General features: G+C 40.4%; 1 protein-coding gene and 1 long non-coding RNA gene across 2 annotated transcripts in view; one reads left to right on the top strand and one right to left on the bottom strand.

Moving 5' to 3' along the window:
• tmtc4 (transmembrane O-mannosyltransferase targeting cadherins 4) overlaps positions 1–3,366 on the top strand; it is a 15,376-nt gene extending 12,010 nt beyond the window's left edge. Inside the window, 3 exon segments of the mRNA XM_049593586.1 lie at positions 2,556–2,668; positions 2,834–2,903; positions 3,098–3,366. Of these exon segments, the coding sequence (XP_049449543.1) occupies positions 2,556–2,668; positions 2,834–2,903; positions 3,098–3,246 (332 nt within the window). The 3' untranslated portion in view covers positions 3,247–3,366.
• A 24,123-nt stretch (positions 3,367–27,489) lies between these two features.
• Positions 27,490–50,241, bottom strand: LOC125899378 (uncharacterized). The gene is made up of 5 exons (XR_007450720.1): positions 50,125–50,241; positions 48,528–48,590; positions 41,742–41,797; positions 35,907–36,012; positions 27,490–28,495 (listed from the first exon to the last, which is right to left on the bottom strand). It is a non-coding gene; the product is annotated as an uncharacterized LOC125899378 (long non-coding RNA).
• Positions 50,242–72,089: the final 21,848 nt, after the last annotated feature.

Raw genomic sequence — 72,089 nt, 5'->3', positions numbered from 1 at the left:
TGATAATACTATTTTATTTGTACAGTACTAATCTAAACAAGGCCACAAAGTGCTTCACAGAGTGCATAAATATATGAGAACAGTTACAAATCACAAAAGTAAAGGGAAAACAGGGAAAGCTTTACTATGAAAATATGTTTTAAGCAATGATTTAAAAACGGAAAGCTAGCAAGCTAGCCAGCCTTTGGGCCTTGATGGCAAAAGCCCAGTCACCTTTAGTTACCAACTTCAATCTGGGGACAACTAGTGAGGGCAGGTTTGAGGATCTCAGGTCACGACTTGGAGCGCATGTAGTCAGAGGCTTAGCTTTATAACTCGCTAAACCATGTTGAGCTTTTAAAGTTATTTAAGCATCTTAAAATCAATTGTAATATATTTTTGTAATCTGTTTTTTGCGTTAATCATAGGGGATGTGCGCGATTAGCCATCGAAATGACTAAACATCGACCCTCTTGCTAGTCGGCACCAGAAATATGAGTCGGTTAAACCAATTAGTGTTTTATTCTTGTACAAGGCCGCTTAACTGTCATGCAGCCGCCCGCCACTAGTGGGTGCTACAGAGCTGTCAGACAGCAGTCCCCCTCCCCGCGGTAATGCTCGAGTAGACTGGAGTTTTAAAACAGCACGGTGACAAATCAGAGAGATGTCCTCTTGCAAAACCAGCGCGGTTTGGCAGTACTTGATCTAGAAAATGAATTTAGCAGCAGTTTATCTTTTTTGAGATGTTGTATTATTTGTTAACTTTAAGTGAGTTGTTGTCAGATAATGTGCAGGGTTTACATTCATACTGCATGGAGCAAAATGCCTCTCATTTCAGCTGGAATTTGATTATAATTTAGTTGTTTTATTTACTTTAAAGTGAATTGCTATCATTTCTGTCAGATAATCTGCAAGGTTCAGTGTGCCCCACATTTCAGAGGCGATTTATTTATTTTAGATGTTATTTTAGTTGCCGTCATGTTCATGTTCATGTTCATGTTTTCCCTTTTTGAGACTAGTCGACTCCTCTTAATTGAAATTTTCGTTTAGTCGACAGGGAAATTAGTCGCCAGAAACATCCCTACTACTAACCGCGAAAAGAAAGCTGATTGTTATTGTGTTATTGATTGTTATATTCAGGGTTAACAGTTAGCACCAGCCAACTGCAGGTAAATCATGCAAGTGGCTGCGAGATTTGTGCCGCTCACCAGTCAAAAAAACCCAACTGTAATCTACTGAGTGGTCAGTAGATTTTGTATCCACCAGTTACAGTGATAGGTGAATAAAAAAGTTAATTTTTACCCCTGGTTATATTTAGTGTTAAATATTGATATATTTTTTGTCAGGCAAGTTAGAAATTTCAGTATCCTGACAACGCTAGTGTCATACTGTGTAAATAAAAAATGTAATGACATGTAATAGTAATAAATATATTAAATTAGTATGATAATAATAAGCTTTACCCATTTGTCAGATTATATTTATCTAAGAAGAGTGAAGTGCATTGTGTAAAGTGACTACTTTGAAAGAACTCTGTGTTCTGGGTGCAGCTTGTTCCAGCATTAACAGCCAAGAAACACAGCGTTGTTATTTTGGAAAGGCAGGAAATCTAAATGGCCAACAAGATTAGACCGGAAGAGCAGGAATCAGCAATGCTTGAAATTTATGTATTAAAGCTTTGTGTTGTGAGTTTTGAAGGCACTCTTCCCTGCCGTGTGGAGAATGCTCTGATTTCCAAACGCTCGAGCCGTTTTGTCAGAAGCCGCTCCCGTGGGGGCGGAGTCTCCCAGGAGGGCACTGGAACCATCCAATCAGGGCCCAGTATGTTCCTGATCAAACGTGGGCAAGCACAGCCAGAACAGCGCCCCCTCAGAGTCCCCCCACCGCATTTGTTCCCCAAATCTGACAGAAATAATTCTACCCCTCTCCCCAGCTCCCCCACCAAACAAAAAGAAGGGAGAGAAAAGAAGAACAATAGGTGTCATTTTCAAATAGCAAGGAATTGGGAATATTCTTTTCTCTTTGGTGTTCAAACCCCCCCTCTTTTGTTTTGATCATTACACAAACAAAAGGCAGAATCAGTGTAGATTCAGGCAGAGGCGCTCAGACACAGTCACACATGTAGGCGCATGTTGGCAAGCTGTGTCTGAAGGGCACAGGCCATGACTCAGGACGTGACTGTCATTGTCTCTCTGTCTGTCTCTCCGACTGTCTGTCTCTCTCGCGCTTTCTCCATTTTCTGGCCAGACATCAGACGGGTCTGTGACAGAGATCAATAACCCAGTGGGCCTTGTGTTCAACCTTAATTAGGAGACTAAACCGCTCCTCCATGTGTGGAGAGGGAAAAACTCTGCTTTAGACACTGCTGACAAATAAAGCAAGCAGTCAGATTCTCTCCACACCAGCTGTTATTTACAAATGTATCTCTGGATTTGTTTTGTTAACTGCGTATGAATGTTAACACACCATTTTAGCAGCATATATGTTGAGTAAATTACACTTAAATACATGTGAGCAGTGGTGTGTATCACAGAAAAATCAGGTTTTGACATTGTTTGTACTCGTCTGTCTTCGAGGTAACTTGGGTCAAGCAGAGCTGATCGGCCGAGAGGCTCTGAGGCTCCTCCCCAACGACCACACGATCATGTTTTCATTGGCTAATGTCCTGGGGAAATTACAGAAATATAAGGTCAGTCGGAGTCGTGTAAACATTTTGACTCTGAATATTATTTTTCATGCATGTTGATGATTTTATTCCTCAGAGTCTTTTGCTTTCAGCCAGAAGTAGTACATTTCTTTGTGTCATAAAGGGAAAAATAATTCAGTGTTGTTTTGTTGGGGTTTTTGTCCTCAGGAGTCAGAGGGCTTCTTCCTTCATGCTCTCCAGATCAACCCAAATGCTGCTAGTTGCCATGGCAATCTAGGTAAGCTACTGCAACTTTGCCTGTGTCACATATTTAAGAGATTCCAGGCGATCAAATGCTTAAAAAGATAATTGTGCATGCCAGCAGAAGAAATAATGTGCAGCCTACCTGACCTGTATTGAACGCCCTAAATGAATAGAATTAGACTGGTCGCTGCCTCTCAGCTTGAATTGCGTTTCTGTTTTTCCCCTCAGCTGTGTTGTATCATCGCTGGGGAAAGCTGGAGCTGGCAAAGAAACACTACGAGCTGTCTCTTAAGTTGGACCCTGAGGCTCCTGGGACCAGAGACAACTATAACATGCTGCGACGCAAACTGGACCAGCTTAAATGCCCTGCGCCCTGAGGGAGCTTCACTGGAACCCCTGCCTACCGTAAAACAAATTTTTCCATTGTTCCACTTTGTATTATTTTATCTCACTAATTCTGGCTTTGTACCATTTGGAAATAAAGACCATGATCTGTGTGTCGGGCTCTAGTTTTGTTCTTTCGGGGGAACAAGAACTCTTAAAAGGGAAAAAGCAATATGTTGCACAGTTGCAAGTTTGTGAGACTGTTTGTGTACCAAGAGTCTAATTTGATTTCATGGGTGTGAAATGTGTCTGGGGCAGGTGTGCTGGATGCCTGTGCTGGTTACATGGTCGTCCGCGCTGTGCTGCTTTTGTTGCTCCATTTGAAGGCCATGTGGAACTGATCCACGGTGAACCCCATCCTCTTTTCATCTCTTGCCCTGTGTTGTGTCAGCTGGACCGAGCACCAGGCATGTGTGAGTCCAGAGAATTTGTTGTAAAAGTTATTTGATTTGGCCCTTTCTCAGGAGTTCCAAATGTCCCTGTGCTGAAGAGCTGCTACAGCTTGGACCAGGAATCTGCGAATCACAAATGTAGTCTTAATTCAAGCAGGAAAAACAGTCTGTGAGAGGCATCAGCCGGCTAGCGCTGACCACTGGTGGGCTAATGTGGTTATCATGTTTGTTTTTTAATGCCCGTCTCTTTGTTCCTGAGTGATGTGGCACTCTGAGGTTCAAAACCCCCTTTAGCTCCCTGCCTCTGCTGAAGCCTCTGTAGTTAATGGGAGAAAGGTGTTTGTGCCGGGAAGTTTTTCTGAAGTGTCCACGAGGAGACGAGGGGTCAGCCGAGACAGGAAACCCATGGCCGGTGCTGTATGAAAACAGCTCTATAGCGCAGAGCCTTCAAAGGGAGAAGGGGATGATCTCCCCGGGGACTGTGCATGCACGCACACACATACATACTCGCACACAAGGCCCGACGGTCTTGGAAGAATGCCGCTGAGGGAAAAGGCGACCCCAGTGTGAAACATCAGTCAACAAGTGTGCACCCGGGGTCAAAGTTCAACGCACTTCTATTTTTTCACCTGCTTCCTACAGCTCGCAGGGAACTTTTGAAGCTCTGGCGGGCTGGTATGGCTTTGCTGAGTTTGTTTACACATACAGTACAATACACCAGTTGATGCTTTGATGCTCGGGAGATGTTACTGATACGCACGTCGGGGGGTGCCACAGCACACACGACCGTCGACGTCCCCCTAAATATGCAACTAATATCACATGATGAAATTTCCTTCTTACTCAACTCTGTTTTTATTTCCGCCGCTTTGATGTAAAGAGTTTGCGATAGATAAAGCCGAAAGCACAACAAATAGCCTGTACAGCACGGCACAGTCCCAAGTATTGTTTAGTTAAAGATGAAACCTGTTTCAACAAGACTCATGTAAAGGTCAGTATGGTGAAAGGACTTCATGCTATGGAGCGAATGCAGGCAGAACAAGATCAAAAAGGTTTGGATAGTGACATTCGAGACTGAAAGCTCTTCCCTCGTATTATTTTTCGTCATGCAGTGTAACATGCAGTGCCGCCGATGTACGGCCGGCACCAAAACCATCAGCTATTCGCTTTATGTTCATATGGATCCTTTCTTTACTTTCCGTGTGATCCTTTCATTGGGTGCCTGCAGCTGACTGTCTAGCTGCACAGCTGTGCTGGCACATCAGTGGGGGAGCCCACTTTTATCATAATCATTCTTTGAATACCTTTCATTATCATAAAATATGTGAGTATTAAAGGGATGGATTCACCGACCCCGCCAACATCTTCATTATCCATTCTGACTGACAAAAACCTGCTGTCCTAGGGAGTGACATTAATAAAAGATGGGATACTACAGCCTTATGAAGTCCTCTCCTTGTTCTTCGGGTTTCCACTGTACACCTTTTACCTGCTTGGTTGCTCTGTCACAATGATATAATGAAATCAGCTCTCAGGAGGGGTGCTTTATTGTGTTCTATTAATCACACTGATGAGTTTTGATCATTGTAATCAATGGATTCGGGAGAGCCGCGTCTTGATTGTTCACAGCCAAAATCTGTAATAGTAAATTCAACAAACTCGTTATAAAAAAAAACATTGTCATCCCTTTGTTGCTGCAGCACATTCAACAGAAGAACAAGAAGCAGGGGAGCACTAATTTGAACCCAGTGAGGGTGTTTTGGAACAGCAGGTGTGCTATTTTGCATCTGATAAGCACCAACAGCCACCACCCCCCAACAAAATAAAGAAACACAGGGCTTATCCAAACTGCTACAATAAAATGTCCATTAAATGAAGCAGCAGAGGGAACAGGCGTGATGGTCGCCCCGGGATTGCGAGAACGGTAACCTTTTTGAATTCATGATTTTAGCCGCATTGTCGAGAAAACCTCGAGATTTAATTTGACGAAGCACAGGAAGCAGGCACGGCAGCTTGAAGCACAGTCACAAACATACTGTACATGTGTACGAGTGGCTTTGACAGAGTTCTCATCAATGTGACAGGATGTGATCAAGGGCAGTCCTGTGATGTGTCCGCTGGGCCTCTGCGCGGCCCCCACTGTCCCTCCCTCCCGCTCCCCCCCCCCAACCACAACAATCCTAATGGGCTCTGATGGGCACCTCCATCTTGCCTGTCTAATTGATGTAAATACTGCGCATTTGAACCCACAGTCCTTCCCACCATCCCAGCCTGCCCCTCCCTCTGTTTCTTATAACAGTAGGGGTCAGAGGTTAGGCTGACTGAGTGATCATTAGAATGGCAGCCCTTATTAGAGGAGCAGCTTGTCTGACACCCCATCCACATCCCGGAGAGGGACCCACCCTGTCCGCTTCATCTAGATCATATTACATGACACGACCTCAGAACAGATACTACCAGTGCACTACAACACTGTAGGCCACTAGGGCACGGTGGCATTTTCGGAGGGGTCCCCTCGCCTGTCACAGCGCTTCCCTGACACCACTCTGTCCGTCTGGCTTGGATGCACTCTGTCATTTTAAGGAGGGCTACTGTCAGTGGGTATTGGGACCGTCGTGTCTACATGCCCTGGCATTTTCAGTGGCGTTCGCTGTAACGGAGCATCCAGCCACCCTCTTGAGAGTCTGTGATGTCGCGGCCAATGATTAATAGTTAGAGATGGGCTATAAAACGTCCAGTGTGGCCAGATGCTAGCCAGGGCTTTGCTGAACTGATATAACAGACATGGTCTGCCAATTTGGCTCCCTTACAAAGCCTGGAAGTTCCCCAAGATTGATTCTGTTTCTATGTAGCGGTGCCCTGGGGGCTGAATGTTGAGGATGCACTCTTGTGAAAAACGTTGTGGTGTATTATCTGCAGCTGAGAAACGCACTAAATGCTCATGGATACGACAAAAAGGCTGATATACTCTCTGACATTTGCATGCAACAGTGGAAATTTAAGCCGATTTATGATCATTTTTATCATTTCTTGAGTCAAGCTAAGGCTCTCTGGCTGCAGATGAAAAGGGGTGGTGGGGGGTGGGCTGGGATAATTTGCAGCAGGAGCCTTCTGAGGCTGTTTTGCAAAACAAAACGAAGCAGCTAGACCCTTATTGAAAAATATAGTGCAGTGAGACGGAAATTTATTAACTGGCACCAGTTAATGTGTGCATTATTCATTTCTGGTGAGCATGAAAAATGATCTAAAGAGGTTTGAAATTGCAGACGCGCAGGCTGACTGCACAGTGGCTGGGCTCGCTGGTTCGTTTCATCCTCTTGCAGGGGTGTTTGGGCGGAGAGGTGGAGGGACAGAGGGGATGGAGGGTGGAGGGGAGGAGTGCGAGGCCCTTTTCTGGACAGTAGGGCTTTCCAGTAACAGCTGTGCTTCTCTCACGAGGGGGCGGCAGCAGCACTGGGAGAGAGGCTGCTTGGGACAGATGGACCAGCCCAGCACCACCTCCCCTCTCACCTCCCACCGCCGCTTCTCTTATTAAAAATACATCTCTACCACTATTAACGTGTGTAGCTGAGTGTATGTATACATGCATGCGTGTTGTGTGTGCGTGTTGAAGAACATGCAAAGGCTCATGAAGTGTATTTAAAGTTTTGCCCTTGTAGGTGCTGTTGAATTTCAAGCTGCTCTTTCAGGTGGTGAGTAGTAAGTCCAGTTTTTCTCTTGTTCATTTCCCTTCCTCTTGTCCTCTCTCATTCTGCTGTTCTCTCTGACTTTCTTCTCCTCCTTCTCTCCACCGCTGCTACAGTAGGAGGTGTTGGGCAGTAGTCGGTGCCAGTGGCATATGGCTTTCCACTGTGCTAAACATTCATACAAAAGACAGGCCCATCAGTCATGGCTGTGGCCGGATGAGGGGAGAGAGCAGGCCTCTGATGAATGGTGTTTAGGACTTACCTGCTGTTAAAACATTACCTCCCAAACACCGGCTCCCCGAAGCACACACAACATTAAGAACTGTATAATATGAAATACGGCCCTCGAGTGCACACATCATGTACGCCAGGTTATAGCAAATACTAAATATGCTTCTCAAAGCCCTCGCACAGAACCCCAGGTCAGGCCTTCATAGACCAATTAATGCAGAGCATCTGCTGTATAGAGGGAGCATGCTAAAGAACTTCCGAGCCATTTTAGGCAGTTTAATAAGGAGAGCCGCTTCCTGCTTGCTCCAATAGCTCTCATTGCTAGAGTAAGCATGGAATGGGTCTCCTCGATTAGACCAAATTAATCCATTCTTCAGGGATTCTTTTTCTGGTTCTATGGTGAAAAACCGGCGCGCCTTTGTTCTTCCTTGAGCCCCGGTGTTTTTTCTGCCAAATTTAACAGAAGGCTCGGAGGGTAACAGGGGTCCAACCCAGTATCACCTTCTGGAGCAGAGCAACTAGCAGAGAAAGACAATCAGCCTGAACCCTGCTGTCTCCAGCACAAAGTGAAAAGACTCTAATTGGGCTTTTTTACGCTGCATTTTCCTGCAGGATTGCTGGATCATGAAAAAGCAATTAAAGCTCAGAGCTGCAATTCATTCATTCTCATTTTTATCCTTTCATTGGAAATTTGAAATCACTTATGTGAGTCAAGACTTATGCTTTTTGTTGTTGTTTTTTTCTAACTGCGGGAGAGACCAGCTGTCGGCTTAAAGGATCCTACCACGTATTTAGACGAATAAAAATACGGTCACATTACAAGAAAATTAAGGTTCTTCAGCACCTCAACATAAATTCAAATTAGATCTTTAAATCTACAACCATTTGCACAAAAAACCCTTACCTTTAAACACTAACACAAACATAGATAGGACTGTAGTTCTCCATGTTACACCTAGAGGCAGTGCTGCCCACAAAACCATGACCTCAGGACTGCAGTGGAAAAAAAAACCTCTTTATAGATTATTGTTTTTATTTTGCCTGTAAAGGAAAATATGTGTCAGTCAAAGAGCAGGTCAGAGGTCAAAGATAAAACAGCAAAGCATGTCATGGAGATTTAAATAACATTTAGCTTTAGTTTTTGACAGTCATGGTGTGTGAGAGTGAGGAGACATTACTGCAGGTCAGTTTGAACCTGATCTAAATGTGTCACACAAGTGCTCATGATCACAGATTTATTAGTCTGGAAAACCTAAAATAAAAATCTTATAATTTAGATAATAGATTACATTTTTGTGCAGACAAATGCAATATTGCAGAGGACATTTGGATTTAGAGCAAATGCAATTTTACATGTCGTGTTGACTTTTACTTTGCTTTAACATGTTTTTATTGAGACCTTTATAAAATTGAGACTTTTAAAATGTGACTTTTTAAGTGTTATATGTCTAATGCAATTTATTGTGTTGTGATGTTAAGTTTGCATTTGACTTTTAATGTCTTGAACACAATTTTAATGAGACTTTTTATATATGTTTACATCTTGACCCCAGGAAGAGAAGCTGCTACCTTAGTGGCAACTAAAGGGGATCAAACTTAAGAGTAAAGGACAAAGAATTAGGAATAGTAGCATTAAATTTTACATTTTCATTTCTTCAAAAATAATAACAATTACAGTGTGATCACCCCCATTATTTGAGTAAATATCTTTTAGAACCCATAATCGAAAGAGCCTTAATTAAAGTTTAACTGGCTGTTTGTAAAACAACAAATCATAGAAATTCTGCCTGCTTTTGCATCAATTAGAACACTCAAAATCTCAGTTAATTCACCTGGAATCTGTGGGGGAAAAAAGAAACAGAAAGATTTCAAGTAAATGAGTCCTAATCATTAAAAATAACATGTAGTGTCAGTATTAATTTAAAAGCATTTAAAGTGACAAAACTCTGGGGAATAAGAAATATAAAAAGTTACAAATAAATATATAAATGACAAGAGGTTAAGTATATTAAAACATCTAATTAATGTCAAATTAAATTACTTAAAATTCACCTCACTAACTTGCCGTTAATAATTTTCTTACAAATTAATTCTCGAGGCCATGTAGACATTTTCCTCACTTTAAAATCTCCACAGTAATAACTCATAATTAGACACACACACACACACGATGACCACCAACCACTTGCCCCATTTTCCATCCAAGCATTGTTAACCAAGCGCTTAACTATCTCATAACTCTGAATGTTCCAGTCGGCAGAGTCCATACATTGTAAATTAGGTCTGTTAATATACTCTACTCTGCTCCAAGACACACAGAGGGACAGTGGTGGGTGTAACCACACACACACACACACACACACACACACACACACACACACACACACACTTGAGCAGACTATGCACCAGGGCTGGCTTTGCATACACGTTTGTTTTTTTCCCACCGTGCACAAAGTGATCAACTATCACACCCCAGACGGTGAGATGTCAACATGAAATACCTTCATTTGCATCAGCTTTAAAAAACTGCCTGACTTCTTGTTATGCCAGCGACCCACCAGTGTCTCCATAAAATTCACTTTAGCCATGGGGGTCCTGAGACCTTGCTAAATACTGCCCCAATACTGCTGTCAACAGTCCGTCAATCACATGACAAATCCTTGTGATTAAACAGAGCTTCACTGGCTGCTTCACAATGGACTGGATTCGACTGAATTAAGTCTGGACGTGTCTGTGGCACAGAATTATGTCATTATGCTATTTCTAAAGACATTTCCACAGAGCAGGAACATTTTATGGTATACGATTTAAAATTTAAGATCAAGTATTTATAAATTCCTTAAAATCTCTGCATGAATTTAAATGTGTATCATGTTTTTCAGCTTAAACTATTTGATATTTAGATATTTTAATTAAATTATTCTGAGCATAAACATCTTAACAATTAAATAAATGCATTAAACATAGGAAAATTAATTTGCTTTTTTGCATTTTTTACCAAGTTAAAACCTCATAACTTTAAATAACTTTAAAAAAGTAGGAGACATTTTTTTTTTTTTTCCAAAAAAGAAAAACTTCTTGGTTCTTCTTCTCAGTTTTACAGTTGATTTAGTAACCATTAAAATCATTCTTTAAGGAAGCAATGCATGGACGCATCATACAAATCAAGCTGCCTTGCTAAGAGCATCTAAGCAGCCTGCGAAAAGCCTCAGACAGACAGCTGAATAAAAGGCGGCTCAAAAGACAGGCTGTGGTAAGATAAGAGGCAACATCTAATCTGACTCGGATAGCTGATACAGCCCTGCCACGTCTAAATCCTGGAGGTTTGGTCTGAAGAGGAAGGATTTAACTTAAACCCCTTTCAACGTGCTAAATGTGTTTTTGTAATTAAACCCATACAATTAACACTGACAAGCACAGGTCAAAGAGAGCACGGCTCCTCTGTTCAAACGGACCTCCGCAAGTGAAAAGGGACGGAGGAGAGAGGACAAGAGAAAGAGAGATGAAGAGGGGGAAAGATAGAGGCAGAGAGGGCACACGCTGCCGCACCACACAAAGTTACAAAAGCAGCCGAGCGAGGGAGAAAAAGAAAGGAAAGAAAGCAGTGAATGAATGAAGGGTGAGGCGGGGAGAAGAGTGACTGAGAGGCACCTTCATTGAAGCCGTATGGATTTCAGCATTCAGGCTATATGGTGCTCTGCAAGTTAACCTCCAGACCACAGTGTTTATTCTGAAACTGTGTTCCAGATCTGGGGGGATATCCAGTTCCCTGACATCAAAGAGTCGGAGCTGTTGGAGCAAAGCTTTTAGCTGCTCCTTAAAGCTTGACATTAAGTGAATTGGAGCAGCTGTGGCAATTTGTGACAATATTTTTACTATAAATACAGCTCCACATGGCTGTGGGTAATGGATTACCTACAGCAGGAGTACTGTAATTTGAACACGACAACTATCTGCAATGGGGCAACAACAGAAACAAAATGCAGATGCAATACTTTGGAGAAAAAGAGTGTAAATGCTGTTAAATGTTAAATAATGGAGACATCCTTTTGAAATCCAAGATAAAGACTGTAAAGAAATACGGTGATGTTATATGAATTACCACCATTTTGTTGCATCTTTTAATGATTTAGGAGCCTAAATGTATCCGAAATATGTCTGATATGAGCACTGCATTAATCACTGATTACAAGTTAAAGAAGAAAAGCAGCGATCTGTGACAACATTCATTGTTAAAGCATGTAAGGGCATTGTGGCGCTGTTAGAGTTACACTGTTTATTCAGAAAGATTTTTCAGACACATTTAACCACATTAGTGAAAGAAGGTTTGAATAAAAAGCTGTGTAAGTGCATCTAAAAAATAATATTTTACATACATTTTATATTAGAAATCAGCCATGCTTTCTATTTTCATGTAAAATCTGGATCTTTATTGATATAAACATGCCATAAAAATATTCAGTTTCACCTGTGAGAGCTCGCCTGACAGTAATTTTATTAATACCAATTTGACTCGCGTCAATAAGAAGTAAAAAAATCTTTTATCTATCTATCTATCTTTTAAAAAACAGATGTGACAATAAGTGAGTGATTTATCTCCTCTGCAATTTCTCCTTTTATCGTTCTCCATGTGTAACATAAAATAAAAAAGATTCAGGTAATCCTAAGTGAAGCTGACAGCACCTTTTAAAGAGCACACAGTTAAAACTCTGCCCAACCAGCCATGAAATCATAATGGATCTCATTCAGAGGCCATGATGATGGTCCACTCATTATTGTGGAACCATTCAAAACACTGGTACTTCTGTTGCTGCCAGCGCCACATGAAAGGATTTAATAGAGTGAAGTGAGGCCTGCAAACTGAAAATGAATGAAGGAAAATCTTTCTTCAGTCTCAGTGTTGACTGAATTATCCATCTAATTATAATTATAGCTCACTGCTGCTCTGGGTTTGAAGCCCTAGATGTATTTTTTTTGTGTGTTTTGTTTTTTTAACCAATCTGTCTCACAAATAGGCGCTCCTGAACTCTCTCAGTTAAAGTCACGGATCTGTTTTCATTTACACAATCACAATCTGACAGCCAGAATATTTCTGATGAAGTACAACATACGGTATCAGTTTGTACAATCAAATATACTTCAAACATTGTCAATAATTTAACTACATTGACAATAAAACTATAAGAGTTTGTTTTACTCTCCTGTAAATCAATGAGACAAACGGACTGTTCTCTGTTTGTATGAGGGTCATGAGGGAGCCTCTGCACATCTCCTCCCTGCACAAACAGCTAGAAGAGCTGCCATGATCTTAGTGGGTTCTTAGTGTGTGACCGATGTCATGGGCCTCACGGCCTGATGGACACAGCTGTCTTGCCGCAGGGCAAAAAGGAGGAAGGAGGGATAGTGGGAAAAGATACAGACAGGAAAAGGAGAAAAAGACAGGGAGGGCAAGAGACTGTGTGTGTGTGTGTGGGTGTGTGTGTGTGTGTGTGTGTATTTGTGTGTTTGGCGGCAGTGTTGATTGTCCTCTGGCACTTTCTGGGGCATGTGCCCACTCAGCGTGGCATCCCGCTTATTCAGCACCCCACACCGACCCCACCAAAAAAACCCTACACAACGGACAGCAGAGCAACACACAAAGTAAAGTCACACAAACGCTTTTCGACACAGACGGAAACAGCACCTCTCATGTTGCTGACCACGTGGAGCACGCAGACAACACTCACATGAACTCTTGGCAGGTGACACCCAGGCAAACAAACACAGGTACTGGGCCTTGAAACTGCACAGCAACATGATGAAACAGAGCTGGTGAGGTTGCTGGATGCCATAAAGGAGGGCACACAAATGTCCCAGGAGACATCCTTGTACTGAACAATGGAATGAACACAAATGCCACAAGACTTGTTGAGGAGGGAAACAAGGTAATGTTACTCACTATAGAGTATGAATGTTTTCTCCTTTTTTAAATAAAGCAGAATTCAAATGACACTAGAAAAATGTTTTTACTGTGTTGGTGTCAGTGTCGATTTCAGAGAACTGTAGCATGGTAATAAAAATTAAGAAAAGAAGTCTGGCTGTCTTTCTTATACTTGAATGTTGCATGTTAGGTTGAGTGAATGTCATACTATAGACTGTCACTGAAAAAGACCATAGATAGTCATTGAAATGTAACAAAAAAAAAAAGTCATAATACAGTAGTACATAGTATAGTATATCTTCCAGTCGTTCAAAATCATGAAACAAAGTCATACTACAGTATCTCATCCCAAAACATGACAGTATGTCGTCCAAAATCATGAAAAAAAAGTCATAGTATAGTATGTCGTCCAAAATCATGAAAAAAATATCAGTGCAGTATGTCGTCCAAAATCATGAAAAGAAGTCACAGTATAGTATGTGGTCCAAAATCATGAAAAAAAGTCATAGTATAGTATGTCGTCCAAAATCATGAAAAGAAGTCACAGTATAGCATGTCGTCCAAAATCATGAAAAAAAGTCACAGTATAGCATGTCGTCCAAAATCATGAAAAGAAGTCACAGTATAGTATGTCGTCCAAAATCATGAAAAAAATATCATAGTGCAGTATGTCATCAAAAATCATGAAAAGAAGTCATAGTATAGTAGGTCATCCAAAATGCTGAAGAAAAGTCATAGTATAGCACGTCATACAAAATCATGAAAAAAAGTGCAGTATGTCGTCCGAAACCATGAAAAAAAAGTCATAGTATAGTATGTCATCCAAAATCATGAAAAGAAGTCATAGTATAGTAGGTCATTCAAAATGCTGAAAAAATGTCATAGTATAGCACGTTGTACAAAATCATGAAAAAAAATGTAGTATGTTGTCCGAAACCATGAAAAAAAGGTCATAGTATAGTATGTCGTCCAAAATCATGAAAAAAAGTCATAGTATAGTATGGCTTCCAAAATCATGAAAAAAAGTCATAGTATAGTAGGTCATTCAAAATGCTGAAAAAATGTCATAGTATAGCACGTTGTACAAAATCATGAAAAAAAGTCATAGTATAGTAGGTCATCCAAAATGCTGAAGAAAAGTCATAGTATAGCATGTCATCCAAAATCATGAAAAAAAGTCGTAGTATAGCATGTTGTCCAAAATCATGAAAAGAAGTCATACTACAGTATCTCATCCCAAAACATGACAGTATGTCGTCCAAAATCATGAAAAAAAAAGTCATAGTATAGTATGTCGTCCAAAATCATGAAAAGAAGTCACAGTATAGCATGTCGTCAAAAATCATGAAAAAAAGTCAAAGTATAGTATGTCGTCCGAAATCATGAAAAAAAAGTCACAGTATAGTATGGCTTCCAAAATCATGAAAAGAAGTCATAGTATAGTAGGTCATTCAAAATGCTGAAAAAATGTCATAGTATAGCACGTTGTACAAAATCATGAAAAAAAATGTAGTATGTTGTCCGAAACCATGAAAAAAAGGTCATAGTATAGTATGTCGTCCAAAATCATGAAAAAAAGTCATAGTATAGTATGGCTTCCAAAATCATGAAAAAAAGTCATAGTATAGTAGGTCATTCAAAATGCTGAAAAAATGTCATAGTATAGCACGTTGTACAAAATCATGAAAAAAAGTCATAGTATAGTAGGTCATCCAAAATGCTGAAGAAAAGTCATAGTATAGCATGTCATCCAAAATCATGAAAAAAAGTCGTAGTATAGCATGTTGTCCAAAATCATGAAAAGAAGTCATACTACAGTATCTCATCCCAAAACATGACAGTATGTCGTCCAAAATCATGAAAAAAAAAGTCAAAGTATAGTATGTCGTCCGAAATCATGAAAAAAAAGTCACAGTATAGTATGGCTTCCAAAATCATGAAAAATAATCATAGTATAGTAGGTCATCCAAAATGCTGAAGAAAAGTCATAGTATAGCACGTCGTCCAAAATCATGAAAAAAAGTGCAGTATGTCGTCCGAAACCATGAAAAAAAGTCATAGTATAGCATGTCGTCCAAAATCATGAAAAAATATCATAGTGTAGCATGCGTCCAAAATCATGAAAAAAGTCATAGTACAGTAGGTCGTCCAAAATCATTTTCAAAAAGTCACGTATGTCATCCAAAAACCTGAAAAAAAGTCATAGTCGTATGTCGCCCGAAATCATGAAAAAAAAAGTCATAGTATATAGTATGTCTTCCAAAGACATGAAAAAAAGTCATAGTATAGCATGTAATCTAAAATCATGAAAAAAGTCATAGTATAGTAGGTCATTCAAAATGCTGAAAAAATGTCATAGTATAGCACGTCGTACAAAATCATGAAAAAAAGTCATAGCATAGCATGTCGTCCGAAACCATGAAAAAAAGGCACAGTATAGCATGTCATTCAAAATGCTGAAAAAATGTCATAGTATAGCACGTCGTACAAGATCATGAAAAAAAGTGCAGTATGTCGTCCGAAACCATGAAAAAAGGCATATTATAGCATGTCATCCAAAATCATGAAAAAAAGTCATAGTATAGCATGTCGTCCAAAATCATGAAAAAAAGTCATAGTATAGTACGTTGTCCGAAACCATGAAAAAAAGTAACAGTACAGTATGTCATTCAAAATCATGAAAAAATGTCATAGCATAGCATGTCGTCCGAAATCATTTTAAAAAGTCGTGTATGTCGTCCGAAATGCTGAAAAAAATTCATAGTACAGCATGTCGTCCAAAATCATGAAAAAATGTCATAGTGTAGGATGTCGTCCGAAATCATTAAAAAAGTCAAAATATAGCATGTCTTCCAAAATCATGAAAAAAAGTCATTGTATAGTATGTCGTCCAAAATCATTTTAAAATAGTCATAGTATAGAATGGCTTCCAAAATCATGAGAAAAGGTAAAAGTATAATATGTCGTCCAAAATCATTTAAAAAAAAAATCAAAGTATAGCACGTCGTACAAAATCATGAAAAAAGTGCAGTATGTCATCCGAAACCATGAAAAAAAGTCATAGTATAGTATGTAGTCCAAAATCATGAAAAAAGTCATAGTATAGTATGTCGTCCAAAATCATTTTCAGAAAGTCATAGTTTAGTATGTCGTCCAAAATCATGAAAAAAAAGTCATAGTATAGCATGTCGTCCAAAATCGTAAAAAAAAAGTCAAAGTATAGCACGTCGTACAAAATCATGAAAAAAAGTACAGTATGTCGTCCGAAAAACATGAAAAAAAGTCATAGTATAGTATGTAGTCCAAAATCATGAAAAAAAGTCACTGTATAGTATGTCGTAAAAAATCATGAAAAAAAATCATAGTATAGCATGTCGTCTGAAATTATTTTAAAAAATCATCGTATAGTATGACGTCCGAAACCTTGAAAAAAAAGTCATAGTATAGTATGTCGTCCAAAACCATGAAAAAAACTCATACTATAGTATGTTGTCCAAAATCATTTTAAGAAAGTCAGAGTATAGTATGTCATCCAAAATGCTGAAAAAAGTCATAGTATAGCATGTCTTCCAAAATCATGAAAAGAAGTCATAATATAGTATGTCGTCCGAAACTATGAAAAAATGTCATAGAATAGCATGTCGTCCAAAATCATTTTAATTAAGTCATAGTATAGTATGTCATTCAAAATCATGAAAAAATGTCATGGTATAGCCCGTCATCCAAAATCATGAAACAAAGTGCAGTTTTTCGTCCAACACCATGAAAAAAACCTCATACTGTAGTACGTTGTTCAAAATCATTTTAAGAAAGTCAACATATAGTATGTCATCCAAAATGCTGAAAAAGTCATAGTATAGCATGTCGTCCGAAATCATGAAAAGAAGTCATAGTATAGTATGTCGTCCAAAATCATGAAAAAAAGTCATAGTATAGTACGTCGTCCGAAACCATGAAAAAAAGTCATAGTACAGCATGTCATCCGAAACCATGAAAAAAAGTCATAGTATAGTACGTCGTCCGAAACCATGAAAAAAAGTCATAGTATAGTATGTCGTCCAAAATCATGAAAAAAAGTCATAGTATAGTACGTCGTCCGAAACCATGAAAAAAAGTCATAGTACAGCATGTCGTCCAAAATCATGAGAAAAGGTAAAAGTATAATATGTCGTCCAAAATCATTTAAAAAAAAAATCAAAGTATAGCACGTCGTACAAAATCATGAAAAAAGTGCAGTATGTCATCCGAAACCATGAAAAAATGTCATAGTATAGTATGTCATTCAAAATCGTGAAAAGAAGTCATAGTATAGCATGTCTTCCAAAATCATGAAAAAAAGTCATAGTATATAATGACGTCCAAAACCATGAAAAAACGTCATAGTATAGTATGTCATTCAAAATCGTGAAAAGAAGTCATGGTATAGCATGACATCCAAAACTTTGAAAAATGTCATAGTATAGTATGTCATCCAAAATCATCAAAAAACATCATGGTATAATATGGCGTCCAAAATCATGAAAAAAAGTGACAGTATAGAATGTCGTCCAAAATCATGAAAAAAATCATAGTATAGCATGTCGTCTGAAATTATTTTAAAAAATCATTGTATAGTATGTCGTCCGAAACCATGAAAAAAAGTCATAGTATAGTATGTCGTCCAAAACCATGAAAAAAAAGTCATAGTATAGTATGTCGTCCAAATCATGAAAAAAAAAGTCCAAGTATAGTTTGTCATTCGAAATCATGAAAAAAATGTCATAGTATAGTATGTCGTCCAAAATCATGGAAAAGAGTCATAGTATAGTTTGTGGTCCAAAATCATGAAAAAAAGTCATAGTATAGTATGTCGTCCAAAATCTTTTTAAAAAAGTCATAGTATAGTATGTCATTCAAAATCATGAAAACTATCGTAGTGTAGCCCGTCATCCAAAATCATGAAAGAAAGTGCAGTTTTTCATCCAACACCATGAAAAAAACCTCATACTGTAGTACGTTGTCCAAAATCATTTTAAGAAAGTCATAGTATAGTATGTCATCCAAAATGCTGAAAAAAGTCATAGTATAGCATGTCGTCCGAAATCATGAAAAGAAGTCATAGTATAGTATGTCGTCCAAAATCATGAAAAAAAGTCATAGTATAGTATGTCGTCCGAAACCATGAAAAAAAGTCATAGTACAGCATGTCATCCGAAACCATGAAAAAAAGTCATAGTATAGTACGTCGTCCGAAACCATGAAAAAAAGTCATAGTATAGTATGTCGTCCAAAATCATGCAAAAAAAGTCATAGTATAGTATGTCGTCCTAAATCATGCAAAAAAGTCATAGTACAGTATGTCGTCCAAAATCATGCAAAAAAAGTCATAGTATAGTATGTCGTCCAAAATCATGCAAAAAAAGTCATAGTACAGTATGTCGTCCAAAATCATGCAAAAAAAGTCATAGTATAGTATGTCGTCCAAAATCATGCAAAAAAGTCATAGTATAGTATGTTGTCCAAAACCATGAAAAAAAGTCATAGTATAGTACGTCGTCCAAAACCATGAAAAAAAGTCATAGTATAGTATGTCGTCCAAAATCATGAAAACAGTCATAGTATAGTATGTCATCCCAAATCATGAAAAGAAGTCATAGTATAGTATGTCGTCCGAAACCATGAAAAAAAAAGTCATAGTATAGTATGTCGTCCAAAATCATGAAAAAAGTCATAGTATAGTAGGTCATTCAAAATCATGAAAAAAGTCAAAGTATAGCATGTCATCCAAAATGATGAAAAAAAGTCATAGTATAGTATGTCATCCAAAATCATGAAAAAAAGTGACAGTATAGAATGTCGTCCAAAATCATGAAAAAAAATCATAGTATAGCATGTCGTCTGAAATTATTTTAAAAAATCATCGTATAGTATGTCGTCCGAAACCATGAAAAAAAGTCATAGTACAGCATGTCGTCCAAAATCATGAGAAAAAAGTCATAGTATAGTACGTCGTCCAAAACCATGAAAAAAAGTCATAGTATAGTATGTCGTCCAAAATCATGAAAACAGTCATAGTATAGTATGTCATCCCAAATCATGAAAAGAAGTCATAGTATAGTATGTCGTCCGAAACCATGAAAAAAAAAGTCATAGTATAGTATGTCGTCCAAAATCATGAAAAAAGTCATAGTATAGTATGTCATTCAAAATCATGAAAAAAGTCAAAGTATAGCATGTCATCCAAAATGATGAAAAAGACATAGTATAGTATGTCGTCCAAAATCATGAAAAAAAGTGACAGTATAGAATGTCGTCCAAAATCATGAAAAAAATCATAGTATAGCATGTCATCTGAAATTATTTTAAAAAATCATTGTATAGTATGTCGTCCAAAATCATGAAAAAAAATCATAGTATAGCATGTCATCTGAAATTATTTTAAAAAGTCATAGTATAGTATGTCGTCCGAAACCATGAAAAAAAGTCATAGTATAGTATGTCGTCCAAAACCATGAAAAAAAAGTCATAGTATAGTATGTCGTCCAAATCATGAAAAAAAAAGTCCAAGTATAGTTTGTCATTCGAAATCATGAAAAAAATGTCATAGTATAGTATGTCGTCCAAAATCATGGAAAAGAGTAATAGTATAGTTTGTGGTCCAAAATCATGAAAAAAAGTCATAGTATAGTATGTCGTCCAAAATCTTTTTAAAAAAGTCATAGTGTAGCCCGTCATCCAAAATCATGAAAGAAAGTGCAGTTTTTCATCCAACACCATGAAAAAAACCTCATACTGTAGTACGTTGTCCAAAATCATTTTAAGAAAGTCATAGTATAGTATGTCGTCCAAAATCATGAAAACAGTCATAGTATAGTATGTCGTCCCAAATCATGAAAAAAGTCATAGTATAGTATGTAGTCCAAAACCATGAAAAAAGGTCATAGTATAGTATGTCGTCCAAAATCATGAAAAAAAAGTCATAGTATAGTATGTCGTCCCAAATCATGAAAAGAAGTCATAGTATAGTATGTCGTCCGAAACCATGAAAAAAAAAAGTCATAGTATAGTATGTCGTCCAAAACCATGAAAAAAAGTCATAGTATAGTACGTCGTCCGAAACCATGAAAAAAAGTCATAGTACAGCATGTCATCCGAAACCATGAAAAAGTCATAGTATAGTACGTCGTCCGAAACCATGAAAAAAAGTCATAGTATAGTATGTCGTCCAAAATCATGAAAAAAAGTGACAGTATAGCATGTCGTCCAAAATCATGACAAAAAAAGTCACTGTATAGTATGTCGTACAAAATCATGAAAAAAAAAGTCATAGTATAGCATGTCGTCTGAAATTATTTTAAAAAATCATTGTATAGTATGTCGTCCGAAACCATGAAAAAAAAGTCATAGTATAGTATGTCGTCCAAAACCAATAAAAAAAAGTCATAGTATAGTATGTCGTCCAAAACCAATAAAAAAAGTCATAGTATAGTATGTTGTCCAAAATCATGAAAAAATGTCATAGTGTAGCATGTCATCCAAAATGATGAAAAAGACATAGTATAGTATGTCGTCCAAAATCTTGAAAAAAAAAGTCATAGTATAGTATGTGGTCCAAAATCATAAAAAAAGTCATAGTATAGTATGTCGTCCAAAATCTTGAAAAAAGTCATAGTATAGTTTGTGGTCCAAAATCATGAAAAAAAGTCATAGTATAGTATGTGGTCCAAAATCATGAAAAAAAGTCATAGTATAGTATGTGGTCCAAAATCTTGAAAAAACTCATAGTATAGTTTGTGGTCCAAAATCATGAAAAAAAGTCATAGTATAGTATGTGGTCCAAAATCATAAAAAAAGTCATAGTATAGTATGTCGTCCAAAATCTTGAAAAAAGTCATAGTATAGTTTGTGGTCCAAAATCATGAAAAAAAGTCATAGTATAGTATGTGGTCCAAAATCATGAAAAAAAGTCATAGTATAGTATGTCGTCCGAAATCTTGAAAAAAAAGTCATAGTACAGCATGTCATCCGAAATCTTTTAAAAAAAGTCATAGTATAGTATGTCATTCAAAATCATGAAAACTATCGTAGTGTAAAATCATGAAAGAAAGTGCAGTTTGTCGTCCAAAACCATGAAAAAAAGATCATGGTATAGCATGTCTTCCAAAATCATTTTAAAAAAGTCATAGTATAGTATGTTGTCCAAAATCATGAACAAAAGTCATAGTATAGTATGTCGTCCAAAATCATTTTAAAAAAGTCATAGTATAGTATGTTGTCCAAAATCATAAAAAAAGTCATAGTATAGTATGTCGTCCGAAACCATGAAAAAAAGTCGTAGTATAGTATGTCTTCCAAATCATGTTAAAAAAGTCATAGTATAGTATGTCGTCCAAAATCACTTTAAAAAGTCATAGTATAGTATGTCGTCCAAAATCATTTAAAAAAAAGTCATAGTACAGTATGTCGTCCAAAATCTTCAAAAAAAAAGTCATAGTATAGTATGTCGTCCAAAATGATGAGAAAAGAGTCAGAGAAGAAATCTTAGAGAAGGTCTTTAAACATTTATAAAGAAATCATAGCATGGCCTGACATGAAAGGTCTGGAAAAATGCCACAGGATCGTTATCATGAAAAAGTGACCAAAAAAAAAAAAAAATGGTGTGTCATAATCAGGTCATAAAAATGTCATAGTATTGTACATTATCAAAAAGTCATTAAAATGTCATAGTATAGAATGTCATTAAAACTAGTTATTAAAAATGCCATAGTTTTGTATGTCATAAAAAATCATTAAAACATCATAGTGTAATATGTCATAAAAAAGTCCTATAAAATGTCCTATTGCAGTACGGGAAAAGTCATAACAAGTCCTTAAAAAAAGTCATAGTATATATACTACGTCATGAAAAAAGTTAGAAGAAAGTTAATATTAAATGTTTTAGTACTGTATATCATACGAAGTCATAAAAAATGTTGTAGTTCTGTGTCATAAAAATGTTATAAAAAATGTCATTGTCTAGAATGTTATTGACAAAACATAAAATGTATTTGTGTATGCCATGTAATAAAGCCATTAAAAGTCATACAAATTTATTGAAAATGTCAGTATAGTACGTCATTAAAAAAGTCATAAAAAAGTCATCAAAACTCTCGTAGTATACTATGTCATGAAAGTTAAAAAGTCATTAAAAAAGTAATAAAATGCCATTGTATAGGCCGTCATAAAAATATCATAGTATGTCTTTAAATATCCATAAAGAAGTCATGGTATGGTCTGTCATGAAAAGTCATGAAAAATGCCATAGGATAGTATGCAATGAAAAAATCTTAAAATATGTCATAGTATAGTATGTCACAAAAAGTCATAGTATAATAAGTCATGAGAAAAGTGTTTTTCTTAAAAGCCATAGTATAGTTTCTTATAAAATGTAATTAAAAATTCATGATTTAGTATGTTATAAAAAGTAAAGTATGTCATAAATAAAATCATAAAAGGTCATCATATAGGATATCATAAAAATGTCATAGCAGGTCATTAAATATTCATAAAGAAATCATGGTGTTTCATGAAAAGTAATGAAAAATATCATAGGATAGTATATCATTAAAAAGTAATTAAAAAGGTTCTGTATAGTGTGTCAAAATCCAGCCATAACACTGTCATCATATGGTATGTCATTACAAAGCCATTGAAAATGTCATACTATGGAATGTCATTGAAAAACATAAAAAGTCACAGCATAGTATGTTATAGAGAAGTTATTGAAAATTCATTACTAAAATGGTACAGTCTGTCATAAAACAGTCATTAATAATGTCATAGTTTTGTATGTCATGAAGAAGTCTTTAAAAATGTCATAGTGTGATATGCCATGAAAAAGTCAAAAAAAAGTTGTTAAAAACATCAAAGCACAGTATGTCATAAAAAGTTAATGAAAAATGTCAGTTTTATGTACTAACAAAAGTCTGTATAAAAGTCATAGTATAGAATTTTCTTGAAAAAAGCATAAAAAGTCATAGTATAGTATGTCATAAAAAGTTATTAAAAAGTCATTACAAAGGTTCGTAGTAGAGTATGTCATAAAAATATCATCAATCAATCAATAAAAATTCATACATATGTCATTTAATATTTGTAAAGAAATCATAGTGTGGTTTGTCACTGAAAGTCATGAAAAATGCTATAGGATGGTATGTCATGAAAAAGTCATTAAAAATGGAATGACAAGTTTTTAAAAAAGTCATAGTATAGTATGTCATTAAAAAAGTCATTAAAAATGTCATCGTATTGTATGTCATGAAAAGTCATTAAAAAGTCATAATATAGTATGTCATAAAAAAGTCATGAAAAGTTCTTGGTATAGCAAGTCATTTTAAAAAGTCTTACAAAATATCATAGTATATTATGTCATTAAAAAGTCATTAAAATGTCATAGTATAGTTGTCAAAAAAGGTATTACAAAATACAAAACAAATCACAGTATAGCGTGTCATGAAAATGCAAAAGAAAAAAAAAGTCATAGGATAGTATGTCCAAAAAAATGCCACAATATGTCATAGTATAGTATGTCAAAAAAATGCAAAAAAAAGTCACAGTATACTGTGTCAAAAAAAGTCATAGTATTGTATGTTGTAAAAAAAAGTCATAGTATATTATGTCAAGAAAATGCAAAGAAAACCCCTCATAATATAGTATGTCATTACACTGAAAAAAAAAGTCATAATATAGTATGGCCAAAACAATGCTACAATATGTCATAGTATAGTATGTCAGAAAAATACAAAAAAAGTCATAGTATAGTATGTCAAAAAAGTCATAGTATTGTGTGTCATAAAAAGTCATAGTATAGTATATCATTAAAAAGCCATTAAAATGTCATCATATTGTATGTCATGAAAAGTCATTAAAAAAGTCATAATATAGTATGTCATAAAAAAGTCATGAAAAGTTCTTGGTATAGCAAGTCATTTTAAAACGTCTTACAAAATGCCATAGTTTTGTTTGTCATTAAAAAGTCATTAAAATGTCATAGTATAGTTGTCAAAAAAAGTTATTACAAAATATCATAGTATAGTATGTCATTAAAAACTCATTAAAAATGTCATACTATAGTATGTCACAAAAAAAAAAGTCAAAAAAGTCAAAAAATACATACAAAAATACATTTAAAACATCATAGTATGTAAAATGCCAAAAAATGTCATGAAAACTTTGTGGTATAGTAATTAATTTGAAAAAGTCATTACAAAATATCATAGTTTGTTTCGCCATGAAAAAGTCACTACAATGTCATAGTATAGTAAGTCATAAAAAATTAAAAAACTGTAATCAAGTAAATCACAGTATAATGTGTCATTTTAAAAAAAACTCATAGTGTGTCTTCTTTTCCTGTGCAGCCCTCAGTTATATTATGGCTCCTTAAAGTGGTGGTCAGTCATCAAAACTTTGAGAACCCCTGAGCTAAGATTTTTGTTTTGTAATTGCTCTTAAATGGTCAGTTTAGTTGTTAACTTTCGGAAAAAAAAATTTCCGGGAAATATTTCCCCACTACTACCCTCATGGGTTGGGTTGCAGAGGGTGTCGATTAAAAATGATCCCCCAATGTTAAATAGGTGATTATGGCCCTGAATATGATGCTGGTAGTCAATAAATTGTAATATTGAATTACTGCCAAGCTCTGGGTGTAGGTCTATAGAATCTAACATACTCTCCTCAGCCACAGTAAACATGCTGTTCCATGGCGAGGCCCTGTCTGTGGCGGACAGGGCCTAACAGAGGCAAGCAGGGCTGGACAGGGATGGGGAGGCACAGAGCGCATGTTAGGAACAGAGGAAAGAGCCACTCAGATGAGTGGAGAGCCGCATGTGCCAGGCCGCGGAGAGAGGCTCCGACACTGCTCACGCTGTCAACATGCTGACATATACATACGCAAACATTTGTGTGGAGGTACAGACACGCACGCAGACACACACCAGTGCACATACACACTGCAGGGCCAAGCCAATTAACACCCTGCCACAGCACAGATCATTTTCGGAGCAGTGGTGGAACAGGAGGGCATATGTGGATAATCATACATGCAAATTAGACGAACAAGAAAGGCATCTAAATTCTGGCAACAACTCATGACAACACCTTAAAGTAGAGCCTTGAGTCACACAAAAATGGATATTCTTCCTTAATAACACAAGCATAAACTCATAACCCCATTAAAACATTTATTAATCATGGTTGATATACAGAACATTTACACAAAACTCAAATAAAAGCAATGAAAACACTTAAATTGGATTGAACCAAACAAATAGTGACCAGACTGTACATTACATTTTCATATGAGAAATATAATAATGCCACTTTTAAAGCTTAATGTGGCAGCTACAGTGCTGCCAATAACGAGACACTTTTAAATACATATTAGTCACAGATATTAAAGATGGAGCATTAAAGGTCTCAAGGCAAAATTGTCATTCCCCCCTGAAGTTTGACTCCAAAACCAGAAGATGGCAACATACCTCTGGCTCAGACACTGGCCCGCCTGCCTCCCTGCTCCTTTACTTATTTATGCATTCATGTTCACCTAGTGCTTCATTTATATATTTATTTATTCATTTACTTGTGCTGCAATACAAACATTATAAGTCTTGAAGAGAGGAGCAGGTAAATATAGTGAATTATTCACTAGGTTCCTGACTTGACTACTGGTGGTTAGGCGAGATAAAAGCCAGACACAGGAATCCCTAAGGTTGAGTGTGTGGTGTGTACATGTGTGTGCGCACATATGTGTGTCTTCAGACCCCGTAGGTAAAGCGAGATGGATTGCTGGATGGACGAGCTGCAGAATTAAGTGCATGTTTTAAAATTCTTTGCTTTACGGAGCAGTTTCTTTACTATTCCTTACTGATTTCACTCTTCTTCCTCCTCCTCCTCCTCCTCCTCCTCCTCCTCGTCTTCACTGTATGACGTTTGTTACATAAGCAAATGAACAGAGACAACAGGGCTCCAGCGTTAACACCCCAAAAGCAAAGATACCAACGTCAGCCCTGACTAATGCAGAGTGGGTGCCTCTCCAGCACAAGTGTGTGAAGAAAGTGACACAACTGAGTGAATGGCAAATGAGTCTCTTAGTTACAGTAGTAGGTCCCCACTATACGACAAGGGCTGATCCAGTTTACCCGCGACTCGCAGCAGTGACTGTCACTACAAACAGACTGGGCTAAGATGAGTCTATATGCCATAGTAAACAATTTAATATTTGATGTACAGTACAGCGAGCAACCCTCCCCTCTCCCCTGTTTGTTTGTTTGTGTGTGTGTGTGTGTGTGTGTGTGTGTGTGTGTAGTCAGCGAGGCTACATGAGGCAATGAGAGCATTTGAGTGCATGCATAATCTCTCAGAGAGATGACGATGAAGAAAACACACTAGCTGCTAAGTAAACACTCCGATAGTGATATAGAGATTTTAGTATGATGGCTAACACCACTTTAAGAGAAATATGCTTTTATTTTTTGCTTACAGGCTAAAAATATCTCCACATACTGCGATCATGAAAGAATATTTTAAGTCACTTTAATCACACGTGCAAAACACATATCCTCAAAATGTCTTCTTCTGTTTAGGCATGTAGTTTCGGTTTTATTTTACCCAGATTCTCCTCACTGCTTACACATCTATTAACAATTTATTATGTAATAATAGAAAAAGAAAAGACAAGGAAAGAAAAGAAAACAACTGGAAGGAGATTTTTTAATTTACACTGTGATATCCTAAACAAAACTGTGTGAAAAAAAAGTTTGGCAGTGCAACATATTTTATTTACAGCATCAAACACATCAGCATATCATATATTTTTTTAATTGAAACCAATTTATTCTTAATGATTCCTGATAGCTTTGACACCAGGATGAGAGTTCTGTCATCGACGGGCATTCATCTGAAACAAATTCCACATCAACAACATCAAACTGTACAGTTGTATTAAATCCCTGTATTTTTTGGGGGGGGAGTGGGGGAGAGGGAGTGGGGGAGGGGGGGTTGTTACTGCGGGTCCATGCCAAGACGGCCCATGAGGGCAATGTGGCACGACCAGGAGGAAGGAGCCAGTTGGTTGGCTGAAGTGTAAGAGCTGGGAGCAGAACAATTACAGCAGTCACTTACCATCACAGTGTCTGGTTGAGGCAATGGCACAGCAGGACGCCGCAGGGCAAGAATGAAGCTTTCATCCAGCTGGTATCACAAGATCAAGCTGGTCATGCCAGAAATGACAAAACAATATGCTGAGCCCAGTAAAAGCTTTTAGACACTTCTTTTTCTTTCTTTCGTTTATTTCTAAATAATTGAAAACTTACAAATTGGAGATATAATGGACTCACCTGTTGGTGCCAGCTACACTGCTTACCAGACTAAGAATTTAACGTCAAAATCAGATGTATCACGTCTGAATGTTTCATTTCTTCCACTTCTGTTCATTAACTCATTTCTTCTCAACTTGATTTTTTTTGTCATTTGGCATCTGTCACAGTTTTGGGAAGGTCCAGTAGCAGACATGACAAACATGTAGAGTTAAACTCTGTTGATATTTTGTCAGCTTTCAAAATAAAATGTAACATCCCACAGCTAATGAAATACCTCAGGTCCAGATGGAGAGTGTGACTGGAGTGAAGAACTAAAAAAACAAAAAAAAAAAACAAACCTGAGTGCATGCGCCAAAATAATCACCCACAGACATGGGCATTCAAACACATGCATTTACACAGATGCTAACATACAAACGCACACACAAGTGCACACCCTCGTGCACACACACACGCACACACATACACAGTGCTGAGGCAGCTGACCGCATTTGCCCCTCGTCCTCAGGTTCAGTGGTGGCCAGTCCTGCAGCCTCACCTCCCCCTGTCATGTCTGATTCTCCTGGTAGGATCCATCATCTGGTTGGCAGTCTGGGTGCCAGTCAGCTGCTTCCCAGGGGACTCGCAGGCGATGGGAGCCGGGAGGCACTGGGCTGAAGCCTCCCCAGCCTCGGCAGCAGCTGTGTGGGAGACAGAGAAGAGGTGCGGCACAGATGTGGGAGTCTGGAGCCAACAGAAGGTATGGCTGATTTCGACGTCGGCCATGTTTGTTATTCCACCTTTTCCTGGGAGGAAGAAGCAGGCCCTTGATCTGGCTCACAGCTAAACACTTAGCTTTTGTTCCCTGAGATGAATAACCGCAAGGAGAACGAGGCGCGAGGGAAAAGGAGAGAGAAAAGGAAAAAAGAGTCGGGGGCCAGAGGAGAAATCCGGTGACCAAGTGCCGAGTGAGGCTGGTCATTCTATACCCCGCTAAAGCTGAGCCCCTATTACAGAACAAGAGCCTCTGAGCCGTGACACACCTTTCCTTGAAGTCAAACCTTTGAACATAAATCTGTTTACTTCTGTGACAACACTTAGTCGTATTTATTCTGTACGTTCACAGAAAAAAAAGTCTACATTTAATACTATTTTTTGTATAAACAGATAATTTTCTAAACTGTAATTCTCGTTAATGACAGTTTTCCAACCCTCCTGTTCTAAGGGTGGGAAGGGATTCAGCCCACTATAAACAAACATGCTCCGCTGACTCTCAGTGGACCCATGTGATGAATAGTACCAGTCAAAATCATAGCTAACGCTCATAAGCAGATTTTCACAGGGAATTTTGCACAACTTCATTTCGTAGTAACACTATCCACCTTGTAAAAATGAACACCCTCTCCTAACAGCACAAGTGAGAAATGGGATAGTTTTCCCACTGAGTTCCCAGATGTAGGATTGCCATTGTATTCACACACCCGGTGTTAGCCCAAGACAGCACCCTCAAATACAGCTCTGTCTTGGCTTTGCAGAAAAAACAAGCCTGTGATATGGAAGAGGTGGCAGTGCGAAGCTGTCAGTACAAAATGCTTGTTTATACTGGAATAACCCCGAAAGCAAAATTCGATTTGAAATCCAACAGCCTCTTCTCGTGTTGCATCTAAAAACCATTGTCCTAATAAATATTTGAGTTCCCATGATGTGCCTAATGCTAGAAAATGGCGTGCACGTGCGTGTGCCTGTGTGTGTGCAGTACAGCGGAGCAGAGTACATCTGCAGTGGTAAGGAAACAGGCTGTTAGCATACAGCTTTGACAACTCCATCAGGCCAGTCTCAAGGTAGCTGTCAATCACAACAAATCATCTCATCCCTCAGCGCTGCGAGGACCTCTCTCCACTACTACACACATGACAGGCCCCTACAGCTCTATTTACCCATGCACACTCTACCCGTGCCAATGGGTTTGTAATTAGAAAACAGGAGAAGAGAAAAGAGACGGGGGGAAGGTGGTAAAAGTAAGTCAGTAACAAGTTTGGATACAAAGCAAGTGAATGGTGCCTTTTCACCGGCGACGTTGGCATTTGGAGAGTGGGTTGGCACTTGCACGGTGGCAGTGCATTGAAAAGCAAAGGCATTCACTCTCCTATTTAGCGGACAATGTGAGCGTGTGTGTGTGTGTGTGTGTGTGTGTGTGTGTGTGTGTTTGGGGTGGGGGGTAGGGGTGTCACACACAGTCCTGATTTGCAAGACTCATTTTCAGCTATCTATAATTAGATTAATGTGGTGATGGCATAGCACAAAGCCAAGCCCACTCCACTTCCATCCCAGAGCATACGAATTAGGGACTAAACACGTCTCTCTATTCCAGGCAGAGAAAGTGGTGGTGTGAGTGTTTAGCATACCCTTTATGATGGGGAAAGATGTTAATTGTGTGCCATTACCTCTAAACTGTTTGCTTGTTGTATTAATCACTGTGCTAATTGATGCAGAAATAAAATTGTTGCCACAGGCGAGGAAGGGAGTGAACCAGAGTCAGGGATGGCGGATAAAAGATTATCGTGGTGAACATATGGAGATGGCACTGCTTTGAAAGTCTGCTCTATATGCCCACCAGCGCCACATGGGATGATGAGTGGAGTGTCAATAGCAGCACCGTCGCCTAATGTAAGGTTTGTAGAGAGTGAAACAAAGCATGTCGGCAGGTTTGTCTGCAGCAGACAATAAATAACCGTAGACAGAACGACTTCTATAATATTTTAATCCAGACTGTGTCTTTGCTGAATGAATAAAACATTATGCAAGATCTTGATCATATGTTCAACACTGTGTGATTTAAAAAGACACAGTCAGTGCCTTGTTCATGTGCTGCTGATAAATGTAATACCATCCTGGTGAATTTTCTCATGTGCTGCCTTCAAATGTAACTTGTAAGGTTACATTTTCATCATGGGAAGTCATAAAGACTTTATACTTGGCATTCAAGGGGTTTAAGTCAGGTGAACACTGAACACTTGATGACTGACAGCAAAATTTGTCTTGCCTTTTTTTTTTCCCGTTTTAAAGTTCTTGAGCGCTTGTGTTTGTAATTCAGTGGGATTTTTAGTAATTAAACAAGAGCAGACAATGACAACAATGATAGAAAAGTAATTAAAGGGTAACTTGTGTGGGCGCAAACATTTGCGAAATTGCCCAGGCCACTTAAGAGGTCTGGAATTAAAAGCTTGGGAAATAGCTGCAGAGTGTGGATCTAAAGCAGGTCTATCACCGTTAAGACATAACAAAGACCTAAATAGCCACGAGGGAAATAATGTTCTGTAATGTTCTATAATGTTATGAGTAACTGTGTCAAACTTAAATTGTGCAGTATGTTGAGAACGAATAGGATAAAAATTCAGATTGTACAGATTAAAGCTAAGACATACAGTATCTGTGATACATATATACTGTGTGTTTTAAAAATATATACTGGCTTAAATGTTCTATAAATAGCTAATTACTACTGAGCCTTACCACTGAAATACATCGGTCATTGACGTGGGCTGATCATGAGACAATGGGCCCCTGGGCACAGCTATAAAAGAGGCCCCACCACCTCTTCTACATAAGAGCAGGATACTTAGACTTTGTGGTGATTTAGCCTCTTTTTCTGTTTTTGTTTTGCATCTCTCTGTAGTCGTTACGCATCTTTTTGTGTCTCTTTGCAATTATTCAGTGTCCATTTGCAGTTCCTTTTGTGTCTCTTCCTGGTTGATATGTGTTATTTGAGTGACATAATGTGGGCAAAGGCCAGGGGGCCCCCTCACACTTTGGGCCCCTGGGTCTGTGCCAGCAGGCCTGTTCAATAATACATCCCTTGGCACAGACACAGTGCAACATGTCTGCAGAAGCATGAGCGCATCCATTATAATCAACTGAAGCTGCTACACTGACCTTGGAAGCCGTGTGCACCCATTTGACTATATATATTCTGTGTATTATCTATTTAGGTTACTATATATATTGTGTAAATAATCTTGTTTAGGTTACAATATATACATATATATATATATATATATATATATTTACTTTTATTTTTTGTTAATAATCCTGTTTATTTGAACTATATATTTGTAAATACTCTTGTTAAATTTCTTATATTTTCACATATCTTTCCACTCTTGCAAGGAGCACCTGTAACGCAAATAATTTCCCCTCAGGGATCAATAAAGTATTTCTGATTCTGATTCTGTTTGATTGTTTATTTTTTTACATAGCTGGTCTATTTTTTTGTTCTCTGCGCACAGCGCCGTGGCCCTCCAACTGGTAAAAAATACACACAACTTTGTAAAAAAATAAGTAAAATCTGTTTAAAAATTAGTAAAATGCACACCTCACTGTATCAGAGGCAATGCAACTCAGTAGAGCAGCCTTGTGGGTGTTTTTACATTAAATAAATCAAACAAATGGATGCATCTCGTAGTCAAATTGATCTTGTTAGTTATTCAGTACCAGTTAATATAGCTTATGCTTTCTGACCAAGCAACAACCTCTGGGGCTGAAAAACAAGGCCAACATGGAAGTACAAAAAACTGCAGTACCTCAAATGGCCACTTGAGGCTGGCTCCGAAAGCAAGTCAATTCCCATAGACCCCCCATGTTACAATGCAACTTTGCAGCAGAAATAAACACGTTTACAGCCTGAAACAAATAACAGTTTTGGTCTCTGTAGCTAATTTCCCCAATTCATGACAACTGTATGGAGGTTAAATTTTTTCTTTTTAAAGATTATTTTTTGGGCTTTTTCGCCTTTAATGGACAGAACAGAGTGAAGAGTGTGAAGTGGGGAGAGAGACAGAGTGGGGGGACGACATGCAGCAAAGGGTTCAAGTCGGAGTCGAACTTGCGACCGCTGCAGTGAGGCATCGCCTCTATACATACCGGCACTAACCCCTAAGCTACTGATGCCCCTGGAGGTTGAATTTTTGTACAGCTCAACCACTTAAATGTTATTGAGGCTTAAAGTTACACATAATTAAGGGCGAGGCTGCTTTGAGTGACAGGCTGTCTGTCAGATCCACCCATCATTTCTCTACAGCTCCACCTTCTTATTCAAATATGGTCACTTTTGGCTTCAAAAATCCAAGAAATGCCAACCTTCAGCTTTCAAAACGGCTATCCATAGCTACAACCATTACTTTCAGTCTATGTCCCAAACCCTGTATCACCAACTGCATTATCAGCTGGCAAAGCTCAATATGTTCACAGTAAAGCCGACACACAATCTGTGTAGCAGGTAAAAAAACCCTCTCTGCCCTGCTTAGAAAATGCGTTGTGTCCATGCCCTATGTATTTCAGTAAAAATAACCAGTACAGAGGCATTTGTTTAGCTGGTGATTTTTTATTTGAGTATTAAGAGTGAAAGGGGGTCCATTGAAACTGCATATACCCAGGGGCCAAGATTCTTGTGCTACGCCCCTGCTTAGAGCTATCAGAAACTTTTTATCAGTGGATCAATCAAGTAGAATCTTCTTCTGATCATGTTAAATTTGCTCACACTTAAAGTCACAACAAACATGCTCTTTTCTATGTCCCTCTGTACTGCAATATTTTCAGAACATCTTCAAATTTCAACAATTTTTTCCAGAGTTTCTGTGTGAGATTTTAGCTGGTACAGTGCAGGTGCCAGCCAGAAGCACAGAGGATTTAATGTGCGGCTGTATGCCTCACCGCCTCACTAGCCTCCAATGTGAAAAGGGGATAAACAGAGGCGGCCATTTAAAGAACCATAAGTCCATAAGGAGCAGGCAGTGAATGAAGAGATTCAGAGAGAGCTTCAGAGGCCCTCACCAGTGGACCAGCCGCTGCCTCTAAACCCGCTGTGTTTTTGTATGCAGATTCCCCTTGTCAGAATTCATTTATTCAAACGGAGTTATCTGAGAGAGCGGGTTATGAGACAAAAATAGTCGCATTCACATTCGTCTTGAAAAACATTTGGAATGCTAATGCCATGAGAACATGCCGTTGATGTGCTTGTGTTTGCGTAAGAATCTGATCCAGCGCTCCCTCGGCTTGCTGGCCAAGAGGCGCAGTTCACATAGACAGGAGAGCACTGATACCGCTTACAGGGTTCAATAGTCTAAATCTGCTCTTGGGGAACACTTTTTATATTGCCAGGAACATTTACCATTGGCACCCGCCGTATGCAGCAGTTTGATCCTCGAGCAACAGCCAAAAAAATCTATATTTTTTTAAAGGGTCATTAGATCATTCTGTTCACAGCCAATCTTCATACAATTGCACCTTTGTTTATCAAAATAGATGTCCTCGGTGATGATGACAAAATTGCCTCTCGTAAACTAAGAAACGATAAATCTCCAGCGTTTGAACCACGGCGTCACAATCTTGTTCTCTCTGTCTGTTTGTCTCTGTGTTTCTCTCCCTCTCCCCCGCTTTCTCTTGCTCTGCACAGGTGGTAGGAGCTTCCTGGTAGAGTCTTTCTCATTCCTTTTTGTTCCCCTCCAATTGCTCTGATCGGGAGCTGTTGATGATGATGGCAGTGCTGGCTGGCCATTGATTTGCTGTGGCCCCTAGTTGCGAGTTCACAGCAGATGACACTCTTCCTTTGGCTTTAATTAGAGCTGCCCCCATCTTCTCTTCTTTCCTGCCCTGGATGTGGTTTGACACATGAACACAAAAAGCTCCTACACACAAAACTCCCCGCTAGGAAATAGCCAACACTCACCTACTGTGGCCAGTATTTAGTGCCTTGACTTGCATGGTCAAGAAAGAGGTTTTCTTTTTTCTATAAATAAAAAAAAGATCATTTTCCAGCACACAGATGTACTGTGCATGTGTACTTACACGCCTGCAGTACCCAAATGCATGATCGTTTAAAGACACGTACACATGCACACTGGCGTGCCTTGCGCCTGATTATTACCCTGATCCACAGGAGTCTAATCATAAAAAAAGCAGCTATTAAACTGCTGGGATGACACATTTTGTTCATCCCTATATCACCCATGAGGCATTGTCCTTCCCCTCATCTGCCATGAGATACAGGGGCCTCATCTTACCATCTGTCCAAGACATGAGCCACTCCAAACCTGGCTGGGAGTGGAGGAGAGAGTGGACAGAGAGAATCCATGGTCTGGGGTAGGGGCTATTATCTCAGTGGTCATGGGTCCTTGCACATATTTCATGGGTGCCCCCAGGGTGTCTTCTCGCTGCTATTAGCAGACCGTATTCATTTAAAGCACTTGTGGGTCACTTGCGGCCTGCGTAGCACTCTATTACTGTTCAAAAACAAATGAGATAAGAAGCAAATGAGATGAGATCCGTCTGACAGGCTGTCATAATACACTGAACATTCAATTACATTTAGTACAACTTGGGTAGTCACAGAATTTTTCACTGTCCTCTTCTTTTTTTCTTTTTCTCTTTCACTCTCTGAGGAGGGGGAGTGGCAGTTTCTTAGCCACTGACATGGAGACACAAGTGGACTGAGACGATGACAGACAAGCTGACAGTTGTCCGTCAGGGACTGTTAGCCTAGTATTGAGTTTCCATGGGTGGAAATTGCCCCAAGTTTTTGTAGTGTGTCCAAAACCTTTGGCCAGAGGTGGGACCAAGTCACTGTTTTGCAAGTCACAGGTAAGTCTCAAGGCCTGAGTCAAGTACAAAGTGCAGCCTGAGTAGTCCCTGGGGCGCCCACTGGTTCACCTGCTAGAGCGGATGCCCCATGTACAAGGCTATGTCCTTGCTGCAGTGGCTGTGGGGTCGATTCCAACTCTGGCCCTTTGCTGCATGCCCTTCTCTCTCCCCGCTTCATGCTAGACTTTCCTATCAAGTCCTAAACTTTGAGTTTCGAGTCCTAAGTATATTGCGCTCTTCCCCAAATGTAACACCATTTTAACAATAGAGTATATTATATTTACCCATACAACCCATACGTTTTTCATACTGCAATCTGTTCTTTGTTGACCACCACATAGTTTTTCAATGCAAACAAAATCATTTTGGCATCACTTCGTTCGTCATCGTTTTCTTTTGCAATTTGACTGGATGCTGTCATTTTTCTTCAAGCAAAGTGGATCCGTTTTGGATAGACTGTAAAAATAACGGACGTACCTACTGCAGTGCCTCCCATTTTGAAGCCTGGTGTTCAGCATTTCGGACATCGCCATCTTGTTTTTTTTGGAACCAGAAGTGACCACATTTAGGTGAGAGGCTGGAGCTGTGGAGAAGCAAGGGACGGATAAGACTGAGAAGCCGAAGACACTATCAGCAGACAGTCTGTCACTCAAAGCAGCCTGCCCTTAATCATGCATTATAATTAAAAATTAAAAATTTAATAAAATGGAAACAGGTGAATTATATGGAAAAAAAACTGTAAAGTTGTCATGAAGGGGGAATTACCTATAGATACTAAAACTGTTTTTTTGTACCAGGCTGTAAACACGTTAAATCATGCTGTTAAGTTGGGCATTTGAACATGGGGGTCTACGGAGATGGCCTCAAGTGGCTATTTAAGGAACTGCAGTTTTTGGCACTTCATGTTTGCTTAATTTTCCAGCCCTGAAAGTTGGTGAAGACTTTCTGGGAATTAATAGTTTTAAAATGAGTTGATTCAGGAAATAAATTGATTCGTGGCACACTTTTAAAATGACATACTTTTTAATCTTTGGGTTTGAGGGGAAGGTAAGTATTTTCAAGTAAAAAGGCTCAAGACCAAGTGAAGTCACAAGTCACTGCTGTTAAACCAAGTAGAGTTGCAACTCTTTTGATTTTGTCATAGAGATTAAAGTCATCAAGTTTGTGACTTGAATCTGATTCTATTCTAAGTCACGTGACTCGAGTCCACACCTCTGCCTTTGGTACTGGTCAGGTCCTCTCAGCTGCTGGACACTGGTCAGTGAGAAAGCTTTCTGACCTTGGCTTATAGGAAATTGCTGAGTTCTTATTTAGTGTGGTTTCTCCTTAATTTTTGTCTCAAACATATTTTTTTTTACATACACAAGCAAAAGACAATGAGCCAACAACACCAGCGCAAAACAAAGCAAAGCAAAATGTTGCAGTTCATGTTGCAACTTTACAGCAGATGTGTTCTCACTTTGTATTCCAGGCATGACGAGACTGTTAATGAGGTTCATAGTGACTTAAAAAAGGTTGGCTAGTATGCTTTCTATGAAATTCAAAAATACATAGACGTACTACTCACTGTTTTTCCACATACTGATCATAATGTGCATGTCAGGGGTCGACTGGCTGTCACCTAATCTTTGTGGCGTCTTCCAGAATACAACTTTTGATACAGTACACGAGGCATCAGTCTGCCTTTGTCTGCACTAGCTCTTGATTCTGCTGGCTGAAGATTCTCCTCACTGTTAGTAAAAATCTAACGCTAAAGCTAACAGCAAAACAAGAGCTGCGCTCCCTCCTCATGATGATCCTGTCAAGCCCCCTGAAAATGTCGGCATGACGACTTTGGTCCAAGTACAGTACAACACACACACACAGATCTCAAAACCTGTGCCCACATAGAGTATATGCGGATGCTAAAATGCACATGCTTGACTGCATGCTTGCAGACAAGCACATAATCAATGCAGTCTTACAGCAGGGCTGACCAGTGGGGGGGCATGACCTGCCAGGTGACCCATGTATGTCTCCACTAGTGCCAGTGCATGCCTGTGAGTGTGTATGTGTGTGTGTCTATTAGAGTGAAAGTCAGCTGTTCATCCATGCGAGCACAGTATATTTCAGTTTACAAGTTTAAAGGGGTACAGTGCGCCACTACATACGCAGCAACATGTGCAACAGATAACGTACAGTGAGCTGCTAACTTATTCCAAACCCTTTCTGTTTCCCCACAGATTAACCGTCACACCAACTGAGCTCTGGTGCTCCCATACATCTGCATAAAACCACTCCCCGAGCATTACACCTTCCAGAGCAGCCTAAGTTTAGAGTCGAGGACCCCCAGATCACAGTGGCAGAGGCAGAGTGGAAGTCCTGTCATAAAGTCAATCAGAGGACTCCTCGTTGGGCCTCGTAAATCTCCCACTTTGTAGGGTTACTGGGAGGTCTGGGAAGTGAAGATTTCCCACTTATTATTCTCAGGAAGCCCCAGACAACCTCCCCCTGAACTCAGGTCACGCAAGGTTATGACCTTGGGACGATCATCATTGTTGTTTTAGTTGCTATGGCAATCAAACGCCTCCGTTTATGTGAAACTCACACCCTCAGTGAATAAAAGAGGATGTGAGTTTCTATACAGACTTTATGTAGAATGTAGATACACACATTAAATGATTAGAGATCACTATGTAATGATTCATTTTCCTTTGTAAATATAAGGTGCTTGAGCTGGCTTATTATTATAAATAAATATATGTGTTATCTCTTTATTAGGGATAAGTTTTGTTACAGTATTTCTCAATTTCTTTGGCTAATTTTTTTGAAATAGTATTAACATCTCTAAATTATAAGTACAGTTGTGACAACTGTTCTATGGGACACCTCACCCAATACATTTAATTCACGCCTCAAGACCTAGTTTTTGTGTCAGCTGGCCAATGCCGCCAGAATTTAATTCATTAGTGTCTGAGTCATCAAAGTGTTTAGATGTTTTCTCACCATGGAAATCAACCCTGGACATGTTTACCATATACAAATCTCTGTAAAAGTCTACAGAGAAAAGTCAATACTGTACAGTACTATAGCAAACAGAAAAAGGATAGCACATTTATGTGTGTGCAGTTGTTTGTGTAGCAACATCTGTACTGTAAACAGAAAATTGACTTCTGATCTTTCATGTAAAGTCAGTGAACAAAATGACATCCATGCCAACCAACCAACCAACCAACCAACCAACCAACCAACCAAACACAGACACAGACAAAAAAAATAATTGGCTGATTGGGATTCCTAGTCCATTGCCATCACCTGGAAGGTAATTTTCCAATTCAGAAGACATTATTAACATACCATGTCATAGAAATTTATGGCATATACATTTACGTCTGACAGATTTTGATAATGGATTGGATCATTTTGCATGTCATGGCTCAAAAGAATATTTCGACAACTCATCGCTTCTAATCAGCAAGCCCAGGGCAAATTGTAGACAATTGTAGTTTTGTTTTGCACGTAAGGGAGAGCGGGGTCTGCTGGGACATTTTTGTATCAACATGAATTAACCTTCCATTACTCATAGACTACTTGAACAATAATGAAAATAATTTGGTCCCTGAACAGATACATTCAGGTGTCTGCTAACAATTTGTCAAGTTTTTTACAGCCCAACCCAAACATGAAAGGCACAATTTTGTAAAATGTATAAGATGTGCATTTTCCCAAAATTCTGCCTCCCTAGGACTGGTGAGACAGTTAGTAAGTATGGTCAGAACATCTTGTTCTGAGCTAAAAAAAAAAAAAAAACAGAGATGGGAACCAAAACCTGGTATGAAACTGACCCCGTGGCTGAATTATCAAAGACCGCAGCATTGATAAGCTCTTCAGTCTGTACTTTTTAACATTTGGTGCAGTGTAATATCATGCTGCTGCTTCTCACCTGCTCTCTGTGTTGGGCCTGAGCTCCTACACTTACAAACACACACTCATGCAGACTGAGCTCATTACTGTGGGTGTAATAAAACATTTGTGAGTAAAAAGCCAGTACTTTATTACAGTAATAAGCCTATGTGCCAAACCACGTGCAATTTGTTTGAATGAATAATGAATTCAAATGTTTTGACAACAACAAACTAATTGTTTGGAGATTTGAACTCATTGTTTTGAGAACAATAATTCTCATTCAAGAACTGAGCCAAAGCGAATGTGAAAAACTGTAAAACTGTTAACTGTGGAAATATGCGATTATTTGAATGCACTTCCATTTGCGTTTTTGCTCTGTGTGTGTGTGTGTGTCTTTGTTTGTGTGTGAATTTGTTATGTTCTCTGGGGTTTTCATCGCGAAGGCCCTCAAAAAGCTTTGTGCCAATGTTCCTGCAGACACCTTAACAGGCATGAGACACATTTCCAGTGGGACACCAACCATCTCTCTCTGTCTCAGCAGAGAGCAGTGCTCCAGTGCCAGGCTAGTGCCATCAGCACAGGGATAAGCTTTCTGACAGAACATTGACAGGCTTTCAGAGTCTCCTGAGGCCATCGCAGACCCGGGGATGGATCAGCAGGCTTCCAACAAGTGGTCTTTAGGGCAGCACTGGGTTTCACACTGTGAGGGTCTATGAGAACTGAACCACAAGAAAGTAAGTGACGGGAGCTCAGGACCAATTACAAAGTGTATCAAAGGTCCAATCAGTCACATATGCAGCCTTACAGTTTGTCCTCGTTTTTTTATGTGGCAAAAAATATAATGACAAGAAAGTAGGACACAAATCTTAATTTTCTGAGGAATACATAATTCATATTCAGACAGTTACATAATATTTTAGAGCGAGACGCTATAATTTGACCATGTGTTATTATCATGTAAAACAACCTGCTCATTTTCCACATTTAACACGACATCAAAAGCGAAAAAAACAAAACATAAAGGACACCTTTCACCTTTAGCACTTAAAAAAGTTTCCCTTAAAACATCAAAACGTCTTTTTATGACTTCTGTTCCACTTCTAGTTCTTGTAACAGCCATATAGGCCATGCCAAATGTGCCCAGAAATAAGCCGGGCCTCCCCACTGTCTCTGAGATTGCCCACCCAGGAGTCTGGCACACGCCACAGCGAGCAGGAGGCCCTCTGGATTACAGTAATACACACTATCTCATAATGGAAAGCTGCCTTGCACATTTCCCTCTCTCCGCCCTCATTGTCCACACTACCAACTGCACAATCAGGATATGAGACTGTGATTGCACCCGTTAGCATGTGTGAGTTTACCGGTGTGCTGCACCCTCCTCCTCTCTTCTTTTTTACTGGGCTGGGCACTGCTTGGCTTCGACGAGGTAAAAAAAACGAATAAGAAACTATGTCATGACATGTAAAATTAGTCTTATCACACCATAAACCTGAAACTAAAACAAGCTAGAAAAAGGCACTTGATGTAAAAATACCTTGAACCCTCGGACATGGATGGCTTGATTAATATCATGCAGCAGAGGTCATGGGTTACAAGGAAACAATGGCATGAACATATTTAACCTGAGGTACTAACATGGTTAAATAAACAGTCAAAGCTGCCCTGTTTGGACCCGCCACACTCTCGGCAAACTCCGCCACTTTCCCTCTCACCCTGTAATCACCAGAGGCTGTAATTAATGGGGAGGCTGACCTATGGTTCAGGGCAGTGGAGAGGAAAGCCAAACAAAGTTGAAAGCCATTAAGAGGAAAGGGAGGTTGAGAGGGAAAGGAGAGACACAAGCATTGGGGACTATGGACTTTGTTAGCCACCCAGTCTTCCCTGGGTGGCTAACAAAGGTGCAGGTGGGCCATGGGGAGCAGAGGTGCACTCTGGCCGGAGCTTAGACCACCAGGTTACCACACACTGTACGTAATTACACCAAAGAGGTCATTTACTCCACTAAGTGGCTTGCCTACCAACCCCTGTCGGTGAGTGCATGCTAATCAGGCTTGGTGCCCCAAACAATGGACCATGTGTGCCTCTGAGTGTTGTGGGAGGAGCAGAGGTAACCAGCAGACCACCACTGATCAACATGGGCGAGATGTTTCAAAAGGACACAAAAGCTTTAAAAGGGGGAGAGCGTGAGGAGAGGCCAGAGGCAGACAGACGGACGGGGACGGGTCTGCTAAAGTTGCAGACTGGCATGTCTTCAAACCTGTATTTATCCAGGAGGTTCTGGAGGATAAAGGCGGATACAGTGACACTTAGGACAAGCGTAGAACAGATGCTGTCTCACACAAGGACAAAGAGGATTTGAAGACATTAACAAACCACACGTCTCAAATATCCGCTTTATTAAAATGTTATTGGCCAATGACTTACCTTCGCTGTTATCGCTCAGATCACTGTGTTGTAGTTCTCCTTGTCCAAAACTTCACCTGTGAAAAGTAAAAAAGGCCACAAAACAAACAAATTAAGAAAAAGCGTGTAAAGAACTTGATACAGTGACAAAGTAGCCCTACACCATAGTGAGCAGTGCACTGTCCCAACATATAGTCCTCTATAACAGGGGTCTTAAACGTTCTTCAGGGCGGGGACCCCTTAGCTAAAAGACTTAGCAGGGATCCTCTACTACATATACTGTATAAAACTGATTTGCACTTGAGGTGGTTCTCTGAATATTTTCAGGTGTTTTCTCATTTGCTCTTGCCTGTAGCTGCTAAGTCAGCAGCTGTTGTAGCATGGCTAAGTGCAGTAGCCTCACCCTCTACACTTTTGTCGGTGGTTTCTGAGGTAAGGTCAGAATCTCTTGCTTGAAAAGATATAAATAAGTTAAAAATGTTTGTACACTTGGAATAATAATTCAGATCATTTGCCAATATGTTTCAATATTATGCCACTGGTAGCTAACTTATTTACCTTGCCTTTAGGGGTACTTTCAGACCTAGAGTTGTCTTGCTTTGGTCTGAATCAGGGACTAATTTTGTCACAAAGTTGTATAATTGCCTAGAGTTGGTTCGTGTTCTCACGGCAGCATTTACAAACGGACCAGAGCAAATGCCTTGTGTGAGAAAGCTGCTCTTGATTGGTCAGAATTTCCATGTGGGAAAAATCCAGGAAGTAAAGCAAACGTTGAAGAAGAGTACACTTGCAAGATAAATGTGACACTTTCTAATGTCACAATGGAGGGACAACTACGCAGGTTGATTTTAGCGCTGCTCATCGTGGACTATATTGCTGTCATTGTTCATTTTAGTCAAAGCATACAGTTTGAAAACGAGGCGCGGCTCCAACTAGAAAACAATGTTTTGATGCATTGGATGTGCTGAATGTGCATATTAAGGCAGTACAGGAGGAGGTGCACATTAATAATCCTCCAGGACTGTAACATGCTCATGTTTAACCCAAACAATGTGTCATGTGACTGCAGTTGGTTCACATCCAGGTCGGAACACGTTCTCACCACAAACAAACCGCACCAGAATTTCTTTGTAACCAGACTGAGACCACCTCTTCAAGAAGGTCTCGGTCTGGTTGTTTTGGTGCACACCTGAGTGTGATTGCTGTGTTCACACCTGCCCAAACAAACCGCACTTAGGGGGCAAATGAACTTGAGTTTGATTGAACTGAACCAAACAGGGCAGGTGTGAAAGCACCCTAAGTGTGAGCTAGACAACGTGGTTGCACAGTTAACCTATCAGTAATGTTGTGTCCTGTAAATAAAATTAGTTTTATGAATAGGCTCATTTATCTTTGCTAATAATATGTTGGACTTGTGCTAATATGTATTTTCAGACACATTTTCATTTTTAAAACTTGAACTTAAAACTAAATTAAATTATCAAGCAGTGTTTTGGTGATACGGTTGGTGGGTGTAGTTCAGTCGAGAGAAAATAGTTCCTATATAAAACTGCTCACAACAAGGTCTGTGGATTATCTTGAGTAGCCAGGTCATGATTCCGGGAACAAGACATCGCTGCTGAATTTTTGAAATGTATTTTTTGACACTTTGAGCACCACAAGCCGAGTGCCATTTAGTCCCATTATATTCCAGAGAAGGCAGACATCTCTACGGCTGATATCTCCAACACAACTCTGCAACTCACACCAAAACAATCTAGACTGATAAACAGCACTACAGGTAAGAGGAAAGATATGCATTTTTGATTTTTATGGTGAACTGTCCCTTTAACATTTAGATCATGTGGTACTGTCATGTTGTTGTTATTGGCTCCTGTCCTCATGGCTCGCTGCCTGCTATTCAGTAGCATATTTTATGTCTTGAAAAATAATGCATTGCTAGACTGTCTCACTTTGGCCACTGTAAAAACTAACACAACATAATAAAATGATCTGTCCTGATTAAAACTTCGCTGCCCCCTCTACACCACTGTGAGTTACACAGGAGTTTGTCAGCTCTCTAGTATGATATATGTGTACATCGCTAACAAGCCAATCAGCCCTGCCAACAGAAGCAGTGGAAGCACAGAGAGCCATTAAAAGGCCTGGCCGCAGCTACAAAAACAAAACCTATCCACCTGAGACCACAGAGAGACAGGATGCAGGCTACTTATAGCAACCCAAAACCAACCCACAAGAATAGCAGGAAAAACGACTCGGTACGGGAGCCGCGCTGAGCCTTTTGAAGTGCGCCACCTCTAAACTATTCTGATACGCCACCCCAGCATCTTTGAAGGCAGGTTATCCTCCACGGCCGTGTGTCCTGTTGTGGACGAATTGTTTCCTCTTTCACTTTGTCTCTATTTTCCTGTAGAAACTGACACTGTTTTATTGTTCTCCTGGGCCACACTGTTGTGTAGCGGCGCTCACGGGACGGGACCGCTTGCTGTTCTCCTGTTGGTAAAGAACTACCACGGCGAGCAGCGCTGGGCACATGGACAGTAAGTTGGTCACAGGTGACGCAGGGGTGGTTATCAGAAAGAATCAGCAGAAGGATGACCCCCTGCTTAATGCAACCATTTCCTCTATCCTCAAGGTCGCGACCTTACAATGCCCTCTTGCCTAAGAATGGACCATTGGAGTGATTAATCAGCCGGTGGTCAGTGATGTCATTGCACAAACATGGCACAAGAATAGGGAGAACAGTGACATATTTTGTTGTTTTTGGTGCGGTGTTGATGGATATGCTCGTAAAAACTACAGATTTATGGCGAGGGAACGTGCACCTGCCACTCTGCACAAAGAGAAAAACAGGTAAAAAAAACAAGCACCCACTGCAACACTTTCAGACTTTTAGAAGTAATTGCGAGGTAAAAATCTCACGCCCAAATACTGAGCAATAATTTATATGTAATTCACGGCTCTGAGGCAACACATCGGATTTACTGCAGACAGAATATGCCCTAAAACATAATACAACATAAGTGTTTCTTTTATTACACTTCAATAAAATGTATCATACTCCCGGGGAAAGTAATAGAAGCGATGTTGCATGCTCTGTAAAAAATATGTATATAAATATAAAGAGGAATGTTTTCACCTGTGCTGGCAGTAGCATTGTAAGCGAGTATTATCTGTGTAATCTGAGACAGAGGTACGGTACATGTGCTTGCCTCGACTCCTGCAGAGAAGGAAAGCTCACTTTAACACTCAATATCTGGGAATCTAATTGCACTTACAAATCGTTCCTTTTGGCTTGCTTCACTGGAATAAGTCTACGGCGTCACGTCACAGAACTATCAGGCTGATTACAGGCACCATTTCAGAGTGCAGAAACACATTGACAATGTGATGTAGACTCTGATTTAAAGTCTATAAGAGGTTAAATCTGGATGCCCAGCATAATGCAGGAATAGAGGAGAATTTAAATGGACATAATTACTTTTCAATTAACTATGTTTCTCACAGTTCCCACTGCTGTTTTTTTGATTTCAATAGTCTTTTATTTTCATCATTATGTTGGCATAGTTAAAAATCTGTGTTCCTTCCTGACTGGTTTTGATTTTATTTTGTTGATGTTATAATGACGATTAGCTGGCACTGTGATGCCAGCCTGCAGCCAGCTCCCAATCAACCTACAGTCATATTATGAGACAACGGGCCCCTGGGCAGAGAGACGCAAAGGGTTAACCATCTCCCCTACATACGAGCAGGACACCCAGTCTTTTGTATCTCTTTAGAGTTGATATTTGAGTGGTTTTGTGTCTCCTTGAGTTAATTTAGCATCTCTTTTGGTTGTTTTGTGTCTCTTTGTAGTTGTTTTCCTTTGAGGTTATTCTGTGTCTCTTTGTGGTTGTTTTATGTATCTTAGTTGTCATTCTGAGTCTCTTCCTGGTCAGTACATGTTGATTTGTGTGATATTTTGCAGGTGAAAGCCAGGGGGGGCCCTGACACTTTGGGCCCCTGGGCCTGTGCCCAGTAGGCCCCATCAGTAATCCTACCATAAATCAACCAAGTAGGATTTGTGAGTGAAATTAAACAAGTTAAAGGAAAAAAGGTTGCGGAAAAGCCTCATTTTTTGAACTCAAAAATTCTGTAAGACTCAAACACCTTTTATTCTCAGTGCAAAGGCTTTTCCCATAATAACTCCCTTGTTAACTATCTGCCTCCAAGAACACTGCAATCATCTGCTGCTGGTTTACTGGAGGTTCTCAGCAATAGCCAGAGGGAGATAGGGGATGCAGCCTTTGTCAATTGCACCCCAAAGCTATGGAACACACTACTTGTAGATATCAGAGAAGCTAGCTCGCTAAGTATTTTTAAAAGAAAGCTAAAAATGTATCTGTTCACTTTAGCCTTTAACTAGCTCTGATTTCCTTACACAGGTCTGACACGCTTTACGCTTCATGCTGCTGCAACTCTTTTAAAAATCTTACTTGATTTTATGAATCCATCTTTTAACTGCTTTAAATGTCCTTTTATATTGAATTGCCTTGTCTGTTTTATGACCTTTGTGCTGCATTTCTTGTAAGAAAGGTGCAATATAAAGAAAGTTTATTTTCATTTTTTATTTTTATAAGGCAGTCCTAAGGATGATATAGTAACCACTGATTTAAATACAGCCAGGCAGCAAGGGCATGTTTTCTTTTAAAATTTTGGTGGACACATGTTAAGTGGGGGGTCTGGGGGCTCTACCCTGATAAAGTGTTAAGCACTTCATTTCCTGCATTTTGGTGATTTCTTATTCGCCAGTTTGTGCCTTTTCTGCATCAATTTATGTTGGAAATGTCATGCTACTTCCTGTTCAACTGTGCAAAGTTTCTTTAGCTTCTTTAAGTTTCACGGCAGATTGCAACCATTGCTTTTGGGGTTGCATACTGCCACCACCTGCTTTACTGCAGGCACTGTTGCATCTATGAGTTACACTGTAGCTGTTTTGTGTTTATTGAGGGGGACTAATGCACCACTTCTAATTATTGATGAGGACATGTCCCCTGTGACTCCCTCAAAATCTACGCCTATGCCAGTGTTTTTAAAACAGTGAAGGCTCACTTATCACTCACTTGTAGCCGCAGAAAAATAATCCACTACACTAGGCACTGCCCTCACCCTCTCCCCTCCTCTCTTTATCTTGCTACATTTATTGCATTGTGCACTATGGCCAGAGAAAGCTCTGGTATTTCCTCTGAGGAGTCAGCTAACGTGCAGATCAGCACTGATTTTCTCTGTGCATGGGCACCGGATCAAAGTACAGACTGTGGTGCTCCCTGGAGCTAAAAATATCATATTTGGCCCAGGGTAGAGGTTAATATGTCTCACCTCTGGCAGCTGCTTTGTTTACATTGAACACAGACACTGATTGGTCTGTTTGATTAGTTTCCCTCCACTGTAATGCTACTTCCACTCAGATATGCGCTTACAATTTTTCTCTGTTGTTCATGTGCACTTCTGCTAATAGTGATCTAAAACTCTGACCACAATGATTTCTGGTACTTTTCCATGACATCGTTTTGAGAACTTCTGTGCAGACCTCAAGTGCACACAATATTTTAAATCTTGTTCCTATAATGAAAAGAAAACTGGTGATTTTTGCAGAGACACAGACCTTTGACTCAGTATGAAGTCACATATAAAAAGGAAATGCACCTTTGATGTTGGGTCATGCAAATTCACTGGGAAATAGGGCTCTTAGCGTTGTACAGCACGTTGTATTAGACATGTGAGGTTGCGTCATACTGCAGTGCAACACAACACTCCAGGAGGGATCTAAGCCAATCTAAGAAGTCAAACTTTCACCTGATTACAGTAGCTATTCTTTAAAAAAGGGAATTATTTCATGCAAAGTAGGTGTTATGTGCATAGGAACATACATCCTTTTGTAAATGTTCAACAAAATATAGAATTGTAAACAGACTGCCTTAAATAAGTGTTGATTTTATCTTTAGAAATTATGATTTGATGCATTGTGTTGAGCTTTTCAATAAACGTTGTCATCTTTAGTTACCATTATATAAATTGGAGCTGTTTTCCTAACTGAAATACAGTTTTGGTGTTTGTGTCTCCCATTCTCAAAATCGTTTTTTTTTCCTAACAATGCATCCGAACAATGGAGAAAATCTGCCATTATGTGATGCATGGCCTTTGTGCAGATTAATTTTGTGTCAGTACTTGTCAGACAGGAAATTCATGTAAATTAAGACAGCTAAACAAGAGAACTTAAACTAATGGAGTATTGCTTGCAATAATGACAAGCAATGAGAATAATGGATTGTTAGTTTGCTTCATAATGATGCTAGATAGCTGGGGACGTGTAGATAGGCACATTAGAAGTCAATACTGTTCCAGAATAATAGGACGGCTCAGAGATAATGTACTCTCACAAGGGGGCCTCGACATTAGCAACAGCCCAGCAGGACTCGGCTTGCACGTGTGCCAATGACGCATTAAATCCCTCAATGACAAAAGATACAAGAAAGGTAAATCTGTAGGCACATTCTTTTGCCGCCATCATAGAGCAGACACCATACTGTACACACGTCAGTAACACAGAGGGATGTTGAGGTCATTAGTAGTGGTTAGTAATTGCATAAGGCAGAAAAGAGTATTCAGATTATGAGCGAGTGCTCATCATTTAGATGCAGGCCTGGATTGCCCAAATCAATATGGGGCTTTTTGCTTTTTGAAGACACAACCAAAAAATGTGATAGAAATTATTGCTCACAATTTTAAAACAATTATTTTTTGAAGAAAAAAAAAAACACTACTTACAAGAGTCACAGATCTTTAATCAGCCCACACTGTGATGAAAGCCCCGCTCCAGCGTGAACCTCACTAGATGAAAACACAAATAAGACAAAAGAACGAAAGTACAGATGACATTAACTTCTGCTCAAATGAGCACAGTAGGAGAGCGCACAAAGTATTTAGCACCGCTCTTTCTGTCTTTTGATGTTGTTTGTCAATTCACAGCATCCACTGCGGTATTTAGTGTCTTCAACCTCTATCTTCCACGATGGCATGAGTGCAGGGTGAGTGTAACAGTGGCCCTCTCCTTCATTAGATATTAATTTATTCATTACATGTTAACTCTGCGAGACCTTGGAAGGAGACGCCAGGTGACTCTTCTTCATTTGGTCCCCACTGCTCTCCACTGGGCCCAGGGAAACCACAGTAATGCCACGCAGTTGGGGAAGTGGAGAGCAAATTATCCAGCTCCATAGAGAGGGACTCTTTGTGGTAAACACACAGTGGGACGCTCGTACTGTCATAATTAAATCTGCAAATCCATAAGAGCAGGGTGCTTCCATTTTAGTACACAAGCACATGTTGGGGTAAACACAATCAGGCATACGCGAGTACAATACATACATTTATAAACCACGCACATAAATATAAATAATATACTGAATATTATACAGCAGTTAGTTCAAGCAATTTGATTGGACAGGAGGCATTCCATGAGAGCTGATATACAGTATAACAGCACTGGGACTTTTAACTATGCATGTATCACTGTGCTTTACAGGTGTTCTGAGTACGAATCACAGCCATGATGATATTCACTACTCCCTCTTGTGTGATATTGCTTATTATAATTTGCTACTCTTAAGTTTACTGCACTGTTCACCAACCTGGTCTGTTCCGAGCTAGCTAGCAGTGCTGCTTATTTGGCGATTACCGCTAATAACACCTTCACAACACAACAGTGTTACTGTGGAAACCTCCAGGTTGGCCTGGTGATTTTAGCATCGTTAACTACACTATGTTATAACTGTTAGCTCTGTTAGTACTGTTAACAGTGTCAGCACGTGTTTAGTTGTGCTAAAATAGTTAACAATTCTAAAGGGGTTTGTGGATAAAAATGAAGCTGCTTATTCACCAAGGCTACCTAGTGGGAGTCCTGAGGGTGGCTGGCATGTTTTCACAAGAACGCCATCCCAGTTATTGCCAAATTCGCAGTGCTGCTAGCTAGCTGCGACCTGACCTGGGTCAGATTGTGCTCAGTGCACCCTCAAGAGGATAAGTGGTTAGAAAATGGATGGATGCATGTTGGTCTATATGTTAATTTTGCTACTCTTCAGTTTACTGCACTGTGCACCAACCTGGTCTCTTGGTAGCTAGCTAGCGGTGCTGCTTATTTGGCGATTACTGCTAATAACACCTTCCTGACTCAACAATGTTGCTGCAGAAACCTTGTGCCCACCCTCCGGTCTCTCTCCAGGTCAACTCTAGCATTGTTAAATACACTATGTTATCACTGTTAGCTCTGTTAGCACCCTTAGCGGTGTCAGCATGGCTAGTGGTGCTAACATAGTAAACACTGCTAAAGGGGGGTTTGTGTCTCAAAATGAAGCCGCTTACTTACCAAGGGTACCTAGGGGGAGACCCGAGGGTGGCTGGCATTTTTCTGCAGTAACTCCATCCTGGTTATTGCTGAATTAGCGACACTGCTAGCTAGCTGCGACCTGACCTGAGTTGGGTGGTGCACAGCGCAGACTGGCCAAGGCTAACCAGCAAAAACCAGGGTGGTGGGCAGTGGCTGCTATGTTTCCACATGTTAACGTGGCTAGCCGGGTTTCTGTTAGCAAAGTCAACAGAAAATAAAATAAAAGGCAATACATTTATATCACAAAACATAAAAAATTCACCACCTCTGAGTGGATAACTGCTTTGAAATTCAGTTGATGGAATGAGAGCCAAAAGAAAAGCCTCTTGCATTCACATAATTTGCTTGTTTTTTTTAATAAACTGGTTAGGTATTGGTTAATGGGTGGCATGCTATCGAAAGCAAAATTAACTGAAACTGACATCCCTAATTGTAAGCATTAGGCTTAAAAAATATTGCATAAATAATAATTATTTGGGACAGAAATACAGAGTAAGAGTGACGTAAATATAAGAATAGGGACTGGAGGGCATGGGTGGGGGTTGGGGGCTTTGTAACTTCCTCATATGAGAGCGAAAGAGCTCTCAATCTTCGACCAAGCCATGGCAGATCAGAGAGAAAGACGCCAGAGAGCATCAATCCCAGCTTCTCTCAGTGGCCCATCAATGGGGGAAAATCCCCAGTGAACAGGCAGCTTGGCTAATCCACAGCTAAATGACACCTCCAGACGCTAATGCCCAGACTGACCACAGAAGCAATCCACGGCGACTCCTCCACACATGTACCCACTGATGCTTTTCAGCCGAGGGGACTTGAAAGGGCCGGGGCCGTCTCTGTCTCTCTGTGTGCCACCTGCTTAGCATCCCCGCGCTGCAAGCTGCTATAGAGAGACATCTCCGGCAAAGGAGAAAGGCCTATTGTGTCCAGACGCCTTTGAGGGCATTGTTCTGCTTCACTGAGGCCAGGCCGACATCTGCACCATTCACACTGAAGGAAGTTGTAATCACTCCCCTGCTCTTAGCTCTGTGGCTCCAACTTCATACCAAGAGGGCTTGTGAAGTTGGGCCTGTGGTAAAGAAGCAGGCGAGGGGAGGGGGGGGGCGGGTGCATAGGATTTGGGAGGGTGGCTGTTTTTGTTGAGTGGCATCAGTTTAAATAGAAACTCTTACATACCCCCATACAGGCCCCCTGATCCCCACTCTCCCTTACAACTCCCAACTCACCCAAGTGCACTTACTCTCTACAATACAAAGCAGGCAACTGATTTACAGAGTTACCTCTCCATCAAAAGCACTGATTAATTGCTTGTCTTTCACAAGCTGGGCAAAAGATTTCAAATGTGTAGAATGTAAAAACGTCGGGCTGCTGCGTTTTCAAAATGCTCTTTTGCTCTCTTTTCATTAGTAGAAACGGAGGAGAAAAAAAACGAGGCATTGAAAGCCAGGATTGTTTCAGTGGTCAACTTGAGAAGGGGTTTTTATGTAGTTTTCATTTACATATAATTACACTTTAATGGAAGTCTGACTGGTGTGGGGTAAGAGGCTGGCCATGCGGGCTGCCGAGGAGACCCCCTATGATACAGGATGACAGGCTGTAGCGCTAGCTCCATCTCCGGCTAATTAAACGAATCAATTAAGAGACTATTGTTGTAACTGTGTAACTGATGTTCTGTAGTGGCAAAAATGGTCCCTTGGGGAGGCCTTCCAACCATATTAAAACCCCTATCCTCTACATCTCCATCTGATACCAATATAGACACTTATTTGCGCCTTGCTGTCATGTCATTGGAGGCGGGCACATTATGGAAATTGAAATGGAGGGGTTGAGGGGAGCAGGGCTGAGCTCAGTGTGAAGCGGCGGGGTTCACTTCCCATCACCCTCCAAGGAGAACTCGCTTCAGCAAACTCCAAAGTCCCTCAAAGTTCCCCTAATAGCAGAGCCAGAGCCAGCACACCCAGCTGTGTGCATCCAGTCACTAGGTAAGGGTCGCGCAATTAGCATACTCCTCCCTGCCAGGCGAGTCGCGTTGATGCAGATAAATTATCATATTAGATTTACCCTCCTCAGTTCAACTGATTGGCTCCCAAATTGTTTTAGATGGCCGTCATTAATCCTTAGCATAGGCTAAGTGCTTTGGCTTCAGATCTGATTGCATAGAGGCGCCTTGGGTCAAATTAACAGAATACTAATGTCTGAACCCTATCTCATTTGCAGTGTCAGGATGCTGCTTCTATTATAGGAAACAGAAAGAGTCAATTGCCATTTATCTAACGTAAGACTTAGAAACTCTCAAGATGATAATTGAGGTCCAAGGTAATAGCAGAGACGACGTAATCGAGTGAGCTCTCTCTCTCAGTAATTGTTTTATTTATATGTATATATATGAGAGGCTATTAGCTAAGACATTATCAAAGAATGCCAGAGCATATTGTAACTTCAAAGACAGCCGGTTAAAGTCAAATGCAGCAGCTTCTTTCTATATATTCCTAACAAGAAGTGATCACAAGAAAGACGCTCAAGGCCACTTTTAAGTTGTAAAAAGCACACAAAGCAGTGTTAGTGCTCAGATAAATCGAATACATTAGACATCTCTGCTTGGATAATGAACCCCCCAGCTGCTGTGAATATGCCTGTGTGCAGGGAGACTGACAGATTTATGAAGAGAGCAAATCTGAGGACTTGACTGAGATTCCAGTGGATCCATGTCACTCTTTTGTCTTTGTGAACTGACCCTGTTTGTTTAAGGCCCACGGTGCTGGCACCACATGAGTGGAACGGGGCTGCTTTGGCGCCGGGGCTGTCCTGGCTCCTGTGGCCAAAGTCAGCATTGGCATGTCGCGGGGACCTTCTGATGAAGATCAAGGGATTATCCCCACCTCACACACACACACAGAATCCATTTTCAGTAGATTTATTCACATATATAGTTACGGTAAACATGTTGAATCTCAAAGAACATTTGAAAAAAATACACTCACATGTTTTGCAAAGTTGATCAGGCACACCTGATAGTGTCCTGATGTCCTATTGTCCCATCAGGCCACACAGTCCTCAAAGGAGAGCAATCTGAGCAGAGGCATCAGATTCCTAAAGAAAGAAAGGAAGACGTCAAAGACTGGGACCCTCCAAGACACCACAGACACTGTATAGCTTAAATATCAGTACTTAGATCCTCAGATTCCAGACAAGACTAGCAGGGTGTAGTAATTCATCTGGGGTGGCATTGAGATCATATAGACTAACCGACAGGCACACAAAAGTTGCTTTAAGTATACATGTGACTCTTTATCACAGATTAAATTAAATGAAATATAATTGTTATCCTCACACCACTTAAAATGTCACCATGTAAACCTTCTTCAAACCAACTGACAATGTTGCAGCAAAAATGACCAGAATACACCGGGTATAAACATGCATCTTGGGTGATTTGATTACAAGTGGACAGCTCTAAATACAGCTGTGAATATACCAAATGCATCCACAGTGCATCTTGATATCCAGTTCCTCAGACCATTCAGACACGTAGCTACTGTGATGCCACCCATTAATTTGTGCACTGCAATTTAGAAGCTTCGAGTTCAGTATTTCGGCCATTGCCATCTCGGATTTTTGGAGCCAGAAGTGACCATATTTGGACAAGAGGCTGTAGCTGTGGAGAAACGAGGGGCGAATCTCACTGAGATTACGCCTTGCAAGCAGCCTGTCACTCAAAGCAGACACGCCCTCAATTATTTGTAACTTTAAGCCTTAATAAAATGTAAACAGGTGAGTTATATAAAAATTCACACCCATACAGCTTTTGTGAATCTGGAAATTAGCTATAATGACCAAAAACATTTTTGTACCAGAATGTAAACATGTTTATTTTTGCTGCTAAGTTTGGCATGTTAACATGGGTGTCTGTGGGCATTGACTCGCTTTGGAGCCAGCCTCAAGTGGCTATTCAAAGAACTGCAGTGTTAGCTTCATTTTCAGCTCCAGAGTTTGCTGCATGATCTGGCCATATTGTTTCAGCAGTGTGTACACTAATGTGTCCTGGGCCATACTGAAGGGCAGCCAACTCAGCTTACATTCTTGCTTGTCGACTCCCTGCTAGTAGACACAGCTCTTACAGACTGTCCCCAGAGCCACTCTGCTCCTGGTAAACAGTTAACATTTGCCTACTTAGCACAAGCTATCACAGCAGCAACTGTTAAATGGTCCCAACAAACTCATACTGACGCTGAAACGGCTCGAATCTGTTGTTAAACTCATAAATAACCGTTGGGTAACAGCTATGTGATGCTAACAGTTAGCCATGTCACTGTGAGTGTGTGCGGGTGGACTCTCACCAGTTAGTGTATAGCATAGTAAACCTCCCGTTTGTTAAAAACAACAATGCCTTTCGTGTTTGTAAATGGAAATGATTCACATTTATTTGCCATGGGTCGATGAAAACACCTGAGATAGGCGGATCAAACACCACCCAAAACGACAACTAACTGCAGGAGTGTGTATTTTTGGAGAAATGGGACTTTGGATCAATTGGCGTTCATTTTTGGGATAACAGCATGTCGGAGGAATGGACTTTGAGTCCAGTAGGACATTTTTTGTACACTGGGGCTTCAGAGTTTTGGGCTGTTAGAACTGTGGCATGGTATCTCAACAGACCGGATGATTGGATCACCCAAGACGCATGTTAATAACGGACTCATAGATGTAGCTTGAGTGGTATTTTGCTAAGACGATAGGTTTTTATGCCATCTCTATTTACCTACAATATTAGTATCGTGTACATACATTGTGGGAAACTTAAGATAAGTTGCTGAATTTACTGAATACATTTGGGAGAGGTTTGTGACTGACTTGGTTATGGTATGACCAGAAACTGCCATTACGGCTGAACAAAAAAATAATAAACTGGAGCCTACAAAGACTCACAAATCATCAGAACGATATCCACAGAAAAATATGTGACAGTGTTGGGTATCTAAGTAGTGCAGCAAGAAAAACATCAGTGACTGCTTGTGACAAAAACTGAAGTAATGAGAAACTTGCAGATTCTCTAGTTCAGAGACAGAACCCTTAGAGTAAAGTAAAACTTGTTCTTAAAATGGATTGCACTTTGTCCAGTGTTTTTACTCATTGCTCTCTGATTAAAACATACCTCCCCTGAGGGCATATATTCCCAGCTGCGCCGCTGAGGTCTGGAACCCCATTCATTGTCCTTCAACTGGCCACGTATGTGTGAGCACGTCTATGTGTTGTGTGTGGGTGTGTTGATGAAGCCAGCCCTGTGTTTTATTTCTTTTTGCCTCCTGAGTCTCTCTCCCCGCCTCCCTCATACCTGTCATCTGGCAAGGCTAACCCCTGGTAGCTCCCCGCCAAATGCACACACGTACACACTCGCACATACACACACACGTACGTTGCAAATCCCCGCCAAATGCCCGCCCTTCCAGCCCCCGCACACGCCAGCCGGTGTCAGCGAATCAGCTGAACCGTCTCCGCCCCGAGAATAACCCCATGACAGACAGCCCTAGTGGCCTCCCCTTGTCAACGCAGCCTGCCTGGAAAGCTGACAGCCAGGGCACAGGGTGGACAGACCGCTGTAGGCAGGAGTTTACACTGGGCTGGGCCTGGAGAGGACGGGCCTTGGGGTAAGGATAGGAGAGGGAAACGGTGATTCCTGTAGAGATGTGGAGTGGGATATAGCTTTGGCAGTGGATAGGAGTTATATGAGTACAAAGGCCGCACCAGAACAGAGGAAAGGGCTTATCATAAAGCTAAGGATAGGAGCAGGGCTGGAGATGGGAATAGGGAGTGAGGCCTGGTGCTGAAACTTGTTAAAGCTGGGTGAGTTTTTCACTCTACAGCATGGAATCAGCAAAAAAGAGCATCAATACATCAGAAAATAGGGATTATAATTGCAGAGGTCAGCTCCTGTCAAGGTTACTGCAGCACTCGGTGTACAGTACTTGGCTGGCAGAGTTGAGTGGTCAGTCCCTGCAGAGCAAAGATTGAAAGGTTCGGTTTGGCCCGCGGCCGGGAGACTGTCATTCTTCTATCCTCTCTGCAACAATTCAGATAAGAGACACACTACGCTAACTTCTCCTCTGACAAGCCTTCATAAGGAACCCTCACTCACACATTCAAAGTGAAATTCCATGTTGCATGATGTTTTTGTTGTGTTTTGACAGATAGTTGACATCCCATTTATATTTCATAATTTGGCCCAGCTTGAACATCATTTCACATTGAGCAAGAAAAAAAAGGCATAAAACATTATGATACATTTGTTTCAAAAGAGGGACAAGGGTGACATGCAACAAGACAAAAATAAAGAACAATGACTGCATCTTCCTAAGTCTCTCTGTCATCTGGATGATGATTCCCTTTCTAGCTGCCAGCCTTTGAACCAAGCACATATGTGCACACACACACACAAAGATGAATTTTAATTGATGATTTCTTAATCGGGGGATGCATACACCAAGTAACAGAAGAAATATTAACATTTATGTAATATAAGAAGAACATCTCGGCAAGGATAAATTCACCCACAGACAGTAGGTGATTTGAGGGGAGACAAGTGGGGACGATAGAGGACGCCATTCCCCTTATTAGCAAAATGGCAAAAGCGCATCCCCCTTTTTTACCTGCTACCCCTCTCCATCTTCTGGGTGCAGACCCAGACACCGTCCTTTCTGGACCCACACCTACAACCAATAAACTGTTGAGAATTATTACATTCTGACTGAGCATCTGTTGGAGCCATATGAAGGAAGCAAGAAAGGAAGCAAACAGTTTTCGACTGTGCTCGGATTAAGATTTATATGGCTGCATTTACTGAAAGTTTGTGTTGAAACTTATTGGAAGTTATACGGACGTTACAAGAAAGGGTGAGAAAATAAAAGTGCGATAATAAATGGCATTGGTAAAGACTGAGAGTAATTTTCTGAGTACACGTCAACTGGCAACCAGTAGCGGCTAAAGTACAGGGCTGGTCACTACAGGGCTAGTCATTACAGCGTCTCTATTTTAACCACTGCAGCACCAATTGTGTGTGTTAAATTAGCTCACGAGATGTTACTAAGCCAATCAAATATGAGCAATCCGATAAATGTTATGACTCGGGTGAGGTACACAAACAGAGGAGAGACAAGAGAAGAGACAAAAGCTGGTGAAATAAGAGCGTCAAAAAAGTAATTTTATATGATGTGTTATAAAGAGAGAAAAGTAGACAGTTAAAACTGAGCTTTTAATCAAGAAACAACATGGTCGTTCTTCCCACAGGTAGTTCAAAAGCAGTATGTCTCATCAAATGTTCTAACAACCTGGTCTCACTCCCTGATTCGTCAAATACCAAGGCTTGAGCAGTGGCCCTGGGCATCAAGTACTGACACACTGCAGCATCCTTTATCGGCGGTATGAGACACGCTGGACTGCTGCATTTTTTAGCGCACCAAGCAACAGCCACAGTATAAAGAGCGAGAAAGTCAGCATAGCATGGGTGGGAGTGTAGGTGGATGGGGCAAAAGCCCTTTTTAGATAGGAATTGTGCAAATTTGCAGGAAAGCCCAGTCAGTCTTTTTTCAGCATTGACAGTAAAAAAACAAAAATGCCACCTGCCTACTTTTGTTTATACAGAATGTGCCTTTTTCGGGGCAATGGGGGGCGTGAGCAAGTAACAAAACATGTAGCTCAGTGTATGAAGTAAACAGCGATGTGGGAGGGAAGCCATGGCTGGTCAGTCCTTCGGCGATTCTCTCATAAGTCGGCCCGTTCTTCACCGTTCCTGTCATCTGACGGTTAATGGCCTCTTTGTTTGCAAGGGCAAGGAGGGTGTGTAATTCCTTGTCTCCCCAGTTGCTCATCTTTACAGTGTCAGGTTTGCGTTTCCCTCTTGCTACTAGCTGCTTGCTAATTCCTGCTATCAGCTGTTTCCTGTTTATCCACAGCCAGTGGGTCGCACGTGCGGCGTCATCAACAGCCCCTCCCGTAAGTCTTCAACAGCCCCTCCCGTGGCGGAAGGCCTCTTTGATCTGTTTAAACTAAAAGGGTTCTGCCAATATGACTACCCTACGAGGCGGAAAACTGGGCACCTCGGATCAACTCGCCAATCGGGCCCAACATTCGCCGAAAATCTGGTGTAAAAGGGGCTAAAGAAACTCCACACTTTCACTCTGGAGACCGCTGTTCTGCTAGTGGCGTATGTCATGTAAAGTGACGTTACATTATGTAAGTAACAAACTTACTTGTTTTAAGACAAACCATGATGGTTTTTTTCTAGACCAAACCACTCGCTTTTGTTGCCTTAACCTAAGGTAGCAAACCTAAACACAAAGTTTTTATGTACATTCTGTGTTGATTTGTAAAAATGGAAGTTCATTTTGAAAAGACGCACTGCATGTAATGAGCATAAGATGAGACGCCGTTCCCAAGTGTTCAGCTGTGATGCAGAGTGAGTGTCATAGTCTAACATGTTGATGACACATAAGAATGTGTTGGTTCAGAGGCCGTGGCGAATACTAAAAGCGGCGATGTGAAGCACCACTACGAGACAAAGCACAGAGCATCTTTTGAGCAAACGTCAAATCCACACTGACGGCACACAAAATTTAAAATAATTACATGGTACTGTGTCGCTGAATCATAGCAGAGACCGTGATCATGTCATAATCAGGCGCTTTGGTTTTCATCTTTTTACTCCAATTTGAAAATGTCTCACTTTCAGCTGGGTTGCGAGTTGCTTTAGACAATTTGAAGCCCTGGAGGGAAATAAACAGCATACCCATGCAACACTCTGTGGATGGGATTCACCCTTTTACCCAAGAACAAGAAGATCAATCAGTATCCTGTTATCATGTCATTATTCTAGATTTAATGTCTAACTCTAACTAGATAGTTACACAGAAACAACAACCATCTCAATGCCCTTGGGGCGCTCGCTTCCTAACTATGCTAACAACTGCACTTTGCATCTAAGAATGACGACAGCAAAGCTTCCTATTTGATCAAGGCCTGAAGCTATGTTTTTGCATGCAGGCATTAAGCTTTGTTTGTTGGGGGGTGGATCTTAACGATTTCTGAGAATTGTCAGAGAACATAAGCACTTGCTCTCTCTGAGCCTAATAATAGTGTTATGAGGAAAAAAGGGCAGGAACTGTCACAAGCATAAATAAAGGCAAGGAAGGAAGGAGCAGCACGAGGCTTGACGATATAGAGCTTCTGATTAAGACAATGCTTCAAATAAAATTGTAAAATCAAAGGGAAAATCAATTACAGTGAGGACTGACATGGCTTTTAACTGCAGAATATGGATACGCACGTTCTCGCTAAGATGACTGCAAACGGGCGACCTAGGAAACACAAAGATAAAGGAGCGGGAGACTGAGATGGTGATTCAATGCTTATATGAGGCTGGCGCATATACACAGCTACACACATACACGCACAAACGCTTACTCACACTCACACACACACACCAACTGTGTAGATAAAAAGGGAACGTCACATGACAGATTCCCAGCAGATTGTACATGCAGAGATCTTAGGTCTTAGCTTCTGTGCCTTTTGACTTGAAGCACATATACAGAAAGAGAGTGCTCTCAGAAAAACACTAGCTGCAGCCCAATTTAAAATTAAGGATCAGGATAGAGATGCTCAGTCGGTTATATCTCAATTTACAAGGTGAAGACAAAACCTTCTTTAGGAAAGATTTAAAGTATATTTTAAAGACTTATTTCAAAGGGGTTGGTTTGAAGTGAGCGCTGGTGAGCTTTGAAAATGGATCTGGTGCTAATGAAGCCATCAGTGATGACTGACACAGATAGACAGACATAGATATAATGTTATACAGTATTTATATGCTATATCTAACAACAATGCCTATGGGCTGCTTCCCAGTAAGTTCTAGATTCTCCCAAGATTTCACAGTCTTGACACAAATCTTTTAATCCCTTAGATGTTTATGTGATGCCTCTCTGCAAAGGAAGTGGTGCAGCAGCAGACTGTTTGCCTGTATTCTCTATTTGGCAGAATTTGCTGCTACAACGATGGCATTTACCTGGATCTTTATCTCTGCTATCCTGAATCAGCCCTCTGCCAGCCCTAAGTGTAAAATCCCCCTGTAGTGGTTGCCCGTAACAGAAAAATCTCGCATCAATCATTCTTTTGTTGCAGCTTTTCATGAATATGCCCCAGGAAGTTGCATCCCGTAACTTATGAAGGACTGACGAGTGAGAGGAGCATAAGGTTTGGGCGAGCCAGGCAGAGCAGAGAGCAGTGGGACTACACGGCTTAAGCCAAATACATATTTATGAGTAGCATCCACCCACAAGCCTGACTTTTCAAACCTAGCCAAGCTCAGGCAGGCATGCAGGCACACAAGCTGGGTGAGAACAGGGCAGGGTGATTGGGCCAGAATCAGCAGGGGGCTGGGTCTCCACTCAACTTTGTTTACGTACTATTGTCCTCTCCTTTCACTGCTCCTTCAATTATTTGGCTGCCTTGAGAGAAAACATGCAATATTTTGAGATATTAATATCTTTACCTTTACATAATAGGTGTAAGGTGGGAGCAGGGGCGGAATTTTGATTTCAGAAGTGGAGGGGTAGGGGGCACAGGTACAGGCTCAAATCCTCAAAGGGGCTTTAATTTTTCAGATACCCAGACCCAAAGTAGAACAAAACACAAAATGCTGGCTCCGACAGAAAAATTTACAGTTGCGCAAGCTGTGGAGATGTTGATGGACTCAGACTCCAACAATTCCTGTTTTCATCAGCATTCTGCGTCCGATTTGGACGAAGACGCAAACAAGTTTGGTGAAACCAAACAGGACCTCTGTGACAGTGACAGTGACACACAGACTAGACGACCACAAAGACGAAGACAACAGAACCCTGAACGATCACTGACCTGACTGTTTCGCCATACCTCAAATAGAGTAGTATTTTCATTATTAATATCATTATTATTTGCATTTATACAATTCAAACTCATGTAAGGAAATGAGCAAAAGCAAAAAAAATTATTGTGAAATTGATTTTGTCTTTGATGAAAATGCATGTCTGAAATGTTGTTTTTTTAATAAAAATGTACAAATTCAAGTATTGATAAAAATTGAGTGGAATAAGATAAAATAAAATGTTTCTTGTGTTTAAAAACATAAAATATCTTCCTCAGTTTTGTGTATATACTGTTTACATATTCATTGACCAAATTCTTCTGTGGGTCTTGAAAGATTAGTGAATATGATCAAAAATGCTAGTGGTGGCTGGCAACTTAAAAATAATACTCTGGCGGGGAAAGTGTTAATGTACAGTAGTGACAAATATATCTTACACAGCAAAATCTAGCCTAACGTAATGAAATTGATCAATATATTGACCTACTCCATAGGTGAAAAAGTGCTGAAAAATTGCTACCGAGATGGTGGGTGTACCCTCTTAATCTCATGTAATTTTCCCCAGTTGGTTGGATTCATCTCAAATTTGCACTACAAGTGCCCTGATACCTGCCCTACACCTCAAAGCAATGTGAATATCAACATATGTATTAATTATAAAACTATAGGCTTTTAAATGCAAAGCTGTGGTGAACTGAAATTTCAGAAAGGTACTTTTAATTTAGGTAAAATATGATGGTAAAGTGGCACAATTCAGGCCATTTTACTGATTATAAGACATTGTACAAAAATAATAAAGGTAAAGCATGCAAAAATAAACCTTTTTTATTCATCTTAAATCAGACAAGGATTACTATAATAGAAACTGTTAACAATTTTAAAGATTTTATTCCAACTTTTGAAATTCTCTTTCATTTTTAATTCATTGTCATTTCCATACTCTTCATTCATTCTCTATGTATTTTTCTACAACTTACACCATTCCAATTTCCATACCCTTCTTTAAAATATAACGTTAGTTTTCAGACCATAAAAAAGTGGAGGAAACATGTCCCCTGTGTCATCCCCACCCCTCGCAAATTACACCCCTGGGTGGAGGACATGGAGGGAGGAGGAGGATGAAAGAATGATTGGTGGAGACTCTCTGAGAACTTCTTCTAGTGGTGAATTTCGAAGGTGTTCATCCTGAATAATTTCACCGCTAAGCATCTTCCCCTTCCTTTCCTCTTCCCTGTACTCTCATGACCCTTCCCTCCTCAAGGTCACTGTGTGAGTCCTTAAGATCTTGCAACGAGAGCAGGGAAAAAGAGCAATGTGCTCGGATTGCAGCGAACTTGGAGGAGCAGTGCAGTGGGTCGACTATTGACTGGCCCATCCAACCTGGCTACAACCACCACAGTTTGGTCTCCTTCACCCACTTCTTCAAGGCTGCCTTTAATCTCTCCCTGTGCCTCCCAATCCATGCCTTTGATGTGGTGATGCCCTTCCTTCACTTACTCAATATTTGATCTATCTCACTTCATACAGCTAAATCCAGTTGAAGTGGATTCACATAGACAGGGTACTCCCTCTCTTCTTCCAGTTCTTGCTCCTCTTCTCTCTTTCTTGCTCTTTCTTGTGTTTGGCAAAATGACCACCTAACCAGCTACAGAAAATCATTTTTCCTTCCGTCATGTAACATGGAGCCGAAGTGTTAATTGATAGAACAGTCAATTGCGTCTCCTTCGACACACTAGTATAGACTGAGATGGACCTGTAAACAGGTTGAAAAGCACACCGCGTTCGTGCACACATGCTCACATACACAGCATCTTAATAAAAGTCAACCAGCTGCTGTGCTCCCACCCACTATGTTAAGCCAGAGGTGTGAGTATCAACTCTCATCTCCTCCCCGCCTGCACCCACAGACAAGCCTACGAAGTAGAAACAAGATACAGAATTGCTGCCTGTTTACTCCAACTGGAGACCTAACACATGTTGTGTAGGTAGATAGACTTTATTGTCAGCATGAAAAAAGCTGTGGCTGTATTTCCATAAACACAACAGATGTTTCTCAGTACAACAGACCGAAACACTGAAAGCGTACAGTCCCATCATACAGTTCGCAGGCTACCGTTGACTGGCTGTGTGTATATAATTGCTGTCTCTTTATGGTGCGCGGTAGTTGGTGTCAAAGAGTGACCCTGCGGCCCGGTCCCAAGCCTTCTCTTCGTCAGGATGGCGATGAGACATCTACCATATGGCCTAGCCTTCTGCATCCTTGTCCCTGCATAATCACAAGACCAATACTGTATGCAGGGCAACGATTCAACGGAAACAAGAAACACAATAGAACCTCTAAAACTAGACATCCTATATTTTAAGAAGTGAGTAGGGTTTCAAGTATGCTTTGATAATTTGAATAGAACTGCTCTTAAAGGGGAACACACCCTGAATTAAGAATTCCACTATTGGGGCGTCAGTGGCTTAGTGGTAGAGCAGGCGCCCCATGTACAAGGCTGTTGCCGCAGCGGCCCAGGTTCAAGTCCAGCCTGTGGCCCTTTGCTGCATGTCATCCTCTCTCTCTCTCTCTCTCTCTCTCTCTCTCTTTCCCTTTCACACTTAACTGTCCTATCCATTAAAGGCAAAAAATGCCCCAAAAAATATCTTTTAATAAATAATTTCACCATCTTATTTCCTTATTCTCATGCCCTAGGAAAGTTCAATCAAAATTTTGTGAGCTAATCTCTCTCACAAAGCCAGACACCAGAGAAACAGTGGGGCCCCCAGAAATTTTTATGTATTTCAGGAATTCGATAATGCTGTTTTAGTATAGATGCTAGTCAGGCCAGAGCTCAGGCAAAATCACTATACATACCACTATGCAATATTATGTACTTCCTGTGGATATAATCTAATTAATCAATTAATCATGTATTTTGTATCTACTCTGTGTTAACACCTTATAATTTGAAAGCAGAGGTCACATGTATATCCTGGGTGGTAAAAATGGCCTCCAATGAATGTTTAGGGAAAAGTCACTATTGATTGAAGAAATTACTGCAAGGTAATAAATCATAAGATCAAATCATGAGTGATCAAATAGGCCTAATATTTTTTCTTCATTTATCTATTAATTCCTCAATATTGAATGAATAAATGAACAAAAAAGTATTAGGCTACTTAAATCAAATAATGGTCAAAGTGTGTGCTGAACTGAAATAGTGTAAAGAGTATATGATTGTCAGTTTTCCAGTTATACCCAGTTTATGTAATTTTAAGATTGTTTAGGGACCCCAGTAAATATTTAAATACACCATGTTGAAAAAAGGCAATATTCAATTTTTTTCCCTCACCAAAATATTCCCCAATTTTGGCCCCTTTTCCAACAAGATAGAATTACATGGCTGATACCAATGGATGCTGCAGGTTCTCCAGTTTGATATGATACTTCAGCACGCACATGACCAATAATCCAATTCAAATGTTTACTATAGACATTGGCTTTGTCTTGGGTGCGTTGGTACAATAAATAAACTAGTAAGGACAGCAGAGGAGATGACCACACGCCAATGTAACTGGGCTGGAAAGCGACAAAAAGGTCCACAGGCTGAGATCGATGCAAAAATACTCTATCTATTTAGACATCTGTGCACAAAAAAGGTGCTCGATTGGCAGTGAAAGAAATACAACACCACCACAAAATACTGTCTGTCTCCATCCTAGCAAGGCTCAAACACCATTCCACAATAGCCTGCACAGAATTTGAAAGAGGGACTGAATAAGAAAGAGATATATAAAAAGAAGACACCACTTTAACATTTCCACTGGCCTCAGTGCAGCTTTCTACCATTTACTAACCTGTTTTCCAGCCTGTCCATTACATTAAATGTGAGACACAAGTAAAAAATAAATAAATAAATGAATACATTAAAAAACTAGAAAAGCACTCAGAGAGTGCAGACCTCCACCAAGTAGGTGATATTCCCTCCCCCTCTGCATCAAATTTTGCAGCCTGCATCACAATTAGGTTATCTGCATCACTGTCATGATTAGGTTATATATGCCTTCACCATGGAGACACTGTGGTGTATTTATTTCGTTTTTATTTTGTACCAACACAGAATATAATATGTTTTTTATGTTTTTCACTTTATTTTTTCCAACACATAACATTAATTTCAACTTTAGAATTACAACAATATTTAGCAAGTAGAACAAGACCTGCTTTCCGGCCACCAAATGGCGCTATTTTCACCGTCTCATTAGACAGTGGAATTGCTGCTGAGGCTGTCAGACGATCATTTTATTCACTTTGCTTCAACCGATCACCACCAGAATTTTATCATCTGTTCCTTGTCCCCATTATCCACCTTTCCTGAAAATTTCATCAAAATACGTTCATAACTTTTTGAGTTATTTTGCAGACAAACAAACAAACAGACAAACAGACCAACGCCGGCAAAAATATAACCTCCTTGGCAGAGTAAAAAAATAGAAAGGCATGCTCGTCAGCTGCAGAGCCATTTCCCCAGCTCTGGTCTATTGGCAATGGGAAAGTAGTCCATAGCCTATTTTTAGTGGGTTTTGTTGTGTTTAAAAAAAACAGCGCAGACATGCTAGGGTTGGGAGGAAAGCTGTATTAAAGACAGTAATGTCCGCTTTCAATTAGATTACCCAGGGGTGGTCAGTGGGGTGGCCAGCAACTGTATCGGGGGGGCTGTTGCCCAAAACGTAAGCCTGGTATAAATTTGGAGTGGCTCCATAGACAATGAATGGCAGCCTGATTTTGTGGACCCAGAGAATGTTTGTTTTGATTTTTTTTTTTTTACCAAAATGTGCTTAATTCTATTGTGATAGAAATGTGTAATAGAAAATATACCTAAACTCAGAACATTCCCCTGTGTGCTCTTGGCGTCATCTATAACATCTTTCCCAATCCATCGTCTATGGAGCAGCTCTAGACTTAATACCCTATGACATCACAAATTTGAGTTTTAGCACTACAGTTTGGGGAACTGGAAGAAATTTTTTCATGTCAACTAATATTTTTTAAATGTCATAGACCACAAAAACAACATTTCTGACTTTTGAAAATGGGCGTAGTTCCCCTTTAAAATGAACAATTGCCCCAAAACAAACAGACGACCATAACACAAACAACAAACATTTGTGTCAGACGTGACTGGGATCAGTGAGGCACTCTGCCTACTTAACAGCAATCAGAGATTCCTTATTACAGAGCAGAGGGTTTGTGTAACACTGAACTCAAACCTTCTACTATTCTGTCCCACATTAGTTCCACTTAGTTGAGTCCCAATGACCTATTCAATGTAAATGTACTGAGCAATAATGAGTGGCGGACCGCAGCGGCTCTTTAATGGGTGAGTACGTTCTGGGAGAGTAAAATGACAAGGCAGAAAGAGAGCGAGACAGAGTGGAGGGGGGGGTGGGGTTCAAGGCCTTTCAGGATGGGGGTGTTTAAGCTGGGTAATGATGGGAAAGTAAATGACTTTAAAAGAATAATTAGGCCAAGATCAGAAGAAAACCAAGCACGTCTCAACAGATACACCTCTGGTTTCATGACATTAGAAAAAAAAAAAAAACAGTGTCAGGCTACAGGAGCACTTTGGTGACTGGTGTTGTTCTAAACTCTGATTTCAACAAAGGACAACAGGGGGAAAAAAACTGCATCTGTGATACTGTAATGCCAACAAGATGTCCTCAGAGGTAAAAGACCTGCAAATCAGCCCGAGTCACACCTCAAAGCTACCCGCGCTGTTTTGATTTGAATGCCGTCTAAGCGAGAAAGGACTCAAATTAATGAGTGAGGTGAACAAATGAGTGCATCAGAGACATATTAATGACTTATGTGTTAAGAGGAGTGCGACAGTCTCTTCTTCTCCTCTCCTCTTCATCTCAATTTGGCAAGAGGAGGTGTTGAGGGAAATAGGCTTTTGACATAGCGCCGTGTCGGCAGCCAGAGAGTGTTAGAAGAACTTGACTCAATCTGTCACGCTCTGGGACCGCCTCTCTTAATACTGCTTTAGCTTAATGGCCTGAGGTGTTTGTGTGTCTGCACTGTGTGTTGAACAGAGTGTACTTCTATTTTTTCCTCTCCCTGTGCGTGTGTGTGCGTGTGTGTCTGTGTATGGTGATGAGGGTGTACCTGTAGGTCCTCAGGGTGCTGTTTGATGCTAGGTAGCACATGCAGATGCCAAGTTCAACTCATTGGACTCCCTCTTTATCCCTCTCATCCGCCTCCCGTCTCTCTCCCCCGTCAGAATCCCCTTGTAGAAGCCCGGAGACAGGACTGTTACCTCTGAGACAGACACCAAGCAGATCTCAGGTTGAGCTCCCTGTTACCATGCGGCAGCCATTGGAAACAGATGGTCTCCAAACAGCCTGTCATGTTTACTGCTGCTGCCATAAAAGACAAGAGTCCAACAACACAGTCCCTCAGGAGCCCCACGGGATCGCACAGGGGCCTGCAAACAGCTGCCTGGGGGGGCCCATTGGCCCCGCACACACACAGACACACACATACACACACCTTGAACTGACTCCTACCTTAACTACCATCCAAATACCTCTATTACCAAACACACACACACCTACATACCGACACAAAAATGGCCAGGCACGCACTCCAAATGTCCTCCGCCAACCTGTCCGGACATGCTACATTTACTGCAATTAAACAAGCATGCCATTTGAATATCTGATGACACCTTGCAACCTGCTCCATGGGCTCTGAATATAATGGTGTCCCTGCGGAGCCCGGGAGAAATTGTCCATGTCACAGTTAATGAAGGGAATTTGCATTGTTATCTCAATTAAGGGCAGTGGAATAATGAAGCTCACTTCTGAATTAGTTAATCGACAAAAACTTGTACAAATGTGTTTGCATGGCCCATAGGTATGGCCCGCGGCTAATGTATATTCTTCGGGGTTAGCGGGGTTACGTCAGGCGGAGGGGGGGCGGACGGTAATGAGGCAGGTGCTACCGGACACTTCTCTTCCTCTCCAAGGGAGTCGAGATGCTCCTCTGACCTCCCAACGCCGCATCCTCCGTCTCTTCCTCCCTGTCTTGCTCACGCCATGTCTCCCTCACCTCTCTCGATTAGTTCTCTCGCCGGTGCCCTGTTCTTTCACCCGAACGCCACATCAAATACACAAACCAGAGGCAGACAGCAGATTGGAGCTAAAAAACCCAGGTGCTTTGTCCCCCCAACCCATATCACCCTCCTCCTCCTCCTCCTCCTCCTCCTCCTCCTCCTCGTTCAGGACATCAACACTGACCCAAGCAGGAGTTTATGGATATGATAAAAGACTACACAGGGAAATATATCTATCTACCCTCAGTATTGTCAGGTGAGGAAAAAAATCTTTGTTATGAGAGGATAATGTTGAGTTTGGGCTTCCCATTGATCTGCTGTGACAGTTTAAGTGGCTGCTTTGGCGTGGTTCGAGAGGAGTGTATTCTTGTGTGTGAGGACTGTTTAAGTGGGTGTTTGTAAGGAGTGACTAAAGGCCATCACTAAAGGCTCGCACAAGTGCTCTTCTGCTCCGGGGGCCTCAAATGGCCAATGAATTATTTATAACAGCGAGGACATGAGTTGATGTTAGGGTAGAGGAGGGGTGGCACACACGCATACTCACAAACAAACACAGTCCCACACACTCACACACACACTCCGGCATGCACACACACATAATGTGGCCTCTTAAGGGGGTCAGTGTGCCAGACAGCCACAGGCTAAGCAGACAGCTCATAGTCAAAGTGCACTGTGGGACAGTAGAGAAAACAGGAATGGTCAAAGGGGAAATGGAGGGTTTCATTGCTGTTTTCTGCTCAATCTAACTACTGCAGCTCAGAGCTCAAGGGAATAGAGGAAGACACGGAGGAACCACTGAAATACAGTAAAGAGCAACACTCACAGTGGTTCAGGTGTCACTGAATATGCCAAACATGTTTAGCTACCAAGTGAGGACAAATACACATCTGAGAAATGAACAACAGGATACATCTGATAGATATAGATTCAATTCTATTATAATATTTACTTAATGTTTAGTCTATGAGAATCCTGCACATACACTGAGAAATGACAGAGGTTAAAGGGACAGGTTAAAGGGCCAGTTCACGCCAAAATCTATAATACATATTTTTATTCTGTTGTGTAGTGCTATTTATCGGTCTAGATTATTTTGGTGTGAGTTGCCGAATGTTGGAGATATCAGCTGTAGAGATGTCTGCCTTCTCTGCAATATAATGGAACTACATGGCACTCGAAAAAAAAAAAAGTTTAAAAATCAGCAATGTCTCTTTACAGAAACACAACCCGGTTACTCAAAATAATCCACAGACCTTGCTGTGAGCAGTTTTATGTAGGAACTATTTTCTTTACACCGAATGAAAACCAGCAACTGTATCACTGCGTAGAAGGAAGCGTGCATCTACTCATGCATGAGATGCTGATGCTCATGACAGTGCAAGATGTAAACATTAATAGCGTTGTCCTTGGCGGAGCTGTAACGTTAGCTAGCTCAGTGTTGGCAGGGGAGCTCGCAGTAAATGTACACTTCCTTCTGCACAGTGATACGATTGGCAAGTGTAGTTTGGTAGAAAGAAAATACATAAAATTGCCCACAACAAGGTCTGTGATTTATCTTGAGTAACCAAGTCATGATTTCATTAAGAGACATTGCTGTTGAGTTTTTCAAATGTGTTTCTTGCAGAGTGCTATCTAGTTCCATTATATTAAACAGAAGGCAGACATCTCTATGGCCGATATAAATCACCCTACGGGTAAGAGACAAACCAACACATTCTCACTCCAACCTCGTCACATATCGACATTTGGTCATGGACTTTTAACATCCAGATACAATGTGCAAGGTACCCTGGGTGTGTTGGTTGTTGATGTTCTGGGATGCCGTGTCAACTGATGTTTTTTTCCCTCGAAAACAGACGCACGTGGTTAGGTTTACGAAACAAGAACAGGGTTTGGCTTTATAATCTTACGGGTTGCGGACACCCTTTTTTGCAGTTGAAGGTCGGTCCCGCCAGCCCCACTTCAACTTTCACCGCCTCAATTTTCATTCTTGTCCCGTCACGTTTCCCCCTGATGCAACCAGGTGCCATTAAACTATAAGGGCGAACAGTCACATATCAGACAAACGTGAAAGGATGGCTTTGTTCGTCAGTGTCTGATGCCCTAATTTACTGCCCAACCACTGAATTTCGGTGACTTCAGAGTGAGACAAAATATGTATTTTTGATTTTAGGGTGCGCTGTCCCTTTACGGAACACATACCCATCTGCCATGGGAAGTTCTGCACTAATAGATTCACAATCAAAGCATTATTGGTGGGTTTTCTTCAAGAATGATGATGCTTTGTTATTTTCTCATACTTGGCTAAGGCTTTTCATTTTCCATCAGCTTGGCTTAGTACATATCAGTTTTTAAAAGTAAAATATGGCCTTGAAACAAGTGCATTACTTCCCTCTCAGACTCTTTTTCATAGTGTATAGGGAGCATTAAACCAAATCTGTATGATTAACACTGCCTCTGAGCTCTACATAGCTTGCACTAAAGGCATGTGTGTGCATAATAAAGATCGGAACAAAGATCTTTGGTACAATTACTGCTGAATTACAGCAGATTGACATATCCTCAGTTTATTCCTGTTGTACAAAATCCTTCATCCTCAGCTCAGGTCTATAATATGTGAATATGACTAGAGGGATTAAACTAAACTTCTACACAATCTCTCTAAAAGCGACTTTAGGTTGTAGGCACACACACACAGGAAGAATTATAATGATAATCTATGACATCACATGGTATCGCTAAACCCAGGATTGGGAGCTGCAAGTGATGACTTGTGCAAACAGCGACTTTTTTCCTTTAATGAAAAGCTTCTGTTTGCCAAAATATAACATTGACCATCTAATCACAGGACACCTTGCCTGGGCTCACACCTCATCTCCTCAGTGACCAGCTCTTTCATATCAGTGTTTATCTGCAGCGGTGTGGAAAGTAAATGTTTTCTCCCAATGGCACACTTTTTAAAAGAGACATTTTGGTTTAATGCTGCTACTTTTCAGCTTCATATTCTCCCGCTGTTGGCTGTGTGGTACCAATAGCTTGCACTGCTTCGGGCTGCATTCTTGACATAATCTGATCAGTAACTGCCCCATTTCCTCACCTGGAAAATAATCTCTTCGTCACAGGCTCCCATGAATTACCTACGGTGGCTCCAAGATGACAATAATGAAATACTTGGTAGCTTAAAATAAATAAAATAACAGAAAGAGATTTAAACACGAATTGTGTATTTGGTTTGGAGTATCAGAGTGACACCATTTTACGCTGCCATGTTGGCAATAGAATAATAAATAAAGAATAATACAAGTGTTTATTTATGTATCTATTTTGTTCAATTAAATATGAGGACATTTAACTGACCTTAAGGAATAGGTCTGCAGTTTGGGATGCATGCACACTGGAAGGTCAGACAAGACCTTGGACGAAAGAAAACAACTCATTCTTGTTAAAAGTACAGATATATACAGAAGACAGAAAAGGAAACAATGAGATGTCGCAGTTAAGATGGTAGGAAGGAGTGAAACGGAGGGCAAGAGGGAAGAACATAAACTCCAGAGTTCAATGAGGGTTAAATCCAAAACAAAACAAAGTGAATGTGGATGTCAGTAATAAAAGCTTCATTAAAAGGTCAAAGGTTCCCGAGGTCACTTCGACAAATTCTCCCCACCTCTGAATTGTCTCCCTCATTCCCCGCAACACTAGAGTCGCATCCCAGCAGCCTCTCTGCTCTGATGCAACGTGGCATCTTAAAACAAGCAGTTTACATTAAAAGGTCAGCTGGGGGAGGGCACCAGCTGAATCTGTGGCTCAGGATGAAGAGGGCATCCGAGCAACAACAACATTAAAGCGTAAACACACACATGCAGATACTCCTGTCTGTCTTTTTGCTTCCTCTTTTCCGAGCACATGCTTACATACTGTAGGTAGACGTATACACACACTGCCTCACTGTCTCTCCC

The sequence above is a fragment of the Epinephelus fuscoguttatus genome, linkage group LG13 (genome assembly GCF_011397635.1).
Source record: "Epinephelus fuscoguttatus linkage group LG13, E.fuscoguttatus.final_Chr_v1".
NCBI classification, from domain to species: domain Eukaryota; kingdom Metazoa; phylum Chordata; class Actinopteri; order Perciformes; family Serranidae; genus Epinephelus; species Epinephelus fuscoguttatus.
Note: the sequence above shows the minus strand (reverse complement) of the source record. Positions and strands in the feature narration are given on the sequence as shown.